Raw genomic sequence first — 60,056 nt, 5'->3', positions numbered from 1 at the left:
GACTATTTATTAAATATCAAAACTTTTAATAAACTGTGTCTCACTCAACTATGTCTGTATGCCACGTAATTTTCCTCGAGCCCGCTAAATCTTCCACATGTGGTACATCGCTGGTTAGCTGCCACTACTGTCGCGCATGCGCGAAAAACCGGCCCCGCATGCCAACACTGTATGTAAATTGTGTTTTTTTATTTATTATAGTATGATTGGGTGGGGAAGACATAATAAAAGCATCCATGACATCTAGAAAAGACATCAGAAAAGTAGTAACATACATAATAGTAAAACCTACTATTTCACTGTTATCATTGTTTAATAATGTTATTTGTAGGTGTTGAAGAAGAAGAAGTAAGTGTTGTGTTAATTGCATTGGCTATCGTAAGTAATTCAAAATTAAATAACTTACGATAGCCAATGCAATTAACACAACACCTACTTCTTCTTCTTCAACACCTACAAATAACATTATTAAACAATGATAACAGTGAAATAGTAGGTTTTACTATTACGTATGTTACTACTTTTCTGTAGATGTCATGGACGACCTATTAAAACGGTATACACCTTACCTGGCCCTAGAGCATTTCCGCTCATTGGAAGCGGTCATTATTTTTTCCAACGAAATTGCAATGGTAATAATAAAAAGATAAAAATATTTAAAATAAATTATCGCTAAAATTGTATTAATTTAAAATAATAAAATTATATGATATCTTATATAAATAATTGTAGAATTTTTAAATATAAACTTAAAATTAATGGAAGATTATAAGTCTCCGTTCAAATTTTGGTTGGGAAAAAAATTAATTATTGGATTACATGAACCACATCAAGTACAGGTAAAAAAATAGTGTCATATATTTCATAAATAATAAAACTTATATTTATTTAGAGAATATGTACACTGCTCAATAAAATTATCGCATAAGTAACTTCATCTCAAAATTTCGCATAGATTCAAATAAACACAGCTCTATCCAAAATTGTCGTATCTACGTAATTTTTTTTTTCTTTCTTAAGAATGAAGCCTCTACTTTAAAAAATACTTGTTAGATTTTTAATTTATCCTCCCTCCCTTTCACCATCTTTTCAAAAATAAGGTCGTATTATGTATCCAAAAAATTGCATAATTTGACGCACTTTACGTAGTGAAATCAATTTTTTTCGCAATTTTCATGATAACTATCAATAAAATATGAACTTTCCTTTATCAATTAAAAAAATGTTTTTTATAATTTTTTTTCATGGACTAATAGCGGATTAAAGTACATACATTTTTGTTCAAGTACCAACAACATTGGCATTAATCAGTGGCCACCACGAGGAAGTTGCTAATCAGATTTGGCGTATGTGTGTATATGCATGCATGTGTGTGTGTGTGTGAGCGTGCATAGTGCGTGGATGTGTGTGCATCTGTTTGTGTATGCGTGCGCGCGTATGTGTGTCCGTGTTTGTGTATGCATGCATGCGTGTGTTTGCGTGTACGTGCACGCACACGCACATGCATACATGGCAGAGAGAGTTTAGGTAATGCTAATGTTGTCGGTACTTGAACAAAAATGTGTGGATACTTTAATACGCCATTACTCCGTGAAAAAAAATCGTACAAATTTCATTTTTTTTTTTTTAATTGATAAAGAAAAGTTCATATTTTATGATAGTTATCATGAAATTTGCGAGAAACGTTGATACTACCTTGTAGAGTGCGTCAAACTATGCAATTTTTTTTTATACAAAACACGTCCTTACTTTTGAAAAGATGATGGAAAGATAAATTAAAATCTGACAAGTAATCTGACTTTTTAAAGTAGAGGCTTCATTCTCTTGAGAAAGAAAAAAAAATTATTCAGATACAACAATTTTTGACGGAGCTATGCTTATTTGAATCTATACAAAATTTTGACGTGAAGTTACCTATGCGATAATTTTGTTGAGCAGCATATATATACATATATACATATATATATATATATATATATATATATATATTCCAAATAAATAATAACTTTTCATATTTTTTCGTATCTTTAATTAACAATAATTTATTACGAGAAAGTCCTATTTGCCTACATTCCCGATTGCCAATTGCTTTGTTTGCGCACAACATTTTGCCGATAGCTTCTTTTGTCAACATTTCAAATTGCCTACGTCCTAATTGCCTACGTGTATTATTGCACACATAAAAAAAATGAAAATACGAAATTATGAGTGCACGCATAACATTATTGCGCACATACACGTTGCATATATGAAATTAATGCATACATGAAGATTACACACATGATATTATTACACACATAATATTATTATACACATGAACATTGCACACATGATATTATTTCATGTAAAAAAATAAAAATATAATTTGATGTTTTGGGCAAGACTTTCGTATGCAAAATGCCCAAATTTAATCAATTTCTACAGACATGTATGTACTAAATGAAGTCGAATGCCACAAGTGCGAATGGGCAAAAACATTTCGTTCTTGCGATATTCAAATCTTTATTATATGTCTAGATATTGGATTTTTCGAATGCGTAAACAAGGTCGGTCCTATGGAGACTGAGTGGGTCACTGAACATAATGCGGCCCAAAACGAGGAGATAATTGTTCTGTTTCATATGGGTTTTCAACTTTTACACGAAGTGAGAGCCACTCCTATGTCTAAAGTATAATCCTTGATCCAAAATACTCTTTTCTGTATAGAAATTTTAAATATTGTTCACTTAAGGAAATAATTAAAATTTAAATATCTCAAAAAATAAACGGTTTTGTATATTCGCTCATAGCATTCGATTTTATTTAGTACTATATGCCTGTAAAAGTTGATCAAATTCGGAAGTAGAAGTATGAAAGTCTTATCAATTGATTAAAAATTTTAAGATGAAATTCTGTGAGCAATCCAGTATTAATCTGTGTTTAATTGTGGATTTTAATTACGCAAAACTATTTTCTTATTGTATGTGTGCAATGTGTATATATTCAATATGTGTGTATTAACATCATGTATGCAATGTGCATGTGTGCAATAAAGTCGTATATGAAAAGTGTTAATTTTAGTGTATGATTTTCTTATTTTATATGTACAATAATGTCATGTGTGCAATGTGCATGTGTGCAATGTATACAGGATGAGTTTTATTTCGTGTGTCAATCTTTTTATCATGCGGGAGATTATCGACTGCATAATAAATTGATCGGTACATAAATGTCAATTTTTTTGATCGACCGTATCGAAGGTTCGAATATAATGTGTACAATAATAATAATAATAATAAATACGTAGCTTTAATAATAATAATAATAATAAATCCATATTACATAAGTTCATCTTTTAATTTGCTTTAATTTTACACATTATATTCGAGCCTTTGATACGGTCGATCCAAATAATTGACATTTATGTACCGATCAATTTATTATGCAGTCGATAATCTCCCGCATGATAAAAAGATTGACACACGAAATAAAACTCACCCTGTATATGCATAATAATATTATATGTGCAATATGTATGTGTGCAATAATGTCATGTGTGTAATGTGAAATGCGCAATATCATGTGTGCAATTGTACTCTCGTATTTTCATTTTTTTTGTGTGTGCAATAACACAGGTCTACAAAGTTTTGTTGTTGGGCAGCTGAGGGTCATTTCCGAAGTAATTTTCTGCGTAGAATCCGAATCCGAGATCAGAATTGGCCCATCACGTCAGGATTTTGAGATATTTGAGGTTATATACTCGAAAAATGGCTTTTTGGGCTACCTTTGAGGTTATGTACAGGACGCACAAAATTTTTTAGCTCTTTTCTTCTAATTGCATCATTTAGTACTACTCTTTCCCTTCAAAATGAGCTGTCGAATGGTCATCTACGATTTTTCCTTGCAAAGTTACGGCCATTTTAAGATGACATGATGAATTCCAAACCCTGCGCCGTTATAACCCAACAACCTCATGAGCATTCACATTAAACCTGTAAACTTTGAACTATAAACCCGAAAACCTGGACTGAAAACTGTATATATGGTTTAGGGTTTAAGGGTCAATAGTTGTGGATTTAGTTATATAATAGGTTTGGGGTCGATCTGAGATCAGATTCGTAATCAGCGACTCCAAAAACCCATATGTACAGTTTTCAGTCCAGGTTTTCGGGTTTATAGTTCAAAGTTTACAGGTTTAATGTGAATGCTCATGAGGTTGTTGGGCTATAATGGCGCAGGGTTTGGAATTCATCATGTCATCTTAAAATGGCCGTAACTTTGCAAGAAAAAATCGTAGATGACCATTCGACAGCTCATTTTGAAGGGAAAGAGTAATACTAAATGATGCAATTAGAAGAAAAGAGCTAAAAAATTTTGTGCGTCCTGTACATAACCTCAAAAGTAGCCCAAAAAGCCATTTTTCGAGCATATAACCTCAAATATCTCAAAATCCTGACGTGATGGGCCAATTCTGACCTCGGATTCGGATTCTACGCAGAAAATTACTTCGGAAATGACCCCCAGCTGCCCAACAACAATCATGACCCCATTTTTTGTAGACCTGTGTAATACGTGCAGGCAATCAGGAATGTTGGCAAAAGCAGCTGTCGGCAAAATGCTGTGCGCAAACGAAGCAGTTAGCAACTGAGAATACAAAGCAAACGGAGCCCTTCTATTTATTACTAACAATAAGTCTAACCAAAATGATTTTCGAAAGTATATGAATAACAAATATCAAGTGATAGTCCGAAAAATAAAAATTTTAGAAATAAAGCTTTTTGCGTTTATTTTTACCATAAGTACATACATTTCGTGAAAAATGATAATAAATAACTGCATTCGTAGCGTTTGAAAATTTATAAATAAATGCGTTCAATATACGTTTAAAAATTTATAAGACATTCTAAAAATTTAAAAATATCTTCAGCAACCGGAAGATTTATTATTGTCAACGGTCATACCACGTTGTAAAACACCAGTTCTCGTCCTCCGGAGTTTTTTCCTGCGCCTTTTTCTTTGGATAAATATTACATAATACCGACCTGTAAAGATCCGTCCGCGAATCACCTCGATAATAAAAATAACTACCATACCGACCATAGAACAATTATAATAAATAACTAATAAGTCCTGAGAGATTCTCCTCGGAGACCACAGTGACATTCAAAAGATAAAATGTAAAAACTCGTTTATTGGTTTTTAAAAAATTTTTGTAACTGAAATGGGCATTCAATAAACAACTTATACACACACACACACACACCAATTCTCGTCCGATCACTGAAGTTAAGCAACGTTGGGCGTGATTAGTAGTTAGATGGGTGACCGCTTGGGAACACCATGTACTGTTGGCGCCATCTTTTCTTTTTGCTGATTTAAATATTATCAATATTGATATAATTTTTTTATTTCAACCCCTATGTTAAATCATTTTCTTATAATGTGATTACTATTGAATCAATAGATTGTATATACATTTCGCGAAAAATGATGACAAATAATTGCATTTACAGCAGAAAGAAACGCTTAATGAGTGATTAATGATTGCAATGCAACAGTTGAGAATATACGTGATATAATAAAATCTAATTTTATATGTTGAATTAGCAGCGGTCATATTATTCATATGTTACGTTTCAATATAGTGTATTTTTAATTTGTTGGAAAAAATGGCGACTGTTAAGTAAATTGTGTTGTGTTGTAACAAAATGAAAAATTAAGTACCATTCGATAGAAAATCATAAATAAAAAAATCATAAGCTGTTTTACGATTGCTATACAGAGTCGCGTTAGTATTCTGTATATATATTACTCGCAATCACCGAATTTGTCCATTGCCCGAATTTTTTAACCACAACGCGTTCTGGGTATTTATTTCACTGGGCGTCGGAAAAATTAAAAAATTTGAGAAATAAAGCTTTTTGCATTTATTTTTATCATAAATACACATAATTAAGAAATTAACTATACAATTTGATTAACCTTGAAAACAGATAAATTCAGTATAGTTATACTGATTGCATTATTTGTTTTCCAAATCTGTTAATAACTCGATATCACGTTTAGATAGACTTGTATCATTTGCCATAATACATTTGTTTGAATTACTTATATATTAATTGTCAAAATGCAGAGTTGGGAAAGTTACTTTATAAAAGTATTTAGTTACAATTACAGTTTTTTTTACTAAGAAATGTAACTACATAGTTACAGTTACAAGTTACCGATTCTGAAAAGTAACGCATTTCAGTTACAGTTACTCAAAAAGTAACGAGCCGTTACTTTGTAGTTACTTTCTTGCAATGGAAATAAAAATATTAAATCTGTACGCAATAATAAAAATTTAATGACAATCTTGTGAGGTATTAATTTAATTCTTGCAAATTATAAGGTATCTTAGAAATGACATTCACTTTAAAGAAAGAAATATACATTTTATTTTAATTTAAAAAAGCTAAATAAAAACAAAAATTTTTATTTAATGTAAAAGAAAACTTTTATAAAAAAATATAATTTTATTGCATCGCTCTTATAATTTCTTATTATTTTAAGATAGATAGTATATGTATATAATTAAATCTTTACTTTTTACTATATTATTTATTATATATTTGTATATATATACATCACGAATAATCCAAATTACAAATATTTATTACTATATTTACTTTTAGTTAGTTTTTTAATATTTATAAGATACATGAAATACTCTACATATCATAATGATTAATACATACATAACACATATGATCATACACATCATGAAATACTAAGATATGTTAAATGATTCAAAATGTTTAAAATTTTTATTAATAAAAAATGGGAGCATACGCATTGGATCATAAAGTATCGATAAAAGCGTTTATGCGCAAGTGCAAGGCGGTCCAATACGATTTGCAAAGATTAAAAAAAAAAAAAAAAAAAATATATATATATATATAGTAACTATTAAAGTAATTATTAAATTAGTTACTAGTTACCAAGAATATGTGACTGAGTTAAGTTACAGTTACAAATTGAAAAAAAGGAACGAGTTAAGTTAAAATTACCGAAACGAAAGTAACTATAACTGTAACTTCGTTACAAGTAACGAGTTACTTCCCAACCCTGTCAAAATGACAAACAGATATATTCGAAATATTAAAAAATATTTCATATTATACATTATAGATAATCTTACAAAACAGTATAGAGAAAAGTACATTATATAAATTTATTGAACCAGTCTTCGGAAGAGGGCTGCTTACAACACCTGGTAAGATATTTTTAGTATAATAAAATTTAAAGTAACTTCTAATTGCTGCTGTCCATCCAATTTTTTCCGGATTTATCCGTATTTTTCGAGCGTCCGAGAACATTTGAGAGGATTTTTTAAAGTAGTTAAGATTTTGAGCGTTTTTTTCCAAGCATGCCGTCATAAGATATTGTCGGAGCTCCAGAGGGTCGGTTGAAATCACACACATATATTGACAGCAGAAAAAAATATTACGTATAATAATCATTATTACTATTATTAATTATTTTAATTCTCAATAACAATGATTATTAATAATATTATTGATTTTACTAATAATTTAATATATAAAATATAAATAATAAATTAATTTATAAAATATATAAAAGATTCGCGATATTTTTTCGGAAAAAGGGCGATTTTTTTCACCGATTTCAATGACCTTGAAATATGTTGTCAAAGTCATCATTCTCAATAACTTTTTCCTATATATATTACCGCCATTTGTCTTTAATTTCCGAGATATACGCAAAAATATTTTTAACACTATATATTTAATGTATGTTGCTTTTTGGGGTTTGGGTTAGCTTTAAATCACATTATAATTAATTTTAATTATATTTGCTTAAATTTACATAGTACATTTTATTATTAATGCTATATATAATATATATATATATATATATATATATATATATATATATATATATATACAGGGTGACCCATTTTAACTTAGGCAGCCAAATAACTCGAAAAATAAGCAAGATAGAGAAAAATGTTTTAGACAAAAGTTGTATGGTTTCGAGGGGGCCATAAGATGGTATCATTGGTTTGACCTTGAAGAGTCATTTGAAGGTCACGTGAAGGTCACTTCAATTTTTTTAAATGGAATACCCTATATATTTTTGTACATTCTTGTAGCTTATTTCGAGAGCTTTCCAAAACACTATAATTAAGTACCTTTCCGTTAAGTACTTTTTGAGTTATGATGCTTGAAATAATTTCTTAATTTTACATAAACCGTAAAATATCTTGTAAAATATTCATTTTTCGATTATCTTACCTTAATACTTTTATGTACAAAATAATGAGAGGAATCAATTGGTGTAAAGAAAACACATAGTTGTTTTTAAGAAAAAATATGGAATTGTTAATTGCAAATTACATATTTTTTCTTTGAAACAACTATGTGTTTTCTTTACACCAATTGATTCCTCTCATTATTTTGTACATAAAACTATTAAGGTAAGGTAATCGAAAAATGAATATTTTACAAGATATTTTACGGTTTATGTAAAATTAAGAAATTATTTCAAGCCTCATAACTCAAAAAGTACTTAACGAAAATGTACTTAATTATAGTGTTTTGGAAAGCTCTCGAGATGAGCTACAAGAATGTACAAAAATATATAGGATGTTCCATTTAAAAAAATTGAAGTGACCTTCACGTGACCTTCAAATGACTCTTCAAGGTCAAACCAATGATACCATCTTATGGCCCCCTCGAAACCATACAACTTTTGTCTAAAACATTTTTCTCTATCTTGCTTATTTTTCGAGTTATTTGGCTGCCTAAGTTAAAATGGGTCACCCTGTATACAGGGTGAGCCATTTTAATTAACGCACGCAATTATTTCGGAAACAAAGCATTTTAGAGAAAAATGTTTCAGACAAAAGTTTTATGGTTTCGAGGGGGCCATAAGATGGTATCATTGGTTTGACCTTGAAGAGTTATTTGAAGGTCACATGAAGGTCACCTTCAATTTCTTAAATGGAACCTACTATTTGTCATTGCATACTCTTGTAGCTTATCTCGAGAGCTTTCCAAAACACTATAATTAAGTACCTTTTCGTTAAGTACTTTTTGAGTTATGAGGCTTGAAATAATTTCTTAATTTTACATAAACCGTAAAATATCTTGTAAAATATTCATTTTTCGATTATCTTACCTTAATACTTTTACGTACAAAATAATGAGAGGAATCAATTGGTCTAAAGAAAACACATAGTTGTTTTGAAGAAAAAATATGTAATTTGCAATTAACAATTCCATATTTTTTCTTCAAAACAACTATGTGTTTCCTTTAGACCAATTGATTCCTCTCATTATTTTGTACGTAAAAGTATTAAGGTAAGATAATCGAAAAAAGAATATTTTATAAGATATTTTACGGTTTATGTAAAATTAAGAAATGATTTCAAGCCTCATAACTTGGAAAGTACTTAATGAAAACTAACTTAATTATAGTGTTTTGGAAAGCTCTCGAGATGAGCTGCAAGAATATGTAATAAAAAGTAGGCAATTCCATTTAAAAAATTGAAAGTGGCCTTCGCGTGACCAAGTAACTATTCAAGGTCAAACTAATAACACCACCTTATGTCCCCCTTGAAACCATACAACTTTTGTCTGAAACATCTTTTTCTAAAATTAAAAATAAGAAAGTTATTTGGGGTGGGACATTAAAATGGGACACCCTGTATAGAAAAACTGAACCTAATATAGGCTAAAATTGTTGTTGGGAAGATTTTGATAATGGCAGCCCATCAATGTTCACAGCTATTCTAACGCAACTAATATTATCCTTTACGAATGTTAATATTTTTTTTTATAGAATCTGATAGTCCAAAATGATAATATGATCCTGGTACAACTGTACGTATTTCTTATTGTCTTGGTGTTTTTAAAAGCGATCGTGCATCTAATGATAAACTTGAAAAACAAGAGTGTTTCTTTAATTTCTGCAGCAATGCTTTTAAAGCAGTATGTGTAATTTGATGTTCAACAACCCGGATAGCAAGATTATGTTGCAAATTACTACTTGTAATTTAATATGTTATCCCCAATAGCCAAGTCTGCTAAAGCAGATCTTGTCAGGTAATCTGTTACAAATTTTTGTCGACAGAAAGATTACAGAATTGATGCAGTTCTGATATATCATGTGATGTCGGCAGAATGTCAACAGAAATATAACAAAATCTGTTCACATAACTGGACAACAGATTATCAACAGAAACCGAGCAGAACTTGTTGATATAATTGACGGCACATTGATGGCAGAAACTGAACAGGATCTGTGCGGCGCAATTTTGACAGCAGATTGGTAACAAAAATCGAGCAGGATCTGCGCAACGAAATTTGATATCAAATTGTCAGCAGAACCCGAGTAGAGCCTGCTGATGTAACTGACGGCAGATTGATGGCAGAAATGGAACAGGATCTGTGCGGCGAAATTTGATGTCAGATTGCCTGTAGAAACCGAGCAAGATTTGCGCACACAATATCTGATAGCAGATTGACGGCAGAAGCAGAACAGGGTTTGCATGATTCGATAGTTCCTTCGTTTACCGCTATGTGATATATATATACTTTCTCGCAATCAAATCTCTGTCAAAAATATATATAAAGTCGCGATTATTAATAAAAGATCAAAAATATAGTAACTATTTCTATCACTTTAATTTCTGACATCTGATACAAACAGATGAGATTCAGAATATTAAACTGATTGGAATCAATAGGATAAATGGTAAATTATTCATTTACTGCCTATTTGAAGCATAAAGCAAGAATTTAATTCTAAATAAATTACATTTCCAGTTTTACAAGTTACATTTACTTTTATCATTTACTTTATTATTAATTAAATTAAATTGAACTAGTCCTTCGTTATGTGAGAATAATTACGATATAACATATATTATTATACATTATGTCATATCAGAAAAAATTGTAATTAATCGATAACTCACCGATAATACTCTTATTTAGCACCTGTAATAATCAATTTTATTGCATTTATACAACATTAATATAAGTAAGCCCAAATCTTGTTCGGTTTCTGCTGTCAATTTGCCATCAGATTGCGTGCGCAGATCCTGCTCGATTTCTGCCGACAATCTGTTGTCAAATTATGTTTACAGATTCTGCTCGGTTTTTGCCGCCAATCGAGCGTCAAGTCATGTTAACAGATCCTGCTGGATTTCTGCTACCAATCTGCTGTCAGATTCTGTGAGCAGGCTCTGTCAGCAGAATATAAGTTGAATGAGGACGCAGTTGATGTCAGTCTGCTGATATACTTTGATTAAATCTGTTACCAGTCTGCCGACATACTGCTAACATTTTGCTTACGGGGAATGTATTTAATAACGTTGTTGAATAAAGCAGATTAACTGATTCGAGAGCATCATTAAACAATTACAACCATTCTATTCTTCAGAAGAATCTTGGATCGATTAAACTGCTTTATTCGAAAATTGCTTTATTGAAAACGCAAATATGATAAGAAAATAGGTCAAAAATTTTATATTTGTTATTATTATTTTATTTAAACGTAAATAAAAACTTATATCTAATATCATATAAAATTTTAACAAATAACGTCTTTCGTTGCCTGCGTTTTATAAAAATATATTTTGCTAATCAACTGTATTATAAAAAAAATATTTTTTGGCACTAACTACTCAATTGATATAGCTAATATTTTCATTGTGCATTAATTTAATGAACACTTGAGTGGTTAAGTAACATGAATCGTGTACAGATAAACGCATGCGTCGAAAGAAAAATTGTTAAAATCTGATCGCGAAAGTCATGTTATATGAAAAATTTTAAAAGATTTTTGGTAAAACTGCTGTTTAGGGGACCCAGCCCGAATGACCTTGACATATGTTGTCAAGGTCACTGTCCTGAGTAACATTCAAAAGATTTTAGTCGTCGCTCGTTGTTTATTAAAAAATTATTAACAAAAGAATTTCACAATTTTAATCCTTTTTATCTCTGAAAATATTGATTTGAGAAATAAAATTTTAAACAAAAAATAAAGCCGCTGAAAAACTCTACAAAAAAGGTTATATGCATTTTTTTCATAAACCTACTATTTTAGCTGTTGTATAAAAAAATAATTATTTTAAATACATTTAATACAATTTAAATTTATATAGAATTTAATACAATTTAATACAATTTAAAAATATCACAAATGTATGTGTACACACACACGCACACACACACACACACACACACACACAGGCGGGGGGTGCAAGGGGGAGCTAACTAATCACATTAATAATAAAATAATCGTCAGTTCATGATTAAAATATGACGTCAAAATAATGTTATATCAAGACACACACACACACACACACACACACACACACACACACACACACACACATCAATATAAAGTCATGTAACAAATCAGTCATTTTGACGACATATGACCAAAAATGACTAGTTTGAAACGTCAAAATGACGTGTGCTTGCTACCTGGGTATAGATATGTGAATGACATATATACATTTACTAGTTATCTATAGAGGATATGGATCTCATATAGACATTTAGACATTTATTAGATATCTATTAGATAAATTTTTCCGTGTGGGAATATATCATATGATATCAATTATTTAAAAAGCATACAATATAAGAACAGACATATCTATAAGAAGGCTTGACAAATAACGTTAATATAATAATCAATGTGTTCACGTTATATGACCTCGTGTTATTCGGAAAAAATGTATAGTTTATCGATATAAATGGCACAGCTAAGGTATTCTATTTATGTCTGTTATAATGTATGTGATCGCTTTAAATAAACATATAATATAGCAACAATGCATTATATTTTGATACATGATTTTTTTGATAGTTTAATACAGAGATCCAGAATTTTCTATTTAAATTTTTATTCTTATGTATCTTAGCACAAATACTGTTACCTAACATGTATAATTAACATGTACATTACATAAAATATGTTAGTTGTAATTTCCGATTTCATAAATGTAACATTAGTAATATAATATATTTTATATTATAGTTATATCCCATATATAGCACAGTGATTCATCAGTATTGCAGAAGCTAACTAAGTATTCTCGGTATCCTAAGATACTAACGAGTTATAAAATATTTTATATTACATATATTACATCTATGAATGGAAACTTACAACTAACATGTATATTATATGCAATGCACATATGTTAGTTACATCCCTCGCGAAAAAATCTCATAATTTCTTAGAAAATTTTAGGAATTTTTCATAACATTGTGTTTCATAACATTGTGTTTCATAACAGTGTTTTAAATTCATGAAGAATTCTAAGAAAATATATCAGACTTAGTATTTTAAACTTCAAGTATTTTAATATATACATTACTTTAAAAAATTATAGAATAAAAAAAAATCTCAGAATATTTAACATTTATATATATAACAAATTCTAACAAAATTCATTTATGGTAAAGATATGGAAATCTTCATTTCTTTTTTGAAGATTTTTGAAAAGTGTACCAATTTGTACAGAAAATCTTAAAATTTCTGAGAAAGTTTTAGAAGATTTTTATAGAAAATTTAAAAATTTTTATGAGAAATTCTGTAAATAATTTTCATCAGGGGTATTATATAATATAGTTATATATCTATTTGTTGTGAGCTAAAAAATATAGGGATATATAAAAGTCTACCGAATATGTAAAAGGATTACATATCCGGTAGACTGTTTTTATTTATTTAATCAATTAATCAATTGACAATATTTAATCAATTAACGATTTGATAATTTATTTTACAGATATAATATATAAATTGCTGATACGTTATATACATTGATTACATAATCTTTTAATTACTACTTCCAAATATTAGTTTTGATAGAATATTTTCTTTTTTTGTAACATTTAATTTAAATTTAACTAAAATTTATTTTGCTTAATATTTTGCTACGTTGCTGTCGAGTAATAAAGTAATTCCACATATATATATTTATTCTACATATATATATTTATAAAGTGTATAATAAATACCAAACTCTAATATAATGTGTGTAATAAATACTAAATTAAAATGCTTTAATTGAATTTTCAATTCAAATACCGCACTGCAAAACAACTTATATTTATGTATTGAATAAATCTATTAAAATATAATAAATGGATTATATTGCTTGAATCTTAAAAAAAAACATCACAGGTTTTTATTGTATATAACACATGCTTGTATCTTGCTAAAAATTCTTTGGCATGTAATATTGCTTTAATTCGCTATGTAAATAATATTATCACAATATATAAGGTAAAATAAAATATATCAGTTTGATGGGATATTTTTATATCGACAATTTTTGTATTGAAATTTTTTTATGAAAAGTTTGTTCTATGGAAAATTACGAAAAAGTATTTTATTTTAAAATTCATCCTCTTCTATTTATCCTCCTTCCTGTTAGTCCTCGCGTGATACAGCTCGCACATATTACTTTTATATAGGATAAGTCATTTTAGAAAAACTTCCTTCTAAAGTATTTTCATATTAAATATTGATTTTACATAAAAACGGACAAAAATTAAATAATTTTAAAAGGACTACATTTTGGCTATCTTGGTTTTTTCTTAGCTGACATCAAAAAGTTTTAAACGTTACCTTCAAATTTTGTAAATGAAAAACCCTATTTTTAATCAGTTATAATTGTAGAAGATAAAAAGAATCCAACGATCTATAACTACTTTGACCTTAGGATGACCTTGAAATAAGAAATCCAGGAAAACACAGGGTGAATAATAAATAAATAGTAAAAATAATTATTTTCCAAACAAAATTAATTAATTTTATAAAGTGCTATCTTTTGGAACCGTTTAACAAATACAACTGATAACAAATTACTTCGTGTCTTCGGGAATTATTGGTACATTTAGATATATTATTTGTTTATTATCATTCCAATGAAATCTCATTGACACATTCTATTCCCTTGTGTTTATTGACCTCGAAGATATGCGATTATAATAATATATATTAATAGAAATTATATTAATAACGTACGTATTAATGCTTATCGAATGATTTTAAAAGATAGATTGCAAAGGATTCGCGAATCTTACAAAGAGCGGATTTAGAAGTATCATAAAATAAATGGACAACACTTTGAATACCTTAATAAATAAAATTAATGGTAAATGTTTACTTTAGGTTACACAGCACGAAAAATTTTCATTTTGACATATATATTGTAGAGGGTACATTCCTAAGTAAAATACCGTTTATATTTTGCAGCAATCTCTCTTGGTGTTCCTGAGATATGGTTTTGAAATTTCTTACTTATCTTTTCATTATATTCTATTTACGTGTTTATATCTTTTTTGTTTACATTTGCTCGTCACAGTTTCATGTTATATTTTACTTATGTATTTATATATTTTTTGTTTACATTTGCTCATTACATTTTCAATGTCGTTAAGCTATAAAATTATTGTTTTATCTAAATTTTTTAATAAATGTAAGTAAATAACTTTACTTCGTCTTGTAAAATACATGCGTGGATACCGCCCACATAGTTCCATATAAATTTGCAACTTTTTATGCGAAGCGAGGTATATCCCACACTTCAAACACCCATCGTCATGGGCTCTATCTTCCAGAAGATATAAATTAACCTAACCTGTGTTTGAAGTGTGGGATAGGGACGGAACCCACGATGTTCACGCATGTACTTTGCAAGACAAAGCAAAGTTACATATACAAATATATATTCCATTAAATATATTTCTTTTTAAATATACATGGGGTCGTGAAATTATGTTATATTCATTAAACTTTTTTCGTTAATAACTTTTTAATAAATGACGAGCGACGATTAAAACTTCTGAAAGTTATTCAGAAAGATGACTTCGATGAATGTAAACAAAAGAATATACTTAAAAAGCAAATGTAAGCAAAAAATATATAATACACATTTAAGATATAACGAAACGATGATGCAAGTAAGTATGAAATTTCAAAATCACATATCTCAGGAACCAAGAGAGATTGTTGCAAAATTTAAACAGTGTATTACTCAGGAATATACCCTTTGCAATTATGTCAAAATGAAAATTTTTCGTGCTATGTAACCTAAAGTAAGTAAATAAATGATACCAAATTAATTTCCATTTTGTTCGAAAATTATTACTTTAATTATCTACCTATTACTCATCTTATTTTTCTGGATTTTTCATTTCAAGATCAACCTATGGTCAATATTTTATATGTTGTTGGATTTTTTCATCCTCTATAATCATAGCAGATTAAAAATAGGATTTTTCATTTTAAAAAATTTGAGATGACCTAATCTTCAAAACTTTTTGACGCTTCCATCTAAAAAAAATTAAGACAACCATAATGTAACTCTTTCAAAATTATTTAATTTCTGTCTTACAAAACATTTTTATATAAAATCAATATTTATGAAAATATCTCAGAAGGCAGTTTCTAGTGATTCATCATATTTGCATTATTTTCGCACGTATGCGTAATGTAAGGAACATATGATTCACAGAATATATGATTCACTGTTTGACTTCATTTATCGTTTAACTCTTCTGCTCTTTGGCGCGCTTTTTCTAAAATTTGCTTGAGTTCCGATGATCGAGCTGTTTTATACTGAAAATAAAAAATTTCGAGCATAAAAAAAATGACGCAGAATTATCTAATCTAAAATGCACTTACCTCGCACTCATTTTTTGCTAAAGTCAATTGACCGTTGAGCCTGCTTCCCTCGGACAATCCACACAATTGTTCCAATCGTCTTCGCGATAAATTAAATAATTCCATGCCGTTCATATCTTCCAATTGTTTGCAAACTCTGCAAGTAAAGTAAATCATTGAATAATCGAATTCATTGGATAATAAATATCGAGATAAAATATGAAATCAATATACTTCTCTGAAAATCCTTTAGCCATCAACCAAATTTGAATTTCCCGAGAGGTCGAGTATTGATTCACCCAAATCTCCCGCATATCACTGTTAAGAGAAGAACTTGCTTTCTTTTCTCGCAACATCGTCAAGACAAACTTGAGCTCTTTTTGAACCTCATCTTGGCCGGAAGTGCCTTTTTTATTCAGGATGATATTAACAATACAAAAGTGATTATGCTGATATTCCAAAAAATAAAAATTTCATTTCTTCTTTATAAAATTAGTCAATTCTTACTAAAAATGGGACAAGAAAAATGAATATGACACTACAATATTTTTATTAGAGAGTTCTAGATTTCGAGATATAATATTCAACTCCTTTTTAATAAATAAAATATTTAATTTAGTAAGTTTTGCAGAAAAATTTAATATTCAAATGTCAATTTAACCAATTTCAATGTCTTTATCAGGCTTCAGAATGTATTCTGGTGGGATAGAAACAACCCAGGTAGCAAGCACACGTCATTTTGACATCCAAACTGGTCATTTTTGGTCATATGTCGTCAAAATAACTGATTTGTTACATGACTTTATATTGACGTCTTGATATAATATTATTTTGACGTCATATTTCAGTCATGAACTGACGAGTATTTTATTATTAATTTTGTGATTAGTTAGTACATCGATCCCATAAAAAAATCTTTTAAAATTTTTCATATAACATGACTTTCGCGATCACACTTTAACAATTTTTCTTTCGACGCATGCGTTTATTTATGCACGACTCATGTATTTTAAATTAGTGCATAGTGAAAATATTAGCTATATCAATTGAGTGTAATTAAAGTGCCAAAAAATATACACATTTTTTTATAATACAGTTGATTGGCAAAATATCTTTTTATAAAATACTGGAAACGGAAGACATTATTTGTTGAAATTTTATATGATATTAGAAGTAAGTTTTTATTTATGTTTAAATAAAATAATAACAAATATAAAACTTGTGACCTATTATATATATTACATTATATTTATGTTTAAATAAAATAATAACAAATATAAAACTTGTGACCTATTTTCTTACCATTTGTGTTTTCCAGCGTTTTTCAAATAAAGTAGTTTAATCGATCCGAGATTCCTCTGAAGAATAGAATGGCTGTAATTGTTCAATGATGCTCTCGAATCGGTTAATCTGCTTTATTCGTCAACGTTATTAAATACATTATTATGCTAAGAAAAATACATCAAAATATGGTACATTTTATGACGTCAAAATGTGGTACATATCATGATGTCAAAATGCGGTACATGTCATGACGTCAAGAATGTGTGACATTAAACCGTCACTTTTACGTCATAAAAACGTCAACTCGTGACGTCAAGAATAGTAAATGACCAATTTGAGACGTCAAAAAGACGTGTGCTTGCTGGGAAGCTGTTTCCATGTGATACTGATCATATAACTGATGGGATATTTGGATTGTTGATGATTCACTTTCTTCGATATTTCATGCTGAAGAGAAGGCATCATGTAAAAATAATTACTTGATCTTTAGGCTCTCACCGTATCATAGGAATGGCGAAGAGCATTGACCGTATTTTATTTCTTAATTACTCAAGAAGATTCACAGCATATGAATTAAAGAAGTGTGTGTGCCCAGGTTTTTACAATTAGTTTTCTACTTTACACTCCAAATAATAGTAATATGCTGTTATAATTAAAGAAATAATTACATGTTTCTAAGATGAAAAAAATCACCTCAATCTATATATAACAAAAATTGTCAATATATATTTACGTGATATTTTGAAAATGAAATGTAAAATAAAACAAAATATTTAAACATGCAATCAACATATTTAAAAATAGCAGTTTCATATCAAATCAAGTTTATGCTACCTTAATATAAATAAATGCAAAATAAATTTAATACAAAATAAATTTTAATAATATAGCTTCTATTTTAATAATATGATTGAAATCAGAACCTAAATTCTTTGGATTCAAAATTTCTTTAATAAAAATTAAATACTTCTTTAAATCCTAAAAGAAGCTATATCATGAAAATTAGAGCTAAGAATTTTAATTGTTATATTCTTTTTCTTTTTATCAGAATTAATAAGAATTGACTATTTTAGAAAATATTTTTCATGTTTACGAAAATATTTTTCATGTTTCAGTATTGAGAACTAAAATATTATGAGGCAAAAAGTTAAAATTTGATCATAACTTACCATTGAAAAATTTAATATTTTTGGAAACTTCCGTTTTATTGGGAATAGAAATTGTTGAAGACGCAGATTTTTGAGTTTGTAGCGGCGGAATAGGTCTTATTGGCGTCGGTGGTGGTGGTGGAGGTGGTGGGGGAGGCGTTGAAGAAATCTTCGACGAAGCTAACGCAGGTGATGCGGGTGCTGATTTCGGTGAAGATAGTGCTGGTGATGATTGCAATACAGGTAATATTGGTGCCGATTTTGATGTAGCTAATGTTGATTTCGATGTAAATGTTGCCGCAGATAATGCTGACAAAAGCGGTGGCGCTGGCTTATCGGATATTACATCTGGTATTACATCGCGAGGCGGGGAATGCACTTCCACGATACTTTGTTGTGTGTTGAGTTTTCCATGCGATTCAGAGATGCTTTCAGTGGAGGAAATACTTGATCTGCTGCTGTTACTGGTTTCATTGTAAGCATTAATGTTGTCTGCAAAATAATTTTGTAATATTAATTTAAATTGTGTAAACTACCATAAAGAATTATTTATCGCATAAGCATTTGATTGATATAGATAAATCGTAATGTCAATATAAAAAAGCTATTGAAAAGAAATGAAATATAACTATAACTTACCCTAAAAAGCTTTCGCATAAAACATACACACAATCTTATATGTTGGACGAACAAACATTAAGCACATGTAGTTTAAGCGCCACAAGTGACAATATTTAAAATTTTCTACAGTTTAGAATTTAATTTCTATTAATAAAAATCGGAATAATATAAATCAGCATTGTCAAATATGCATGTTTCATTCTGCAAATATGTACATGCACGCACGTGCTTGTATTGAATGTGCGTGTATGTACAATGTACTTTTCTCATATTTCATTAAACAATGTGTTTGTATAAAATATGACACAATATTACTACAATTAAGTTTAATAATCGATTTGCAGGAAACAAAAAAGTGAAGGAGACGATGATATTTCACACAAATACAATCTGTAACTGCATATATTTATTAACAATAAGAGTGATATACATAAATTACAGTGTAATGAAATTCTGGACATGAATCGCATCCCCAACCCACCCATGGACAAACATATATAAATATAGAGTAAAGATTTCCATCAATCGCAAAAAAAGAAAAGATAGGAAATAGCGCGCGTGTAACTGTTTACGTTGTAATTAAAATATTTTGCAGAAATTATATGTCGTGATTTTGGGTTGCTATATTTCAGAGAGCACTTTATCAACGCAATTATATTATGTAATTTTATAATATATGGAGAATTAAAAAAAGAAATGCCTCTGTGATAAGAACGGATTAATAAATGCTTGTCTATTTCTTGTCCACGATTATTGTTTATATAATTATTGTTTACGCGCGAATATATTGTTTATTAATTTCTTGATTTTTATTTATTATTATCGTGTTGATGTTACAATACTTCGATGTAAATTTAAATGTATAATAATAAATAATGCAAGCTATAAGAAGTCATGACAGTATCGATTTGATAATATCATTTTCATATTTTGCTTGTACCTTCTATTACTATCCTTTAAAATAGTAAAGATTTAGAATGAATGTATATTGAGATAAGTTTAGACCGTGTTACATTAATAATGAAATTAATATAAATCATAGGAGGGAAACGAATTGATCATACAAGAAAAAAATTTTTTTGTTTACTGGAAAAATTATAAATATAATTTTTCGTCCTTTTTTTAAAGTTGATTTTGCGAACATTTTTTACCTCTGTTTCTTTTTCTTTTCTTTTACTGTTTCTTTCAATTATTTGTACAAGCTTATTTACATTGATCTAATAAATACAAAATGCATGCGACGACATGTACAAGCTGAACCGAACAAAAGATATTTTGCTTCAATAAAAGCTGTTGATAAAATACAGAGCATATAATATAAATGCCAAAATGTATCATATAATAATATCAGAAAAATTTTCTTCGCTTTTCCTTTCTGTATTTTTTTCATTGGATTCTTATCAAGAGCCTTTATTGAAATCGTAAAACTTTTCCTCACATTGAAACTCCCAATATAAAGACAAAGGACAGACACAGCAATTCTGCTATAGTAATATAGTGTGGATATATCATAATCAGACTAATTTAACTTTGCCATTCAAATACATTTCTTCATAAAATTAAAGCATCACTTCGAATCAAGTCGAAAAAATGATAAAATTTAAATGTACTCTCTAAAAGTGAATCAGTGTATTATCACTGTAATCAGTGCTGTACTTATAACTGCTTGTAATCAGTGAGTATTTACTGTTTTTCAGTGATAATACACTGATTCAGTCTAGTGAAAGTAATATATATACTACTTTCACTAGACTGAATCAGTGTATTATCACTGAAAAACAGTAAATACTCACTGATTACAGGCAGTTATAAATACAGCACTGATTACAGTGATAATACACTGATTCACTTTTAGAGAGTATGTAACTTTGTGAAAAATGATTAATGTTCCTAAAAGTTTAAGAACGTTCCTTCTTTTACTTACATGTGATTTCAAAATTGAAATTTCTCGGTCAATTTTTCACGGTTGATTTGAGAATGATACTAATTACTCTTCTAGTTACTACTTCTTTTTTTTAGCTGCATTAATTCAGAGTTTATATTTTTTCTTCCAATGTAATGTAAAAAAAGAATTAAATTCTATGAACTATAATAGTACATACACAGCAAGTTCAGTTAAAAAAAACATACCTATAATCCAAAAAAAATGATTGCCGGAAAAAAGCATAATAGTGTTTAAAATAGATTTCCAATTTTAAAATGCTTCCAAGAATATTGTTGTATGATCATTTATCGCAAAGTTACAATCGAATTTCATTATTTTTTTCGACCGATTCAAAGTGATGCTTTAATCTTAATCAGGAATATTACACACACATACATACACAATATACATAATATTTGAACAGCAAAATTATAGAGTATCTTGAAATTTGCAAAGCAAATATTATAACACAAAAATTTTCGAAAAATTAAGTTAAAAAATTATTTTGATTTGCGAATCTCGGAGCAACCTGTATATATAATTTATTTGACATAATTTGCACTGTTTTACTTGTATAAATATACTTATATAAGTATTTATATGTATGTAAGTACTTTCTAACTAGAATATGTTCAATGAGTTAACATAACATTTCTATATAATAAAGTATAGTACGTATATAACGTATGTATGTATATGTGTGTGTAAAAATACATATATATTTATACATATATATTTCTTTTCCTTCTGTTACTATAAAATTATATAATTAATTATTTAATTATATAATTAAATTTAGTTAATCGATAAATACAGAGGATATAATATATGATGGTAATCTTTAATTATACAATCGATAATTAAAAATACAATATTAAAAACTAATCCGGTAATTCTCAGCCACTAGTTAGATGTCAGACTCGACAATCGTCATTACCGATTTATTTATTTATTTTTAATTTAAATAGTGTTATTTTAAATATATTGGAAAATGATTGTCACTATTACTCGAGATGACTCTAACACATTTCATATTATTAATCAATTAATTAATTTCGTGCTAAGTTTCAATATATGTATATATCTTAGCCTTTCTCGATACAATATATCATATTATATATTGAGAAATAATTTCCTTCAATATCTTCAATGTCATATTGCCATTGCGCTTTCATTTCTGATTATTATCAATCATAATTTCTCTGTCTATGATAACGCATGATACGTTTATGATAACGATAAGAGAAATTCAACAAAATAATTAATCGGTATTTTCGAGAATAAAAATTATTATATAAATATCCACATATAATAGAGTGAATTATTATTATTTATTTCTCATATTTAAAACTTATTTATATGTATTAATCTGTCGATAGCAACCATGCAATTTATTACAGTTTAGGTCGTACGACAAAAATGCAATGGTATCGCAACGAAAAGAAAATAAGAGCAATATAGTTCTTTGAAAAAAAATCAAATGTACTCACACGTCACTCTAAATGTTAAAATAATCGCGATACGAAGAGTTTAGAATGCCACGCCCATCTTGTAGTCGTATGAACGGCTCAGTCTACGTACTATTTATTTATATACCTCTTTCTATGTACACATTCAAGAGAAAAAAATCATCAGATATTACAATATTCTTCGACGAATGCGCTAATTGGGACGTGACGTGAGCGATGATCTAATAGTTAATTATGCTAATTCATATACATACTAACGTAATACGCTTTTCTTTACCTCTTATGTATATATCAACTCCCTTTATCAAATTTTTGATATATCGATTTTAGTGTCCTATCCACGCCAATTAAGGCAGCATCTTTCAATTTTTGGAAGACATTCATTGATATTTAATTATAAAATCGAAGCTTATTTATATAAAAAAGGCAATGAAAGTAAAAACTGCATTTTATAATTTCACTTTTGATGGGATAGTATTTAGAAATTGCTTCAAATTCGAATGCAGATAGAACGCCTGTAATCGCCTGAAATAATTTAAAAGTATCGAAATTCACCTTTTTTCCCGAGTCTTTCTTTTCTCACCCAATCAGCAGGCGCTGGTGGTGGAATCGCGTGTGCTCGATGAGTGGCTTCTGGTCCTGGACTAGTGCTGGTCCTTTCGATCTCCGAATCCTGCGATACATATACAAATTCCAATTTTCATTTTATAAATATTACAAATTTTCAACTAAAAGGAACACGTATAAAACATATATAACAATATTATATTACAACAATATTTAGCAATTATACATTACTATTGTAATATTACAAATAATATGATATATTATAGTTTTGTTATATTATTTTATTGTTATTATATTATTGTTATATATTATTTATATATTATGTTATATTATGTTACATTATTTGTTACTTCTACGTTATATTACTACAATAAATAGTGTTTACTGGATATACATTTCAACTTTTGCTATTGTGTATTGTCTCCAAACAATTTCACTCACACATTTTTCATACTACTCATAATTATTCATCGATAAACTATTTGTCAAAAGGAATATTCCCCTAACAGCATATGATATCATTCGAATATTCTATACTCATACTGTAAATATACAGATGTAATATACTGAGAATAATCTCATAACATCTCTTGTTGTATATTATTTTTCAGTATATTCTCAGAATATACTTTGCATATCTCGTATTAGTATATTCTTTCTCGTATATTTTCAGGATATTCTATAATATTGCATATGTTTCCTCATTTTGCCGCTACGCGCGCCACTAAACTCGTACTTAATTTTCGGTGAAATGGATATAAAGGACTGGTACTAACTTGAGTTCCAAAGTTTCTTCTTTTTTCTTTTTAGTCAGTTTAATTTATAATAAACTGACTTAATTTAAAATTCTTTATTTGTTTAGTAGTTTAGTTCTGGATTCCTTGTTGGGATTCAGAATACTAAAAAGATTATTTAAAATTAAAATGAGAAATAGTGTGTCCGTTTACTGCATTTATTAAAAGTATTTCTATCACATATATGAATTATATTACAAGATATTCTCAGTATTTACTATTAACCAAAATAGGCCGACATTAGGGCATTCTTAATATATACTTAGTATATCATAGTATGTATCTCGAATGTTCTGAGAATATATGCATTATACTTTTGCGATTCTTCGAACATTCTCAGTATCTACATGTGCTGTTAGGGTCACTCTTCAACGATTCTCACCTCATAATTATAACCGTGTCCCTGCCTCGGATATCTGCTAGTATACAAAGGATTGTTGAAGACATCATTATCAGCAGTATGAGCAGTGGAATTATGCGATGTAACGATAGTGTGCGGCACGTGAGCGACCTGTCCCCGAGAATTCCTCGCCTTCCACCATTTCCTGCTGTCGTCAAGGATCTCCAAATATTCGCCCCTGACCACAGTGAGCTCCTTGTCGTTGTTTGCCGTTCGCGGATAAGTGACTTGTACAATTTTGGCATGGCGCGCTGCCAATTCGTCCAACCAAGCTTCCTGCGCTCTATCTATACCAGCAGACGTTCGAGGAGCTCTCTCAATCGAATCCACAGAAATGTCGCTATGCGCCCTAGTCTGATCTACTCTCTCCTCTCTACCGTATAACTCCGAACTAGGTCCGTAATTTCTCTCAAAGTACTCGTTACCGCCGCGCTCCTCTCGACTTTCATACTCTAGATAGTCGCTACTATAATGCGACTCATCTACATCACGGTGATTATAGTAAGGATCATTCTGCTGTTCTGGTAACTCATCTCTCTTCTGTTTATCTGCGTTTAGTAAGGACGCCAAGTGATCGTGGTCTCTATCCTCGGGGATAGGATATTCCGGTGACCAACCATCCATGAAAATTGGATGGTAGGGCGGTACATGACCTTTCCATTGATCGCGCGGTATTAGCCACGTATCGCCTAGCGAGTGCCAGAGTTCGGTCTCTTTGCTGGTTACGCAGTTTATTAATAGATTGACGGCTTCTCGCGTGAGAAGTGGCGACACCACTTTACTAGGTAAATTCGGATCGTAATTGGTGTCGTGGGATGCATCTACGATGAGTGCGAGCGGCGTGAAGAGAAAGTGCACAAGTTCTGGCGCATTGGGATCGTGGATATGCGCTTTGAGCTTGGCTAACAGATTGAACGAAAGCTTAAATTTCTGGAATATATCAATAAATTCCATCTCAGGCGGTGGTTTCGCCCTCATCGTCAGCATACCGTCGCCGAGGTTTCTCTTTTTCGATTTCCGGTTACGTCGTCGACGCTCCAACTCTCGTGACGCAGCAGCTGCGTGCTGCAGACGCGCGATGAACTTCTCGATGTCATCAAAGCAGTGATTCAGAATCGTCACATCGCGTTCGTATTTCTCTGATGACGTTGATGATACCTCATCGTTGTTTTCTTCTCGAGAAATGTCATTTTGACTGTCTGCTACATTATAAATATATACAAAAATCTCCACACATGTATTAACATTATTAATATTATTAATCCAAAAACCGTGAAAAACTTTGATTACACAAAATAAAATATGTCTATGTAGGATAAAATGGTATAATACGCTCCACAATTACTTAAATCAATATAAAATACATTAATGATGAGCAGATTTTATTGATTGTTGAAATTGATAAAGATTTACTAATATTACAACTAATAATTGCACCAATTTTTCATTAAGTATTCTAATTATGAGATCAATTTTTTAAAAGTAAAGATATTTATAAATGATGGAAAGATATTCACTTCGTTTTCATTTCCGTGAAAAGTTTCAGATAAATATGATTAAAAAAAAATAATTTTTTTAAGTTACATAATTCGACAAAATATAAAAATTTATATTTTAACTCACTAAAAATATTAATTGTACATATTTACGAAGATTACATTTTTCTCTATTTCTTCCAAGGGAAAATATATTGACACATGTTTATATCTTAATCTTCGCTAGTGCTAATGCCTCTTTGTTTTATTTCGCACTTGTAATTTTTTTGATAGTTATAGTCTACCAGAAAAAATATTATAATATATAGAGCTAGTATATTACCCTTATTCAGAACATTTTTAAAGAAAAGTATATCCTCATATATGTTGAATAGAAAAAAACATTTGTTGCCGATTATATTTTATATGTTAGAAATTTTGTAATCTTTTTAAAATGTAAAATCACATTTAGAGTGTGGTTTCCTGGTTGGTTGTCCTCTCCCGTTTCAGGAATACTTATTGGTAAGCTCATTATGTCTGAGCAATGAGTGAAGCATTTTCCCTGCCAGAACATATTACACCGTTTTACCTTACTCGTATATATCACTGTAATTTTTCCATTCGAGCTTTTCACTTATGTTTGAATTAATGTTTGAAATGTTTAACGCTCTTCTTTTATGTAAACGTTAATATTATTCCCAACGATATAAAATATTGATTTTCGACAATTACATACTCACCACTCGCCGTGTTGAAAGCGGACACTTGTTCTCTGACGTTAACGCCGTTCAAAGGTGGTTCCGGGGGCGGTAAGGTCGGCGGAGGTGGAATGTGACCTCTAGGACCTCTGGGTGAACCACCCGTAACAAGTTTTCCCATTTGCAACATCTTCAAGTCCTCGACAAGATCCTGCGCCGATACACTCTGGCATTGGAATATGTGCATCTCTGCTCGCTGGCCAGAACCACTGTCATCGGCCACCGTGAAGACTAAAATGTTATTGTACATCTCCATGGGATCCCTCGACGTAAACGCCGTCGGTTCCTGTATCAAGGAAGCCGGGAATCGTTCCATGACAGCCTAAAAATTTTTAATTGTATTATTAAGTGAAACTGTCACCGATTGTACTTTTTCGCGTGAAATGTCAAATCGAAATGTTGATACAAATTATGTAGATAGTCTTCATTATGTCAAATAATTTCGTTTGAGATATCATACTACTAAATAAAAATATATATAATTTTATTTAAAAAAAATAATGTCAATGAATATTGAAGACAACTGGATTTAGAACAACGTTAAAATGTCTCCCTCTTATTGTTCGAGCAGAATTGATTTAGTTACAGGTTTTGAACAACTATTATCAGTTTTAGATACACACAGTATCCGATTTTAAAGATCATATTTACGAGTAATTTATAAACAATATTTATTAAATAATTTATATGTTATATCATAAATTTATAAATAACGAAATAGTTTTATGAAAAAAATTGTTTAAAAATCGCATTTTGAAGGGTATGCAAAATAATATTTGTATGACTTAAGTGTCTTAAGTGACCATTATAGTTTTAGAAAGAAGTAGGAAAAGAAAGAGAGAGAGAGAAAGAAAAATCGTAATAATTTTTACAATTATATAAAGGGTCGAGAGAGGACATGATGGAAGGCATAATTAAATTTAATTAAAAACGTTATGAAGTCCCATAAAAATGATTTTCGATTTTTACTATATTTATAGTAAAATCTCTAAAAGAGATAAATTACCCCTGTTTCATTGTCCATGATAAGAACCCAGTTTCGTTCTAGACGAAGCTGCATTTTTTGACTCCAAATGCCATTACTTTTCTCCAGTTGTAGAAGCCGGCGCATACCATCTGCTGGATAAACAATACCGGTTTCCTTTGTAACAGTGAACGTGGCTAGGTGCTCCATCATATACGTCGGTTCCGAACTGCTGGCACGACCACCAGAAGTGCTCGACGGCCCGCTGGAACCGCCATCTGAAATGTGAGATTTGTTTTTAATTAATTCACTCATTTAAAAAATCTATCTCTATTTTCCTTGCTCTTTCGTTATTCAATTTTCAAAGTGTCATTTATATTTATAATCCTTTTTTAATTTTTTAATCATTTAACCAAGACAATGTTATTATTAAATTTTTTTTTCGAAACATTCCTCATTTGTTCCTCCTTTATTTCTAAAATAATAACAAAATATTTTTAATTTATTTTTCTTATTTATGTGTAATTTGTTATACTATTTATTATTCTGATTTATTATTCTGATTTATTATTCTGATCTTTTTTATATATTTACATAAAGCTACTCTTTGTTATTTCCTGTGCAATTTGCAATAATAAATAGATTAATGAAATAACATTAGCAATAATAAATAAAATAAAATTAGCAGAAAATTAATATTTTAGTAAGTGATAATATATGTGGAAATTAATTTTAATTCCGTGATATAATCTAATAAGATTACTCACCTTTGTTATAAGCGGGGCTGTGGCTACTATTGTAGTACGGCATTATGAACAGGATATACCGATCTCCCTTCTGATTATAACTGAAACAGTAAAATTACGAATGAGTCTTTGAATTAGGAACGTAGGATACATAACAAGTCGTCATGGGCGAGTAAGAGTACAACAAAAATCTTAATTGGCTTTCAGAGTTCGCGTCCGCCCGTTTAATTTATGCACATCCAGTTACGTCATCTCTTTATTCCGGATCGCATAATTAGTCAAAAAGATACTAATGTTGCTAAGCATCAAATAGTCAAACAACAGAGTACGTACATTATTTAATAACTTAAATAACAGTGACGACTAATAGCAATATATTCGCACAATGTGCGATTCGTAAAAGAAGAAGAAGAGGAAGAAGAAGAAGCACGTTGTGTGATGCATATCCGGCTACCAGGTCAGGAGTGCCATACTTGGCGCTCAAAAAGGCCAACGCATCGCCAAAGTGAAATTTCAATGAACCTAAATTCACCTGACAGGCGTGTCTGGAATTCTTCTTTCTCTCTTCTCCTTCTCCATTTCCTTCTTCTTCTTCTATTCTAGTTTACTACACTTTATTGTCGAAGGTGAAACTTAACGCGGAGCTAATCGCTCGTTAGACACTTCACTCGTCATTTAATTTGCGTGCATGCAACTCTTCGTTCACTTCTCATTTCTTGTTGGAATATACAGGCTGTTTCATATAAAGCGTAATTTTTATTTTTTCGTTAATATCGTATAAAAAATATTGCAAACAAAATTTATAGGGTTTTGAGAGGAAAAAAAGTTAATCTAAAATTTTTACTAAGGTCATTTTTCAAGATCGTAGCCAGATCAATCCAGTTTTGTAAACGGAATCATCCTAATTTTTTTATATAATATAAATTGATGTCTCTATTTGGCATACAAAATTATAAGAATAGAATTGCCAAAAATTGAGTAGTTTACAAGATATTTTATATATTTTATTAATTTGACATAATTTTATATAAACTATGAAATATCTCATAAAATATTCATTTTTCGATAATTTTATCTGGATACTTTTTTTATGCATAAATGATGAAAGAAATAATAAAAGGAATCAATATAAAAAAAGACAGATGCTTTAAAAAAAATATGCAACTGCTCGTGCAATTCATATTTATTCTTTTAACATAAGAAAAAATATTAAATAAAGATCATTTAATTAGCAACATTTTTAAGCGAGGACACGTCCATGAGCCATTCGTCAATTGAATGTAACCATGTACACTTCTTGATACGCAATTCACGTATGTCGTTTAAAAAACGGCGTTGATTGGATAATCTTTATTTAACAATTCTTACTACTTAAGTATTACAGAAAAAAATGGATCAGGACTTTTTGATTCAGGATTTTTCATTAAGAAATAACGTCATATAATTTATGAATTATGATAAACCTTTTCGTGTGTAATGATGAGTATATATATTTATATGATGAGTATATTATATATCTCTATGAGTATATATATCTATATGTAAACAAAGGAAATAAATTAAAATAAAAACAATTTATGGGAGAAGCTGTATTATCCTGATAAGGAAAATTATTTTGCATACAATATAATTTCTAAATCGCTGTGGCATGTTAAAACAATATTTTTCTTTTCACTTCCTAACGGAAAAATTTCTCACATCGCGTGTAGATAGATGCATCATAAAATCTACACGTTCGCCAATAATCACTTCTATAAGCACAAGAGAAACTGAGATGACGATTAGTTTTTGCATAACTATGCATGAGGAATGTGAAATTCTGAATTTGTTCCAAGAGAAATTCTTCTCCTCGAGTCAATCACACGAGTAAACGCATGATTATTTAAACTACATTCAAAAAGGCTATGATGCATGGAAAAATATAAGCAATAAACAAATGGATCAATCACACAGTCAAGTTTTTCGACAGATCGATTGTAAAATATAAGCAATAATCAAATAAAAATGTTGATTTGCTTATTACTTATGTCTCTTGCTCATGTTTTTCTAGATGCCATCTTTAAAGAAACTACACAAAAAATCTGTTCTTTTTAGGCTGCATTATATATTAGTTCAGAATTTATCTTTTCTTTTTCACTGTGGAATAAAAAAGATAATATAGATAAGCAACTTACGATAAAGTACATATCACAAGCACATCAATTAAGATAACAAATTTAAATTAATACAATCCCACAATTAATATATACCTACGAGTAGATTAATAAGAAATATTTTAAATTTTAAAATAATTTGCAATTATATTTTATATCTCTTTTATGTCTCTTTCGATTTAATATCGGTAAATAAAGCTAGATTATTATGGTAAATGTATTTGTATTACAGTAGTATATTCTATGAAACAAAGAAAAAACAAAGAGAGAGAGAGAGAGAGAGAAGAAGAAGAAGAAAAGAGGTAGAGAGAGAGAGAAAAAAATGGATACTGCTTTCAGTAGTCAAAAAGGTCATATAATATTATATTGTCCATCAACTAAGTTAATACTAATTATAAGTATTGCGCAAGGATATATGACTAGATAAAAACGTTTGCAATTATCCTCAGTAAAAATGTGGTTCATATTTCCGCATGAACAAAACAGTCATTGCTTTTTACTAAAATTATGCTGATATTTTGGTTGCGGTTGCGGCTAACAAGAAAAGAAATCAGGAAGCACAGTGATGGACTGATGCAACTGTATATGTTTACAGGGCTTTTATACTTTATTTCTTTAAATTTTTCGGTTAATTTGTCATTTTTTCTTTGGTAAACGTATAATATAGAAAACATATTTAATTTTATTTTTTAATTTTTAGCATTATATATATTAGTTATGTTTTAAATAAAAATATTCTATAAAAAATTTGATTATATTGCTATCTCATATACAAGGTGTTTTGAAAAATGCCAGGATTATTGCGAATTGTATCGCATGGGTTCATAATCCTGTCAATGAGCTCATTTCGGGTATTAACAGGGGTTGCATACGACATTGTATCGGGGGCAAGAAATATGCAACCGTAAATGTTTATCGCAGCCTGGCGCCTTAAGGAAGCATCGCCGGACACGGGTTGCTCAACAAAAATTGTTCCATTTATCGAGATCTAACACCCCTTTAAGTTTGTCGCAAATGTCCGGAAATACCCTGTATATATATATATTTCGCATTAATTTTATTATTTATTTTATATATACAGTGTGTGGTTCATCAATTATAATTATTTAAAATATTACATTGAATAATTATTTTTTCAAAAAACATATTTTATAGATTTATTCAATTTCAAGAGAGGAAAAATGTTTTTAAATCGATTTTTTAAAATAAAGTGTAAACACATTTTTTTTTTAAATTATTCATTTTTTGTTGTAAATGTTTTCTAAATAAATGTTTTATGAATAATTCAATGACTTATTATTATGTTTTTGAAATAACCTTGTACGAAAAAATTTTAAAATTATACCATGATGATTAAATACTTTCAATATACCATCAACTTTCAAAAATTTATTAAGCTGATAAATAAATAAAAATGAAACTTTATTTATAGAGTTTTATTACTAGTACATAAATAAATAAATAATAAACCGTGTGTTATAGAGTCTCATTACTAATAGAATTATATACATTTTTACAATATTAGCTATTTTTATAATATTACACTGTATTATTATATCTTTTGGCGTTGTTGGCGTATTTGCAAATGTTTAATATTTCTGAAAGAAATAATCTAATGTGTTAAAATTTGATAAATGTGCTGCCCAATAAATACATGTGTCTCTTCTTATTGATATTTGATGCTAAATGCTAAATATTGACGATTAGAAAAAGATAAGTATTGATTATTATATTTTGACACAAATTTTATATATTTTAGTTCATATGTTTCGAATTGCGAAAATTATGCAAATTATATGTGAAAACGGTGAAGCAGAACGCTAAATTTGTTTCATGTTTTTCTACAGGTTATTAGTTTTGGGATATTAACAGAATTAAATTTTCATTTTTTCATAATTGACTTAATAATTTTCTGGAATATGATGATAGATATTTCGCACATATTTTGTTATCATAATACATTTTTTTAAATTTGTCGCGCACAAAGTTAATTCAAGGTTATTTCAAAGTCTTTGAATTAATTTTGTGTTTAAATAATATTTTAGATCCTTAGATTGTTCATAAAAATTACAATAAAAATTTTAACAAAAAAATGTATAATTTCATTTAAAACAATAAAAATAAACTTTAAAATTTATGTTTAAAAAATCAATTTAAAAACATTTTTCTTCTATTAATCCTTTAAAACTAAAAAAATCCGTAAAATTCATTTCTTTTAAGTATTAAAAAGAATATTATTAATTATTATAAATAATATTTTAGACGATTATAATGTACTATATTTATATAGTTCGTTTAATATAATTTTAAGTTTACTTCTTTAATTTTACTTCATCAGTTAAGAATTAAGATAAAAATAATTAAGCAGAATGCGAATTACGAAAATAAAGATATGTAAAAAAACGTTATAGAAATTATATATATAAAATATTAAATATAATTATTTCGCCTTGAGTTCTCTCTCACGCATGTAGGTAGCTATTCGACTCGACGTGAAAGAATTTCTGTTCATGGTGCGGTTCTAATGCTTGCGGGCATAAGAATCTCGACAACGACCTAACATACAGTAATCATGGCAAAAAGGGAAGGGAAAAGGAAGGAAGGTGAGAGTGGGCTTCAATGTGTATATCTCTCTACAACACTAAAGTTGCCAATGTGTTTTCTGCGTGCCAGAAATTCCTCACCAACACTCTGAATTATAGATTTCCGTTTATAATGAAATTTTTAATTACTATTCTCATTAATATTTTCTATTCCATGTACACACACACACACACACACACACATACACACACACACACACACACACACACATATATATATCATATAGTTAGAGCTATTTGTGCGTAGCACAAGAAAATTTAAATATTTCTTGTACAAATTTCACATTCAATTTATAACAGAAAAGAAATACGTGGAAAAAATATAGCAAAAACGATAGAAATAGAGATATATTCTTTCTCGGATTACATTTTTTCGAACGCACAATGCGAAATATGTATTCGCATACGTGCATCAATACAAAATTGCATTTTTATACACATGCACATGCACACGCGCGTGCGCACATACAAAAATTATGAGAAATATGCATTAATGTTATCACTGATCATATATACATATATACACATATATGCGACAGTTTTACAAGCTGATAGACATGCCTCAAATTTCAGAAAATTTAAAAAGGTATCGGAAAAAGGAGAGAAAGTGTACGCGACATATAGAGTTATAATCATTCGTGACGAATGTGTCATATTCCCATAATATTTAGTCAATGATGATATAACATTGATGTATATTTATCATAATTTTTACGTTGACATTATATGACGATCTCTTGATTACATCTTATCACGCACATAAAAACTTTTATAGATATATTTGTAATAATTATCATTATTATCAATTACTACTGCATAATTATTTTATGGGATGTCATATTGTGTGGGACTGTTGTGGAATAACACGAACAAAGTAAATAATCGTGCATGAATATTACGCCATTCTCTTTAAACGCGTGGTAATTATTACTTAATAATACTCAAATACGTTTATCTGGGATGTATGTAGGATGCACATGCAAATTACAGAAAAGAAAGAAGACTCTCAATAAGAATATATAATCTGTATGTAACCAGTTACACAAAAAATAATTTAATATTGCGCCAATATTAATTAATCATTAGTCAATATCAAATTAGCGCTTATTTATATATTTGTTTCAATATATAGGATAGAACGTTCTAATGTAATACGTTCCGATAGAAAAAAATGTTAATTCATTATTCAGACATAATAAGCTTACCAATAAGTGTTATTAAAACCCCTATTAACCTGGCACCCCCACCATGAAAAATCGAGTTCGAATATAGTGCATAATTAAGTGCTAATTTGTTGCTATAAGCGCGAATTTGTTGCTTCTACCGATTAGCAGGAAAATCATATTAAAGGTGGGGGTGCTAGCTTAATGGCAAGCTAGCACCCCCACTTCCGAAAAACACTTATAGAGAGTCGCAAATTAAAAAACAAATACACTAGAATTTGTTGCTAATTAGTTGCTCAAAGATACTGCAAATAGATTTTAAAAATATTAAATTTTTAAAAATACACCAATATAACATATCATATACATATAAGCGTAAAATCATTAAAAATAAGTAATTAACAATATCAGTTTGTCATAAAATTGTTTTTCGCATAAAATAAACCATTTCTCAATTTATTGCCTATAATTTAAATGAAAAAAATCAATCAAAACGAGTGGCGGTGTTATCTTGTCGCTAAGAGTAAAGTACATTAACGCAATTAGTTGCTGCGATTATTTTTGCCTCAAAACGTTTCCTTAATTAGTTGCTCGAAGAATATACAATATCGAATTTGTTGCTCGACAATTAACTTAAAAAATTCGACTGGAACTGGTGGTGGTGCTGGCTTGCCACCGAGAGTAAAGATATTAACGCAATTAGTTGCTTCGCTTATTTTAGTCTTAAAATGTTTTCCTAATTAATTGCTCGAAGAATATACAATATCGAATTTGTTGCTCCACAATTAACTTAAAGAATTCGACTCGAATGGGTGGTAGTGCTGGCTTGCCATCAAGAGTAAAGTATATTAACGCAATTAGTTGCTTCGATTATTTTAGTCCTAAAATGTTTCCCTAATTAGTTGCTCGAAGAATATACAATATCGAATTTGTTGCTCGACAATTAACTTAAAAAATTTGACTCGAACAGGTGACGGTGTTAGCTCGATTTTTTTAAGTTAATTGTGGAGCAACAAATTCGATATTGTATATTCTTCGAGCAACTAATTAGGGAAACATTTTAAGACTAAAATAATCGAAGCAACTAATTGCGTTAATATACTTTACTCTTGATGGCAAGATAACACCGCCACTCGTTTTGATTGATTTTTTTCATTTAAATTATAAGCAATAAATTAAGAAATAGTTTATTTTATGCGAGAAACAATTTTATGACAAACTGATATTGTTAATTACTTATTTTTAATGATTTTAAGCTTATATGTGTATGTTATATTGGTGTATTTTTAAAAATTTAATATTTTTAAAATCTATTTGTAGTATCTTTGAACAACTAATTAGCAACAAATTCTAGTGTATTTGTTTTTTAATTTGCGACTCTCTATAAGTGTTGTTCGGAAGTGGGGGTGCTAGCTTGCCGTTAAGCTAGCACCCCCACCTTTAATATGATTTTCCTGCTCGGTAAAAGCAACAAATTCGCGCTTATAGCAACAAATTAGGAACAAATTAGCACTTAATTAAGCACTATATTCGAACTCGATTTTTCATGGTGGGGGTACCAGGTTAATAGGGGTGTTATAGAAACGGGTGTCACATACACAACATATGTATGGGTAATTATTTACTTTAGGGGAGCAACCTCTGATGACCTCGACCTTGACATATGTTATAGTGATCACCCTTCTGAGTAACTTTCAGAAGATTTTAGTCGTCGCTCGTAATTCATTGAAAAGTTATCAACTTAAGAAGTTATAAATGGAATGTAAATTTTATTGACACCGTGTAGATAGAACTATAGTATATATAACCTATATAAACATGAATTGTAGTATTCTCGATTCTTATTCATATACAGGTGTCCCATTTTAAATAATACGCTCAAATATCTCCGAAACGATGCGTTAAATAAAAAAATGTTTCAAACAAAAGTTATATGGCTTGAAGGGGCCATCAGATGGTGGCAATGATTTAACCTTGGAGAGTCATTTGAAGGTCACGTGAAGGTCACCGTCAATTTCTTAAATAGAACTCTCTATTTTTTATTGCATATTCTTGTAGCTTATCTCGAGGGCTTTCCAAAACACTATAATAAAATATTTTTCCCTCAAGTACTTTTTGAGTTAAAAGAACGCGCTGACTCAGGGGTGGTGTGGGGTGGACCTCGCGTGTACTTTGCAAGGTGAAGCAAAGTTCACTCTCTGCGAGAGTCAAAGTAAAATGTATACGCGTGAATACAGTGGGTTCCGCCCCCTGCGGGGGGCTCCACTTTCGAAAGGTATAACCTAACCCAAACCTATTTTTTATTTAAACCAAATTTTAGTTCTAATGTCTAAGGAACAACTGAACACTTGTATATAAATAAGAATCGAGAATTCTACAGAGACTACAATTCATGTTTATACAGGTTATATATACTATAGTTCTATCTACACAGTGTCAATAAAATTTACATTCCATTTATAACTTCTTATCTTGATAACTTTTCAACGAATCACGAGTGATGGCTAAAACCTTCTGAAGGTTACTCAGAAGGGTGACCACTATAACATATGTTAAGGTCAAGGTCATCAAAGGTTGCTCCCATAAAATAAATAATTATCAAAAAAATTATTTTTGTTATAATTATCTGAGATGTTTTTTACTGAAATCCGAGAGAAATCGTCCGTTTCAATATTTTCAAAAAGTTGATCTCATAATTAGAATATTTTAATTAATCTAAAATTGATACATTTATTAATTATAATTAGTAAATCTTTATAAATTTGAACTCCTAATAAAATCTGTCCATCATATGTGTATTTTATATTTATTTAAGCCAATATGGAGCATATTATACCGTTTTACCGTTTTAAGTTTAATGTCTTAAAACTACAAAAAGAATATCTTTCTTAAGAGAGAAATATATTTCGATAAAGTCAACCTTGCATAAAACATATTTTTACATGGAACTATATAAATGGAACTTTGATCGTTTTTCAATTTCATATATACATAAGATCGGAATGCCGGCCACGCCAACAAGACATGTTGAAAGTAAATACATACATCGCGGACATAAGTCTATATAAGCGTTGAAAAAGTGGAAAGAAAGTTGCCAATGCACTTCGCATACCTACAGCGATCCGTTCGCGTTGAGTTGCGAACGAGTTTTGCAGTGAATGGACCGAATCGTAGCACGAATCAACTTTTCACTTGACCGTTTGGCGTTGATTAATCATTAAGGATTAAGGATTAATTCAATCGATCATTTGTTGTCGAACGAATTTGAACGACACGGTACATTTGCCCCATATCATCCGTTATATTCCAGAGGATTAAAAGAATATTCATTTTAATTGCGTGCTTTATGTAAATCTTTTTTCATTTAACTATATAAAAGTATATATGAGATATAGTTTAATAAACATGGAGTAGTCTTGATATGCGATCGATATATAGAGAAATTCTTATGATCTTTTTAAAAAATACGCGCTAAAGATCTATAATCCTTTAATAATTTTACACAGTAATAATTAAACATAGTTAAATAAACGATAATTCATATCAAATATTCTAATTATATGAAAATGCTAGCTTTTCGTAGAAAGCTAATGTAATCGATTATAATAATAATGTAATTGATATTATTTTATGTAAAATATAATAATATGATTAATATATCATTTACCTTTAATTAATAAATAATAATATGTATATTAAAATTTTTTTATATATAAATATAGATATTATGTATATACAAGGTGTCAAGGCTATCTGTTGCCAAAAAAAAATTCTTGTAGCTTACCTCGAGAGCTTTTCAAAACACTATAATAAAGTATTTTTTTCATCGAGTACTTTTCGAGTTATGAGGTTTGAAATAATTTCTTAATTTTTACATAAATCATAAAATATCTAGTAAAATATTCATTTTTCGATTATCTTACCTTAATACTTTTATGTATAAAATAATGAGAGGAATCAATTGGTGTAAAGAAAACACATAATTGTTTCGAAGAAAAAATTTATAATTTGCAATTAACAACTACATATTTTTTTTGAAACAATTATGTATTTTCTTTACATCAATTGATTCCTCTCATTATTTTGTACATAAAAGTATTAAGGTAAGATAATCGAAAAATGAATATTTTACTAGATATTTTACAATTTATGTAAAAATTAAATTATTTTAAGCCTCATAACTCGAAAAGTACTCGATGAAAAAATATTTTATTATAGTGTTTTGAAAAGCTCTCGAGGTAAGCTACAAGAACTTTTTTTTGGCAACAGATAGCCCTGACACCCTGTATAAATATAGATATTATGTATACATAGATAAGTTAATCTATATTATTCTATATGTGTATAGATATTACACATATATAAGAACACACAATAAGCAATTATGTGTCTGTGTAGCAGGTTTAATATTGATTTTGCATATATATTATAATCAAACGGATAGATTTCGAAATTAATGTTTTAGAAAACTGCCTTTCTAGCTAATCGTTAAAATACAACATATTTAAGAGATGTACATATGTACGTATGTATGTATGTTTAACTGCAAGGAAGAACATCGCACGTCAAGACGACTCGCTTACGAACGTAAACAATCTCTTGAAAAAATATGTTCGAGTGGAATGTCATGTCCATATGTCAAGTTTTCCAGATAACGTAGCCTGGAAAAAGGCGGAAAGAGAAGTCAACGAGTCTATAAAAAAAGAATTCCAAATAGTTTTCATAATGGTGAATGTAATTTGTGCTTCCGTACCTTTCGTTTTTTCTCTTTTTTTTGCAATGTAACGTTTGTGCACAAAAAATACAAAAATATGTTGGTTCGCGAAAAACATATTGATGATACCAAATGCATACTTCGAAATATTTCCATAGAAGCTAGAAATTTGCTCGATATAGATTCTATATAGATATTATTCAGAAAAAATATATAACATTTTCTATTTTTATTTTACACACACACACACACTGTTGTAATAAATATAATAAAAATAACAATATTAATATCGATCGATAAATCTGTGATAAATAATCTATCAAATGAGTAAACGTATTAATTAAGCTTATGTAATACTTTGTGACTGGATTATTAATATAAAAACACAATAAATAAATAAATATATATATATATATATATATGTTTATAGAAATATGATTATTTATAAATAAAAAATATTTACAAAAAAAAATTTTAATATTTATAGATTGGTGGTGTATGAAAAATTATACTAATGGACACGAAACAGAAATATTCTTGATGTGTGTCACACGCGAAATCGCAAACGTATTAAGAGGTCAACAAACTAATGCTATGTGCAACTACGTTTTCCATGTGTACGCTAGATTATAAGAAACTAGGACATTATTAAAGTCAATGTGTATATGCACATTATAAAAACAAAATTTAATAGGTAAGTTTCAAAATTATATTACTACTATAGAACATTAAATTAGAAATGAAATTAAAATTTTCAAGATTTTGCTTTAATTTTTTTATTTTAATAATAATTTGAATATAATAATAAAGAAAAAAAGTACTTTTTATATATAAAAAAACATTAAGAAAATTATTTATATCAATAATTTTTATTTTTTATTTTCCTCTGAGGAAGATACAAATTAAATTTCATTGTAATAATCTCATCAGAAACATAGATTTAGCAGTTTGTAAAAAATAAGTTTCTCAATGTGTACGTTAATCTATCACGAATATCAAAGCGATGAGAATCCATGTGCACAGTAATAAGCATTCGCGATCTGTGTCACAATGCTAGATTTCACGTGGGAGATCACGTAGGCATTTCGTAGGCGTGAATTACAGGTGTCGTTTGACGATGAGATACGAGAAATGATTCGATGGGATTATCGCTCGGATGAACTCAACGGATTATTGACATACTATGTATGATGTCTTTTCTCCTATTATGGTACAAAGTGAATTACATATATCATCGTCGATCATTTAGAACAAAGTTTTTGCTCGATCTCGGAAACGACAACGTCATTCTCGATATCAATTATTGTGTTTATCCGAATATAAACATGCTTGAAAACATAATACACGCAATATATAATATGACAAAGTCCTGATATCATCCATCACTGATTATATATGTATATCGCGATTATTACTGATTAAATAGCGAACAATGCAGTTGTGCAATTGTGACACAACACAAGAATGCAGATCGCAAATGTCACGGGCGAGCAGCGACATGGGATTAGGTTTAATAAGAGACTGGGGGCTCTTCTCGTATTGCGATGTCCGTCGTGAACTTTTACCTGCTCATTCAATGGAAAGATGCTAACATTCGCGACTTTCGCATGTGATTTTAAGCTACAAATACCGCGAAACTACCGATTCCTATATTTACAAGCAACGTTGCTGCGCTTTTAAGTTTTAAGGAATCTTTTCATGTTGATATTCATTCACATAAGACGCTCATTTTCGTCAAAAGACATCATGTAATCAAAAAATTACGAATTGATATCTATTTTTAGTTGATGTCTTTTGAATCTGAAAATGAATATCGAGCGTCAATATGAAAAGACACCTTAATGAATGCAATAATTGTTTTTTACAAAGAATGTGTATGTACATCTTATATAAAAATATGTATATATATATACACATATTTTTTTTAAAAAAAGAGATATCGTGACAAGAAAAGCTATTGTAAATATGGAACAGGATAAAAGTTCGTATAACTTATAATGAATATTATTACTATATTCATCATGGAGTATGAATATCGGTATTGTATAATTATATAATTTATTTTAATTCAAGTATTTTTCTTTAAATTTCGGATAATATTATATGTAATTATGTGTGCATACAAAAAAATTAAAAATTCACAAATTATATGAATTATAAAAATATCATTGATTACATATTAAAATCATATTATGATTATATCATGACATATTAAATCATATCATGACGTATTATATTAAAATATGATGAACTACATAATTATATATGTATGACTATATTTGTATAGATATATAATTAATTATTGTTTTTATGTATTTATACAATATATTAATTATACAATATATAATTGTCATTTATAAATGATAAATAAAATGAAGATTATGATTTAAATTATGACTAAATGCTTATCTGCGATAAAAAATGGAAATTGCATGTAATACAACTATTGAATAAAATAAAAGAGGATGATCAAAGGTCGGCGATCGGTGAATCATCAGATCATCACAGATCTCGATAATGATAATCCGATAAGAATTGGCGGATCAATATTACAATAGAAATAATGATCGATGTCGCGCGTTCGTTATAGATATAGCACATTCGCAAAGGAATAATCCTTATGGCTAATCCTTGACATTATAATTAGAGAGTATTTCTCCAATAAACATTGGATACCCGTACATATAACAACATTAAAATCACCAATAAAATTCTTGTATTTAATACAAACTTGTAATTTCTTTCAACTTTTGTAATTTTCTCAATTGTAATTGAACAATATTGCATTCTATTTTTATCGTTAATTTTATATTCAAGATTTTTTATTAATAATAAAGACTAATATAAAAATATGTAATATTTATTTTTTATAAATGAGAATATTCTTTTCATATTGTAGATTTAAATATTTTATAATTGAATTTTAAATTTTAAACACCGATATGGAGAAAGATTCGAGAAATTTAAACATATATATATATATATATATATATATATATATATATACCATACGTGATCTAGATACAATAAACTATCCGACAATTAAAATGTTATCCATCCAATTAAGAAATTTAGCTTAATCTCAAAAACACTTCGATCTTTAATTATTATTTAATTAGTTAATTACGTTAGAAAATAGCGTAAAGCTGTTCTAATGTCATTAAAAGCGCACAGTCACACGCATATGCAGCATGCAACAACACATCATACACACGCACACAAATATGTACGATATACACATACATATTTCGATAGAATTATTTATAAATCTGTCAGGAAAAAGCGCAGATAATTTATAAAACATATAGAAATATCCTCTTTTTTATATAAAATGTCAAATTATTTTCCAAAATTTTATGAAAATAAAGAAATTATGTATATATTTCTATTATATTATATGTAAAAGAAATTAAGCACATTTATATGATATAGAATTAGAATGTTAATAAGGATAAAATCTGTTAATTTTACTATTCATATTAATTTTATATTAATTCATATTAATTTCATATTAATTTTATTATTCATATTAATTTTCATATTAATTTTTCCTTTAATATTTTTTTATCTCTGATCTTTAATTATACTTTGATTAAAATAAACTTGAAATTTTCACATTAGTCGAATTTAAAGCGTGAGAAAAATGTTACTTTTCTTAACTTTTTAATACTGTAATTTTTTCTCATACTCACAAGTTTCCCGTCGATGTCATGACCTAGAGTTAAAACACGACGCTATATTAACTCTATGTTCCTTCTGCATTTGTAGAAGGTTGCGATATACATAGATTTGACATCAGTCATATTACGTTGTAATATAACAATTCTTGTCGCTCAATAAATATTGTTATATTAATATAATATAAAAGCAATAAAACAGGATGTTACACGTAATATATATAAATATTACCGATAAGTTACTGATTAATTGTAATTTCCCATTATAAATGAAACATATAATATAACATTTGTATATGTATATATATAAGTATTATTGTTAAATTGTAGTTATATTCCATATAAAATTGTTTCATATAGAATATTAATCATATATAAAATTAGTAATTAAATAAATAAAAATAATTATATGTATTTAATGTATAAAATTTAAAATAATTTATATAGAAATTTTATTTAGGTAGTTTAATTAAATAATTTATATAGAAATTTCGAGTTTTTGCTCCAAAAGTAGAAAATAAATGGACTTTCTCATTTACAGGCTCAATTTAAAGTTATCTATTTAATATTCTGAATCTTGTGTGTTGAAATTGTAATAGCAATTAAACTGATAAAAAAGTGATATACTTTGAATCTTACATTAATTCTCGTTCTTTGTAAGCTTTATATCCATTTCATCATGAAAAATTTAATACGACGATTAGTTAAGTCTGGTTTCGCCGCGTAGCGGCAAACGAAGGAACATGTATATAACAATATTATATTGCAATAATATATTCTGTTACTATTGTAATGCTGCAAAATAACCCATACAGCACAGAAGCTTGTATCAACATTGCTGCAATGTTACAACATTGCACACAGCAGTGTAATGCTGCAGAAATATTATTTTGTAATATTACTTTGGCAATGTTGCAGCAACATTTTAACATGTGTTTTTTTACTTGCCGCTATGTGGCGACACCAAACTTAACTAACTCGTATTCGAATTTTCATCTAAAGTGGATATAAGGCCTACAAAGGACTAACGTAGTAATTATATTTCTTGTGTCAGTTAAATTTCTGATAAACCGACTTCATATTTAATATTCTGAATCCTAATAAGGGATCTAGATTATTAAACAAATAATTTGTTTAATAATCTGGATCCCTCGTTGAGATTCAAAATATTAAACAGATTTTTCTTCATTGAATGGGTAAATGGGAAATAATTCATTTATTGCACGTATTAAAATATTCTGGTATCGAGTGTATGTAAAATAATTGTATGTATATTATTGAGATAAATATTTAATAAGACACATTTGATTAAAAAACACTAATAGATGTTTTTTTTCAAAGGCGGTAAATGTTTTTTTCCTATCTTTCTTAAACATTTCTTTATATTTTCAAAGTTTATTTATTAAATTTAAAACTATCTGCATTTGTAGCAAAACGCGTTTTAATATTGCAAATACGTTGCACCGTAACATTACTACAATCTTACATTGTAATATTTCTGAGGTCGGACATTTCAACGTTGCTGCAAGCTTACAGTAATGTTGCAGAAACATTTCGCAACTTCTATGCAATATTACAATATTTCAATGTTAGGTCTATGCAACGTTTTTGCAATCTTTCGGTGCTGTATGGGAATATACATACAATTTTATATCATATATCATGTTACATTATTTGTTATTTCCACGTTATATTACTGCAACAAACAGTGTTTACTAATCGTAGAAAGGAAAATTCATATGTGAATCTCACGTCGGTAACGGGAGTTAAAACGCTGCAATCCGCGCCTTTTGTCAAGCGATTTTTATCTGCCATGCGCCCGTTGAGGCCTGCTCGTCATCATCATAGACGAGCAGCACGCACGGGCACGCAACGCGGCCATGGAAGATGGCAACAGGTGCGCGTGACCGGATGATTCGTCCCAGCTCGTTGCAACGATCGGTGCAGCATTAATCCCGCGCTCATTTTCGGAGTAGCCCGGTGCGAGATTCCGTCACCGTGTTGCACCAATCGTATTCTCGATGAAGAGATACACGAAATCACTTCGTGCACGCAATATTTGCGCGAGAGGAGGAAAACTTACTTACCTATTTACAAATTTCTCACAACGCGCCTTACACCATGTACTCGCACCCAGAGACAGTGACAAACGGAGGGAGAGGATGGGGAGGAAGGGGAAAGCTTACGAGTTCGAGGCGACACGAGAGAGACACGCCGCAAAATTTACGTCCCGAACATGCTCGACCGCAAATACTCCGGCGACTAATCCGACCGATCGCCGTCGATCCTACGCATCTTACCTGTCTCAGGTGCGCCTCACGTAACGCAACGTATCATTGGCTGAACCTCGAGCGAGACCAATATGGTGGTCGGACCCGTTGGAATCGGTAATCTACGCCATCGTCGAACCCAGGATCGTATACTAGAATCGACGTTACAACGGTCGATGTGATTCTTGCAAAAATGTTTTTTACTTTTTTCTAGGGTTTACTAGTAACAGTAATTAGAGTCATACAATATCATCGTAAAAGGATCGCATCGAATAATAAATGTAAATTTTTTATGCGTTATAAACACGCAGCGCGAGGCATTGCGATGATGTTATACCACACGAGATGAACGCACCCGACTGGTATCTCGAACCAATAAAACTACTTGTTATAAAGAGATCATAAAGAATGTGACTCGAGGAAAGGTGGAAAGTACCTGTTGATGCTCCAGTTTGATGTATCGGATTGGCTAAAAATGAGGCGAAACGATTTAAAATGTTGCGCGCTTGTATGTAACAAATGTCATATTAAATCTACTACTTTTATTCAATAGATGTAGAATATTTAAGTGCCGTATATACAAGTAGAACTAATTAGTTTAAAATTGCATTTACGTAATTGATTTTAAATCAATATTATCTCGAAAGAAGAAAAGAATTCTTTTAAGATTTATATAAAGATTTTTATATAAATATTTAAATAAAGATTCAAAAATTATAAAAATTTAAAAAATAAAAAGAATAGAAAAAATTAATTTTGAAAAGAAATTAATTTATAAGAAAATAATCTTAAAAATGTGTAAAAAGCTGTAAAAAAATTTATATTTGACATTACGTTTATCTATTAATATAGTATATACATATAGTGATGTTATAACATATATATATATATATATATATATATATATATATATATATATATTACACTACACAGAATATCTTTAAGATATATCAAATTTAATGTAGACAAAAGTACATTTATATTAAATATAAAACTTATTTCCTTAAGAGATCTTTAAAAATAAATCAAATGTTTTTTCTTCAATTTTACTTTCTATTTTACTTAGATATTCTCTGTAAAAAGAGGAGCAATGGACTTACAAAAGAAGAAAATCCAATAAGAATCTAATATATTTTATAACATATATATTAATAATTTATTCTTTTATTTCAAGATTAGTATTTTACAATGTACTACTTAGATATGCTTATATGTTATTAGAGCTAAAATTTATTTACTCATATATTTTATGTATCATTTTCATAATCCTTAGGATTTTTGCGATTAATCTCATGATTCTTCTCCTTTGCCCAATTTATAAGCAAATAGGAAAACATGAAAACTGTGACAAACAAATGATCCATTATTAGAGTATTAAAATCTATTATTAAATTGAAAAATAAATAATTATTAACTTATGTAACTATTAACATATTGTAAAATTGTATACTGAGTAAATTTGATATATGTTGCCATCTATGCAAGAATTTTTTATCATTGAAAGTATATAATAATTATAAAAGATATAGAATATATATATATATATATATATTCTATATCTGTTATAATTATTATATACTTTCAATGATAAAAAATTCTTGCATAGATGGCAACATATATCAAATTTACTCAGTATACAATTTTACAATATGTTAATAGTGGTAATATCAATAGTTACAATATGTTATACTAAATAAAATAGAATGTATAGGTGCGCCATAAGAAAGTCACTTGAGAAAATGACATAAATGTGCTACATATATATATATATATGTAGTACATTTATGTCATTTTCTCAAGTGACTTTCTTATGGCGCACCCATACATTCTATTTTATTTAGAAGTCAAAAATTACAATTTATTTGTCGTAAATGTTTTAAATTAACTTAAATATTGTTGCTATAAAAAAATCGACTACTTGTTAATGGGGATTCCTATGAATATTTAACATGTTGAATATGTAATCAAATATGCTTACAAGGTGCAACTCGAAATACACGATTTTGGAAACGTCGTATAATGTTTGGTACACCTTCGGAGATTAGTCCCTTGAAGGGTTTTTGTTCATATGGACTAAGACGGAAATAGACAATGCCATTAATTTTGGCAAGATTTCCGAATTCCTTTCCCATGTTAGATAGATTCTATAAAAAAAAGTCGTAATTATATACTTAATTGATATAATTTAACAACACATAACCAATTTCGAGCAATTATAACGTAAATATTTCTTAAATTCAATAACCTAAATTTAAATCAAATTTGGCAATTTTGAAGAAAATATATGACAACTTATTATTTAATTATGTAATTTTTCTGCACTTACTCAGTGGACACACAAACACATCCGACAAGTGTTGCAAAGCTTGCGAACTATGGGTGCGTTCCGAATTACGCATGAAGCGCGTAGACTGCATAGAAAATCGTCCCGATTTAACCAATGCGCGCATTGGTAGCGCTTTAGTAGCGCTGAGAATTCTCTAGATTGTACTAACCGTACTAAATTCTTAGCACTCCTTCCAGCGCATTGACTGCCACTACTCTCGACTTGAGGCAGTTGATGCGTTGATGCGTTTATGCGATCTATGCGTTTTATGCGTAATTCGGAACGCAATAACAGATAACAGATTCTTTGTGACGATGGAAAAACAACAATTATATGAATTTCCAGTTTTAATTGAAGAAACTAATGAAATAATAACTTTGGTTTTAAATAAAAATGATATGGAGAAAGCAAGCCAAGCTAATATTAATATATTATTTTACCTTGATTTATTATTTTATTTTATTTATATTTATTATTTATTTATATTTATATTTATTATTATTTATTTATATTTATTATTTATTTTTTTATTTTATTTGTATTTATTATTTTATTCTATTTTTTTTATTTTTTTTTTACTATTTTACCATTTTCAAATCGTATTAGCGCATAGAATAATACAAAAGTTGGATTGAGTTCAACTTTGACGCGCGGTGGATGTTAGGGCTCGTTCCCACTGAGCGCGTCACGCGTCGCGTCACCAGCGTGAGCCAATCAAGACATCCCATTGTAATAACATGTTTTCCGTGTTATAATCAACTGTGATTGGTCAATTTCTTACGACTACGACCTTACAACCTTACGATACGACCAATGTAAACCCGGCTTAAGGGCCTCCGCACAAGGTGTTCCGTATCGCATTACGTTACGTTAAGTATAGATCGTAAATTTAACTCCGTACGTAAAATTAAACTTCTGAAGTTTAATTTTACGTACGGAGTTAAATTTACGATCTATACTTAACGTAACGTAATGCGATACGGAACACCTTGTGCGGAGGCCCTAAGACTCGAGACATAACACACAATATTGTGCGTTACCTAAAGCGTCGTCTACAATGAGATTTTAAGGAGGCTTAAGTCTTACGCCTTAAGTCTTACGCCTAAAATCTCATTGTAGACGCCGCATAAAGCCGGGTCTACATTGGTCGTATCGTAAGGTTGTAAGGTCGTAGTCGTCAAAAATTGATTATTTCAGTTGATTATTCTCCTGAACTTCAACTGGGATTGGTCAATTTTTTACGACTACGACCTTACAACCTTACGATACGACCAATGTAGACCCGGCTTAAGACAAAGACTTAAGGCATAAAACATAAGGCCATCACACACAAAATTGCATAGCTGCATATGCATAACATAAGACCATATGGACCAATGAGCATCAAGTATTATGTTATGTAAGTCAATATGGCGACTTAATACTCGATGCTTATAGTCTTAAAATTATAAGGCAGCCATTCCCCACATAGCATGCATATCCAAAAGATGTCCAGAAGGTATCCAGAAGACATCTTTGGGCGATTGGACATCTTCAGGATGTCCTGTGAATGTCTTTTGAACATAGATGCTATGTGGGTCTGCTCAGGCCCTTAATATATAATGGGATTGCAATAGAAACAGGAAGTGTATAGACATTCTCTGTCTTTTCGCGCATACGTACATTATTAAAATTTCCATATTTATATATAAGTAAATTATAATTTATAAATAAATGCGTTTATTTTTTAATGTTGCAAAAATAGTTAATTTAATGTTTGGAAATTTAAATTATAAATAACTAGTTAAACTTAGTTTATTAATTTCAATATGATTAATTTATTTATTAATTTATTATTTACTTAATAATTAATTAATTAATTTATTATTTAGAGTTTATTTAATTTATAATTTAGCTTTACTAAAATAAAATCTGAAATTGTAAATTAAATAAATTAAATTTCTATATATTAAATGAAAATGTATAAAGTAATAAAAACATTAAGAAATATTTCTTGAATTTATTGTTAAACAAAATACATACGTACATGTGTATTTATGTGTATTTACACATATGCATTTTATTCATATAATAATAAATTATAAAATTATTAATAATAAATTATATTGAATTCCCATACAGCACAGAACATTGTTGTAACATTGCAGCAATATTGCGGCAATATTACAATGTTGCTGCAATATTCTCAAGAAGCACAAGTACATCCTATGTACGTACAACGGACGTCCATGTCGGACATTGGTACATCCATCGGACGTCCATATTACCTGCAGCGGACGTACAAAGGACGTCCACTGTACGTCCGTTTGCAACTGCTCTGGACGTCCATATAAGACGTCCTCTAGTGGACGAATTATGGATCTTAAATGGACGAATTTTGGATCTTGAATGAATACGTGGGAAAATGTTTTATATATAATTGTGTACATAATTATGTATGGATTTTGGAATTGATCTAATCATATATATACACACATACACACACACACACACACACACACACATATATATATATATATATATATATATATAAAATTATTTTTGATTATATATAAGTGGATGGCATTATGTATCCTTTATAATATATAAAACATTTGGCCCAACAAAATTAAATAATAATATAATTTATCTATTTCATACAAAAATTTTAATATTTTACATAAAAATTTCATATAAAAATTTTATTTATATTTATACTTGCATATTGCACTTTACATCTTAAATAGATAATGAATTATTTTCGTTTATTTGCCGGACATTTACTTGTCCAACTTATAAAATCAACTTAATATCTGAAGCATTGAGATCAGAAATTAAATTGAACAGTATATCTTTAATGTTATTTGTTACTCTTTGCAAACTTTATATAATTCTTCTAACTAAGGCCGGTATTCATAGTCCGATCTTATATTTGAGATCGTCTTAAGTTCGAGCTTGAAATGCTACGCAGCTATTTGATTGGTTGAATGAGGTCTTAAGTCAACCTCGGACCAGATTTAAGACAATCTTAAATATAAGATCGGACTATGAATACCGGCCTAAAACTTAAATACGAGAATGATAGCGCATCGCACGTTGCGTAGCGGTAAACGAACGAACTAACACATCCTCGCGCGAAACTCTGACGTCCAAGACCGGACATCATATGGACGTCCAAATATTGGCCGTTAACGAATGTCTGGAATCAGACGTACGATGGACGTCCATTTCATCTCCATGGACGTGCGGATGCAAAATGGACATAAAAGGGACGTCCATAGGACGTCCTGTGCTATCTGGGTTGCTGTTAAGGTGCCTTTTCACGAGTCGCTGAAACCAATTGTTTGAGCGACAAAAATGATCACGTGACAATTTTTGTCGCTGAACTATTACAGCGGTAATTTTTGTACATGAAAAGGGTAGCAGCGACAAAATTGAAAGTTGAGACAGATTTTGCGTTATTTGTGTAATCAGTTAAGACAGATTTTGCATTTTTTTTTATTTTCTTCATATTCATCTTCCTCGAATAGATTCATCTTTGCATCTTCATGGATTCTTTAAGAATTCTCGGTTCTGTCTGCAAGGTTATGTCACAGGTTATGTCTTTCTTGGTACACTAGGGGTGCGTTCCGATTTACGCAAGTAACGCATAGGGTGCATTCGTTTATGCAGTCGCTGCCGCAAATGTCATTTGTTTATTTATAGTTTACATCACGTACACTATAGATAAACGAATGACATCTGTGCGGCAGCGACTGCGTAAACGAACGCACCCATAGACTGCATTGGCCGCATTCAGCGGACTCAACAGTTGGACAACATTACTAGATTTTCCGATGTAATTCGACGCTGATTGGTCGGACCTGAAAGTAGAAACCAATCACGTTCGATTGCTACTTAGCAGTTGAGTCTGCTGAATGCGACCATTACTGTTGCGCAGCGCTTCGAAATCGTTCCGTTTTATCAATGCGCATGAAGCGCTTTAATGATTCGGAACGGTATCTGCGCATTCTATGCGCTAATACGATTTGAAAATGGTAAAATGTAAAAAAAATAAATAAAAATAGAATAAAATAATAAATACAAATAAAATAAAAAAATAAATAAATATAAATAAATAATAATAAATATATAAATATAAATAAATATTAATAATAATAAATATAAATATAAATAAATAATAAATATAAATAAAATAAAATAATAAATCAAGGTAAAATAATATATTAATATTAGCTTGGCTTGCTTTCTCCATATCATTTTTATTTAAAACCAAAGTTATTATTTCATTAGTTTCTTCAATTAAAACTGGAAATTCATATAATTGTTGTTTTTCCATCGTCACAAAGAATCTGTTATCTGTTATTGCGTTCCGAATTACGCATAAAACGCATAGATCGCATAAACGCATCAACGCATCAACTGCCTCAAGTCGAGAGTAGAGGCAGTCAATGCGCTGGAAGGCATTGACATCTGAATAGATAAACGGAACATTAGCTATCGATTAGGACGAGGGGGGCTTTGATATTCGCGGTAAGGGAGGACTCTATGAACTTCGGTTGAATTCGGTTATTCCCGATAATGATCGGTTAATAATTCGACTCCAATCATTGACATCAAAGTTCAGTTCACATGTATTGTGCGAAGTTGTGTTGTGACTAATGTCATATTATTTTTATATTTATTATATTATTTTTAAATTTATATATATTTAATATTGTTTAATATATAATATATATATATATATTTATTTCTATATTTATTTCTTTATTTATTAAATAATATATATACATAATATTATATATACAGGGTGTCCCATTTTAACTTGGACAGTAAAATATCTCAAAAACTAAGCCCAGCAAACAAAAATGTTTCAGACAAAAGTTGTATGGTTTCAAGGGGGCCATAAGATGGTACCATTGGTTTGACCTTGAAGAGTCATTTGAAGGTCACGTGAAGGTCACTTCAATTTTTTTAAATGGAACACCCTATATATTTTTGCACATTCTTGTAGTTTATCTCGAGAGCTTTCCAAAACATTATAATTATGTACCTTTTCGTTAAGTACTTTTTGAGTTATGAGAACTGAAATAATTTCTTAATTTTACATAAACCGTAAAATATCTTGTAAAATATTCATTTTTCGATTATCTTACCTTAATACTTTTATGTACAAAATAATGAAAGGAATCAATTGGTGTAAAGAAAACACATAGTTGTTTTTAAGAAAAAATATGGAATAGTTAATTGCAAATTACATATTTTTTCTTCAAAACAGCTATGTGTTTTCTTTACATCAATTGATTCCTCTCATTATTTTGTACGTAAAAGTATTAAGGTAAGATAATCGGAAAATGAATATTTTACAAGATATTTTACGGTTTATGTAAAATTAAGAAATTATTTCAAGCCTCATAACTCAAAAAGTACTTAACGAAAAGGTACTTAATTATAGTGTTTTGGAAAGCTCTCGAGATAAGCTACAAGAATATGCAATGACAAATAGTAGGTTCCGTTTAAGAAATTGAAGGTGACCTTCATGTGACCTTCAAATAACTCTTCAAGGTCAAACCAATGGTACCATCTTATGGCCCCCTCGAAACCATACAACTTTTGTCTGAAACATTTTTGTTTGCTGGGCTTAGTTTTTGAGATATTTTACTGTCCAAGTTAAAATGGGACACCCTGTATATATATATATATATATATATATATATATATATATATATATATACGCCGTTAAATATAAAAATAATATGAAAATATATAATAATATTAAATAATATATAAAATATATATATATATATATATATATATATATATATATATATATATTTTATATATTATTTAATATTATTATATATTTTCATATTATTTTTATATTTAACGGCGTTAGTGATTTTCTCTAAATAAACACTTTAAACATTTCTGTGAAAATCTAGTTGAGAATCGATGATGTCAATGGAATCGTCATGTAATGTCAAATTGTGCCGAATATAGTCGAATGTTGACGGAATTAACCGAAGTTCATGCACTCCCCCCTTACTGCATTTATCAGTTACCCGTCTCAAAAGGCACCGTCTATCTATTCAGATGTTAATGCTGGAAGGAGTGCTAAGAATTTAGTACAGTTAGTACAATCTAGAGAATTCTCAGTGCTACTAAAGCGCTACTAATGCGCGCATTGGTTAAATCGGAACGATTTTCTATGCAGTCTACGCGCTTCATGCGTAATTCGGAACGCACCCTAGTACACACAGGTCCGAATTCATAGTCGTTTCTCAAATCTTAAGACTAGAGAATTTCTTAAATCTATCCTAATGCGACCATTTCATTGGTTGAATAGGATAGCTCAACCAATGAAATGGTCGTATTAGGATAGATTTAAGAAATTCTCTAGTCTTAAGATTTGAGAAACGACTATGGCTGCGTTCCACTTAATGATCGCGGCACTCGTAAACATGATGTGTCTTTGTTTAACTTTTAGTGAACAACAAGGATAAGATGATTCTGCGAGCGTTGCGATCGTTAAGTGGAACACAGCCTATGAATTCGGACCACAATCACACAGCGCGGCAGTAGTGTTTCACATAGCAATTGAGCGATAACACTTTTTCTCTCTTTGTAATTGAATCAGTTCAAACTACAAAATTATAGCCGCTGGAATACGTGCGACAAATTTGTCGCTTTAATTGCTTATTTTAGCAGCACGTGAAATTGCACTTTTACTTGTCGAGGGACATGCAATGTTTTCCTTAGGAGAGAATAGGCAATGTTTAGTTATATATGTCTGTAGATATAATATAATAATTATAATTTGGGATTAAATTATATTCTACAAGACAAATTTTTATTTTGACTTAAATTAATAATTAATTTTATGTTTTAAATTTTATATTTTATATTATTAATTTTATATTTTATCAAAGATTAAAAGTACTTTGTATAATGTTAAATTTATAAAATCTTGAAATATATTAGATTTATTTAATTTTTAATATAAGTGGAGTCTATGCAATTCCTTCTTTAAAATTTTAGAAATCAATAGACACCAAAGCACCAATATAAAATTGATAATTAGTTTTTAAGTAAAGATGATTTGTTCTACAAATCTATGTAAAAATTTTAATAATTTATTATTCTTAACATTTTATTTAATTTTTTAAATATTTTATTATGTAAATATATGTAAATATTTTAATATTTGTACTACAAATTTATATAAATATATTGAACGAATTTTTTAAAACTCTATCACAATAATGTTACAGTGATTGTAAACAAAAAATTTATGAAAATAAGAATTTTAATTCTGCAAGGCATTTGAAGTAAAGATACTTTACTCACAAATTTACTTATTAATTTTATATTTTAAAGAGCTAAAAGTACATTGCGATATAAAAAAATTTGACGTAACCGAAGTGCATTTTCTCTTTAAAATTCTAGAGACCAGTGAATTAGAGCACCAATAAAAAATTCTGAAGCGTCTACAACGGCCGTAGCATAAGGTTGTAAGGCCGTAGTCGTAAGAAATTGACCAATCACAGTTGATTATTCTCCTGAACTTCAACTGGGATTGGTCAATTTCTTACGACTACGGCCTTACAACCTTATGCTACGGCCATTGTAGACGACGCTTGACACAAGTGTCCTAACTTTTATTCGAAAACTCTAGAGATCGGCGAGCCAATGAAAAACTATCACTCGATGCATCCTAACTTTTACTCGAGACCATGGTGTAAGTAACAAGCATGAAGTAAGAGAGAAGGAGATCGAACTCCATGAAACAAAAGTGGTCCCGAAAAGTGGCACCTAATTGAGAGGGAATCCGCTGAAAAGAATAGTTTCTTATGGTTGGGCGCCATTTGCAATTATTAACCTTACCCGGCCAGTTCGACTTTATCTCAATTGTTTATCTGTGGCTTTATGCATTTTTCATGATAAAAATGGCATGTTGGATACGCGGATGCACCACCAAAGGAGGAAAGAAAGATTCTTCAAGGAAGAAAAGCCTTTTTACAGCTTGCACGGAAAAAATATTTAATAATTGGTGTGATAATGGAATTGCTGCAAGAGGCATCAATGAGTTCAGCAAAAAAAGTCGCATCTGTGAATTACATTTTCAGAAAGATAACATTCTTCGAGAAGATATTTTTCATATGGCAGATGGTGCAACTATTGACGCAATGACACTGACACTGACACTGCTTTAGGCTGCGTTCCACTTAATGATCGCGGCACTCGTAAACATTATGTGTCTTTGTTTAACTTTTAGCGAACAACAAGGATAAGATGATTCTGCGAGCGTTGCGATCGTTAAGTGGAACACAGCCTTAGTCGGGCTGGCCGGGTAAGGTTAATAATTGCAAATGGCGTCCATCCATGAGAAACTATTCTTTTCAGCGGACTCCCTCTCAATTAGGTGCCACAAATCGGGACCATTTTCTCTACTCGCGCGCTATCAAGTTCGATCTCCTTCTCTCTTACTTCATGGTAACAAGGTGTGCTATCTTCTCGGATGAATTTTGGTCACATTCTGCGCAGCACCAAGTTTCCGCCATCTTATCAAATCACCATGGCAACGCGACGCTGAATTTAAACGAAATATCATGAAATGTCATGACACAGTGTCATTATGCACAGTTTTGCAGCAGTTTCATGAGTTTTGTGAATGCAATACAAAAAAAATCCTTTTTATATTATGTTTTTTTCTATTATGTTTAGTTAGAACAAGATCATTTATAAGACTTCGAATAATTAATAAAAAAATTTCGGCAGAAAATAATAGAATAAAACATAAAAGAAAAATGACAAAATTCACAAATAAAAAGTAATTTCATTTTTATTATATCTTCTATATTGTTTATTATGTGTTATGTATTCCCTATCGTTTATTATATGTTTATTGTTTCTTATATGTGTTTATGTGTCTTATATTTGTTTATTTATATTTGTGTTTGTATTTATTATTTTCTAAAAATATATTCACCATAATTATAATTACACACGAAAGATTTTTCATTAAAACCCTTTCTCTTGCCCGAATCTTCGTTTTAATATCCATTTAAATTATACAAGATGGCGGAATCTTGTCACGCTCTCTTATTGGTCAGTAGAAATGCCTGCGCAGTAGCACACCTTGTTACTTACACCATGCTCGAGACTATATACTTCTACGAAAAGTGGGGGGGGGAGCAAGCGAAACACGAAGCACGGAGCGGAATAATCAGTTACATACAGTTACGGTGGGTTGTGTGACAGGGTGATGCGTTTCGTCGATGTTGCGTCCGCGTGATACGTCGCGTTCGCGTCGTTCATTGTCAGGCGTAGCAACAACAGCAGTGAGTGCACACGCGGAAAACATGATCGGGAAGCAGGAGCGTCGTGGTTACGTGGTCATACGAAAGTTAATCCGAATTGAGTAACCGAGCGTCGCGGAGGTGAACATCGTCTAGCGTGGGCTCCTCGCTCTAGAATTTAAAGTGCGTGCGTGCGTGCAAGCGTACGTACGTACGTACATACGTGCATACGTGCCAGCCAGCAGCCAATCAGTCGAGCAGCGTTGAAAGTAGCCGCGATCCCCAGAGCGGGCTCGAGGAGTAACTGCGGGGCTCATCGTTCCGTTCGAGACAACATGGCCTGCGATCGCGCCGAGAACGACTTTGACTTTACGGTACCGCCAGAGGCGCCGGTATTCGAACCTACCAACGAGGAGTTTCACGATCCCCTCGCCTACATCGCGAAAATACGCCCGATCGCCGAAAGGTCCGGCATCTGCAAGATTAAACCGCCGCCCGTGAGTAGCCAGGACAATCCAAGCGCTCATGGCTCTTATTATTGTCATGTCTAAATAATTATCACGAGATTTTTTTTATTTAAAATTGCATGAAAATGAGACATAAATTGAATAATTCTTAACGCCTCTTGTTATAGTCGTTCTATCGTCCTCATTGAAACGAAGGATGTTGAATTGAAAAATGGTCACTATTTTTTCAGAATATAATAAGCATGATATTTTTCTCTCGTGTATCTATGATGGTACTTTCTACAGGATAAGTAGAATCGCCAATGATTGCGATGATGACGATTTGGATAAAAAAAAAAAGGAACCAAGATTCTTCAATAGCGTTCACGCTATTTGAATATTTTCGTTTGTGAAATACTCATGTAATTACTTTACATTGTTGCATCCGAGATACGGGTCACAGAGAAAAAAAAATTAATTTATGCTGTTTCGAAATGCTAAATATGAAACAAGATGGAAAGAGAAAGATTTTATTATATTTCTTCTCTCTCTCTCTCTCTGTTTCTCTCTCTCTCTTTCGTTTGACTAGTATTGCACGAGTATATTAATGGATGTAACTTTTTTGTAAAACGCATCTTCGACTGATAATGGCAATATTGATGAAAAAAACAATACTAGTTACATTAATTCGAATACGTCTAATTAAATAAAAAACTGGCAAACTAAAACTGCCAACGTTTTATAACGAAATGACAACGCCATATGATAAAATGGCCGTGACAGTAGGATCTAACGATGTCACGTCGAAGAAATGTGTTACGAAAAATATCCTGAAACCGGAAAAAAAAGAGCAATTCACTAGAAAACTGGCTATGCTCCTAAATTTCATCGACGAAAAATATGTGCCTTTTCCTGACCACTCTGAACCTCTTTCGGACCTGTCCTCGTTCGTTTTTCCAGGAAATTGTTTCACGCAATTGCACTTGTGAAAATGTACAAAGCCTCGATTACATTTATTCCTGCGTGAGAATCTCTCCGCGTGACATAATTCTTTCTATCGTCACCTTTCACTCCGCGAGATTCTCGACCTTAACAGGAATCTCCTTTGTACTTTAGGATCTCTAGCTAATGGAAGATTTCTTCGCGATTTTTTCATCCGACAATATTCTTCCTTATGAAGGCGATTTACTCTCACATGTCGTTGATTTAAGCCTCCATTAGAAACGATTTGAGCCACCATCTTGTTTCCGTGTGCACGGAAGAAAAACTAGGACCGGAAATCGAGCCTTTCCTCTTTACGACATGAAGCGTAGGCGAGCACGAATATATTTGGACAAATCCGCGATGCACATATATTTCCAACAGGAACACGTGTCTTCGATGGGATTTCGTTCTGCTAAAATATAATCAAAATCCTATTTGGAAAAGTCTTCCATAACACAAAACGTACAATATTGGGAACATTTAAGAGCTTACATAATGGTAGCTTAATTATGAGCGTAATCCTCGTGTACATATATATTTGCCACATCAAATGAAATATATATTCGAAATTTTATATTTATTTTTCTTTTTATAAATATTTGTTCTCCGAATAAATTTGTCTCACTTTGATTATATTTTTACAAAATTCGCATTATATTGATTTTCGATTCCTTGTTTAGCAATTTTCGAAGTGCAATAGAAAGAATGTACAATAAACGAAAAAAAAAAAAAAAAAAAAAAAATATATATATATATATATATATATATATATATAATAGTAGCCTTTAATAATCGAGATACATCGTGTGCATTCATTTGTCGAGAAAAATTAATAGATTATCACACATACACGTACACATACATAGGATGCACGTGATTACATGCATCCTCTCATTCTCTCGGGCAAGTGCCAAAAGCAAAGCTCCACAAACTCTCAAGTGATTATTGATTTTTATCTACGCCGCAGCTAATCAATAGTTAATAATTAAATATTTAGCTACAGTCGATTGTTTATTTTCCTTGTTCAAGGCAAATTTTTTGAAATTTGCCCCAGTGATGTATTTTTTGCTCCCATACAATCAATTGCGAATAATGCTATGTAATTTATAAGTATTATTACGTTTTTATCTAATCATTATTTGTGATATTGAATCACATGTATTTGAGTGTGATATAGATTTAAAATTGCTTTGTTTATCTAGTCTAACAATAAGACGTGCATAAATAAGTGTAACGTAAAAGTGTTGAATTTCATTGAAGACGTTAATGCGCAGTGCTACTTATTTTTCGAATAATAATTTTTATTATTATATTGATTGAAAAGTTGAATAAATTTAAAACTCGTCGTTTCGTAAATAACATAATTTTTCATTGATTTTTAAATATATCAAATACATATCGCATTTTTTTTTCAATTATTTAATAAACTTTGAAATAATTGAGAGAGGTAATACATTTCTTTTATCAACAAAAAGAAATATCTTTTATTATCAAAAAATAAAAGATATTTCATGAAAATGGAATTTTTTATCTGGAGAAACAACACTCTTTGTTTCAAAATTACTCAAATATATACATATAACTGAAATAGAAATGCAAGAGATCTATGATA

General features: G+C 29.8%; 4 protein-coding genes across 6 annotated transcripts in view; 2 read left to right on the top strand and 2 right to left on the bottom strand.

Moving 5' to 3' along the window:
- Positions 1-502: 502 nt before the first annotated feature.
- Positions 503-20,430, top strand: LOC145972962 (cytochrome P450 4V2-like). The gene is made up of 9 exons (XM_083102052.1): positions 503-632; positions 733-839; positions 7,150-7,234; positions 9,826-9,866; positions 9,959-10,088; positions 18,455-18,559; positions 19,080-19,355; positions 19,416-19,587; positions 20,078-20,430. Exons 1-4 carry the CDS (start codon positions 512-514, stop codon positions 9,843-9,845), a joined length of 333 nt encoding a protein of 110 aa, XP_082958178.1. The 5' UTR covers positions 503-511; the 3' UTR covers positions 9,846-9,866; positions 9,959-10,088; positions 18,455-18,559; positions 19,080-19,355; positions 19,416-19,587; positions 20,078-20,430.
- On the bottom strand, positions 13,999-45,424 carry LOC145973021 (epidermal growth factor receptor kinase substrate 8). Its single transcript, XM_083102179.1, has 10 exons — positions 45,228-45,424; positions 28,852-28,931; positions 28,127-28,362; positions 27,103-27,442; positions 24,870-26,089; positions 23,682-23,799; positions 19,134-19,604; positions 16,915-17,086; positions 16,702-16,837; positions 13,999-16,635 (listed from the first exon to the last, which is right to left on the bottom strand). Exons 2-10 carry the CDS (start codon positions 28,892-28,894, stop codon positions 16,555-16,557), a joined length of 2,817 nt encoding a protein of 938 aa, XP_082958305.1. The 5' UTR covers positions 28,895-28,931; positions 45,228-45,424; the 3' UTR covers positions 13,999-16,554.
- A 1,116-nt stretch (positions 45,425-46,540) lies between these two features.
- Positions 46,541-47,892, bottom strand: Uqcr-q (Ubiquinol-cytochrome c reductase ubiquinone-binding protein). 2 transcript variants are annotated; one of them, XM_083104441.1, is made up of 3 exons: positions 47,737-47,892; positions 47,389-47,554; positions 46,541-46,752 (listed from the first exon to the last, which is right to left on the bottom strand). In XM_083104441.1, the coding sequence occupies exons 2-3, from the start codon at positions 47,540-47,542 to the stop codon at positions 46,658-46,660; spliced, it is 249 nt and encodes an 82-aa protein (XP_082960567.1). In that variant the 5' UTR covers positions 47,543-47,554; positions 47,737-47,892; the 3' UTR covers positions 46,541-46,657. The 2 variants fall into 2 exon arrangements, with proteins under 2 accessions (XP_082960567.1, XP_082960574.1); XM_083104448.1 differs by having other exon boundaries at positions 47,656-47,743.
- Positions 47,893-56,925: 9,033 nt separating this feature from the next.
- The window catches only part of Kdm5 (Lysine demethylase 5), a 23,898-nt gene continuing 20,767 nt past the window's right edge, over positions 56,926-60,056 (top strand). For both annotated transcript variants that reach the window (XM_083101865.1, XM_083101946.1), the window contains exon 1: positions 56,926-57,511. In XM_083101865.1, coding sequence (XP_082957991.1) covers positions 57,350-57,511 — 162 coding nt within the window. In that variant the 5' untranslated portion in view covers positions 56,926-57,349. The remainder of the gene's footprint in view (positions 57,512-60,056) is intronic.

This window comes from Camponotus vicinus, unplaced genomic scaffold, assembly GCF_025532165.1.
Source record: "Camponotus vicinus isolate PSW18456_S1 unplaced genomic scaffold, iyCamVici1.0 SCAF_1, whole genome shotgun sequence".
Taxonomy (NCBI): Eukaryota; Metazoa; Arthropoda; class Insecta; order Hymenoptera; family Formicidae; genus Camponotus; species Camponotus vicinus.
This window is presented reverse-complemented; position numbering and strand designations above follow the sequence as displayed.

Excerpts from the sequence above, each read along its gene's own strand:
- LOC145972962 (XM_083102052.1), top strand. The coding sequence starts at position 512 with ATGTTACTACTTTTCTGTAGATGTCATGGACGACCTATTAAAACGGTA. Across the intron at positions 633-732 it reads TTTCCAACGAAATTGCAATG|AATTTTTAAATATAAACTTA; the intron begins GTAATAATAAAA and ends AAATAATTGTAG. Across the intron at positions 840-7,149 it reads ATGAACCACATCAAGTACAG|ATAATCTTACAAAACAGTAT; the intron begins GTAAAAAAATAG and ends TATACATTATAG.
- LOC145973021 (XM_083102179.1), bottom strand. The coding sequence starts at position 28,894 with ATGCCGTACTACAATAGTAGCCACAGCCCCGCTTATAACAAAG. Across the intron at positions 27,443-28,126 it reads TCATGGACAATGAAACAGGG|GCTGTCATGGAACGATTCCC; the intron begins GTAATTTATCTC and ends AAAAATTTTTAG. Across the intron at positions 17,087-19,133 it reads AAATATTAAATTTTTCAATG|GCACTTCCGGCCAAGATGAG; the intron begins GTAAGTTATGAT and ends TGAATAAAAAAG.
- Uqcr-q (XM_083104441.1), bottom strand. The coding sequence starts at position 47,542 with ATGGGAAAGGAATTCGGAAATCTTGCCAAAATTAATGGCATTGTCTAT. Across the intron at positions 46,753-47,388 it reads TGTATTTCGAGTTGCACCTT|TTTTCATGTTTTCCTATTTG; the intron begins GTAAGCATATTT and ends TGTTTGTCACAG.